Source organism: Notolabrus celidotus, chromosome 19 (genome assembly GCF_009762535.1).
Source record: "Notolabrus celidotus isolate fNotCel1 chromosome 19, fNotCel1.pri, whole genome shotgun sequence".
Classification (NCBI taxonomy): Eukaryota; Metazoa; Chordata; class Actinopteri; order Labriformes; family Labridae; genus Notolabrus; species Notolabrus celidotus.
The window spans coordinates 10,959,544-11,031,632 of NC_048290.1; the positions used below are offsets into that span (position 1 = coordinate 10,959,544).

General features: G+C 38.2%; 1 protein-coding gene and 1 long non-coding RNA gene across 4 annotated transcripts; one reads left to right on the forward strand and one right to left on the reverse strand.

The window, feature by feature from the left end:
• Positions 1–15,788: 15,788 nt before the first annotated feature.
• On the reverse strand, positions 15,789–23,327 carry LOC117831614. 2 transcript variants are annotated; one of them, XR_004635036.1, is made up of 3 exons: positions 23,160–23,327; positions 16,538–16,608; positions 15,789–16,236 (listed from the first exon to the last, which is right to left on the reverse strand). It is a non-coding gene; the product is annotated as an uncharacterized LOC117831614 (long non-coding RNA). The 2 variants fall into 2 exon arrangements; XR_004635037.1 differs by lacking the exon at positions 23,160–23,327 and adding an exon at positions 16,704–16,808.
• Positions 23,328–47,836: 24,509 nt separating this feature from the next.
• On the forward strand, positions 47,837–62,065 carry LOC117831316 (alpha-synuclein-like). 2 transcript variants are annotated; one of them, XM_034709953.1, is made up of 6 exons: positions 47,837–48,270; positions 48,638–48,819; positions 49,805–49,834; positions 53,784–53,926; positions 60,124–60,195; positions 61,267–62,065. In XM_034709953.1, the coding sequence occupies exons 2-6, from the start codon at positions 48,699–48,701 to the stop codon at positions 61,282–61,284; spliced, it is 384 nt and encodes a 127-aa protein (XP_034565844.1). In that variant the 5' UTR covers positions 47,837–48,270; positions 48,638–48,698; the 3' UTR covers positions 61,285–62,065. The 2 variants fall into 2 exon arrangements, with proteins under 2 accessions (XP_034565844.1, XP_034565843.1); XM_034709952.1 differs by having other exon boundaries at positions 47,838–48,270; positions 48,661–48,819.
• The last annotated feature ends 10,024 nt before the right edge of the window (positions 62,066–72,089 follow it).

Genomic DNA, 72,089 nt, shown 5'->3' on the forward strand with positions numbered 1-72,089 from the left:
CAGCAGTATGTGAATGTGTATGAATGAAATAAGCTAGTGATGACCCCTTACTATAGCCTCTACCATCAGTGAGTGGATGTGGTGTGAATGGGTGAATGTGATGAGTAATGTAAATGCGCTTTGAGTGGTCAGAAAGACTAGAGAAGCGCTCTATAAATACAAGTTAACTTACCATCTACCATTTACCGTAGGATCTCATCATTCTAAGTAAAAAAAGGAGATTTAAACAATATATTTCAGGCACCTTTGAAGTCCCTAATAATTTGGCCCCAACAAGTTATCGCAAAATCAAATACACACGAAAAAATATGTTGAATTAAAAGTAAAGATTCCTCCATAAACGCTGTCCAGACCCTCTGTCACGTATGCACTCCTGAAATGTTCTAGAGTTTTTCAGGAGCTTGGCATTTCAGAACAATGAAACTCAGTCTAATGTTTGAAGCTCATGGCACAGTGCTTTCCTGATAGTAACATTAGTAAGTGTCAGTTGACAGTGCATATTCCTCTGCTTGTTGCTAATATACAAAGACACTCTGGAGTGTTGGGACAGCTTGGGGCTTGGAGACACCAGTATTATTTTTCTTGCCTCCATACACCATAATACAGTATGGGGCCTGTCTCTGGATGCCAGAAGTACAGGAAACCCTCATCACTATCTCCTCGGCTTCACCTCAGCCCTGCATGTGCCAAAAACTCAAGACCAAGACCATCTCCAAGCTCTCCATAATGTGCGCTGTCAACATGCAGAAACAGACACACACTGACATGCTCAGACACACACAGTCAGGATATTTTTTTTTAACAATTCTCATTCTCTCAATTCTCAACTACTAACTATAAATGCCACCAACCATAGTTCGCACAGATATCAATAGAGACTGAGCAGTACCCATTGCACAAGTAAAATACAGCAGCAAAAACAAATCAGAAAAGAATAACAGCCTTCCTTTTTTTGATATAAAGCATGTGGGATGTTAGTTATCAGTATATCCTGTCGAAAACTGTCCATAATTTTTTTTGTTTTAATCCATTTGTACAGGTAAGGCTGCTGTGCCTCGTGCGCAAATGTAAACATGTCTCTGTCAATTTGGATAGTCACTGCTGTTCAGAGGGATTGTTTCAGTGCATTTAGCATCAATACATGCATTAATATAACTCGTGCAGTGACCTGTGCGTGTTTTCTACCTTTTTAGAGGGACAGCTGAAGAAGGAAAGTTAAATATGCTTGCTCGAGCCAGGTCCATTTGAGCAGCAAGGCAGTGTAAATTGTAATAAGTCTGCCTGCATGTACACCTGGCTCTTAAAGAGAATGAGATATGTTTGATACATGTTCATTTGAATTTATTTGATTAGGACAATCAATCAATCTTTTTTTGTATAGCTCCAAATCACAACAAACGTTATCTCAAGACGCTTTTACAAACATAGCCGGTCAAGACTGTACTCTGTAATATTATCAACAAAGACCCAACATCAAGACAGGGTAAGATCCGGCCCCTCTTACAGACAGGACTCAGTCTTATCCCGTCTTAATCCATCATGAGCATTGCCCCTTGCAGCATTTAGCAAGTTACAGCAGCAAGGAAAAACGTCCTTTTAACAGGCAGAAACCTCGAGCAGAACCAGACTCATGTTAGACAGCCATCTGCCTTGACCGAGTTGGGGTTGGAAAGAGGAATGGAGTAGAATAAGAGAGATAGAGAGACATGATAGTGATGATTTGATGTCGATGCACATTAATCAAGATTTCAACAGTATGCCTCAATGCAAATATGCTGGAATTAGCACAATAGCTATATTTAATCAGTAGTCCTAAGGCAACTGAGTGTGTTATAGCCAAAACACACCTATGATCAATTAAGGGACTTAATCCAACCTACTTGCACCATGTGCCTCTCTTAGCACCCAAACTTAACTCTCAAAAAGCGGTCGGACACGCCCTAATACACTTTCGACTATGTATTTCAGATATAAACAGGGCCCTTATGTGTTAAATGAGGAATTAGTTGCTTGTCCTACAGGGATGAATAATACAATTCCATTTTTAGTCCCTTCAATTTGTGTTAAATAAATGGGTCATATGCAGATAAAACAATGACTACACTTTGAACTCAATGACATTGTCTTAAAGTAGACTGTTTGCTTTAGAGTGGACACACATCTGATGCTGATTGGGGCAAAATAACTGATTAAAACTGAAGCCAAAAGGGAAGAGCATTGCAACTTACAAAATTATAGATGGCTCAAAAAAGTAATAATAATAGATATAAAAATAAAAGATCCAAACATGAGCAGGAAAAAAAGAAAGAAAAAACAGGAATGCAGCATCATGCCTCCCTGTTTCCAGGACTCAGTCAGCATGCTTGACTCAACACACCACAACTTGACAACATGCTGACAAGACAAATGTTTCTTTAACAAACACAAAGAATAATTTATGTCTGAGTTAGGGTGATGTTATGTGACTGAAAAAAATGGAGATTGACAGAGAGAAACAAAGAGGAAGTCATCAACATTTTTACAACGTGCCATGAAGAAAAGAAAAACAAACATAACACATGTTTTGAAGCTGTAGTATGCTCTTCATTACATCCTGGTGCTAAAAGAAATATATTCCCTTTTTATTCCCCTGCCAAGTACTAAAATCATAATTGATTATTGTGATAAAATTAAATAAACTTTAAGCTGGGTTTTATGACTCCAAATGTCCTGCAGAGCTTTGTAAGCAAACTAAGGGTGATGATCGGGCCAAAACTCTGCAGCATCACACTCAGAGAATGACCTCACATCAAACATAACGCGGGGGTTCACTCTGCTGTTGCCATTCTTTTATGACCATGGTTATTTCATTAAGAATAGCAGGGACATGTTTAGTATTGGAAGGAAATTTGGAAAAATAGTGTTTTCTTTTCCAGTCAAGGATATCAATAACAGTTTAATGCCTGTAGAAAGTGATACCTCCAGGGTGTGTTTAGCTCAGCACAAGGAGTGGAAACAATGGGACACAGCTAAATCCATCAAAAGTTAATAGTTAGCATGTAATCTCATATATTTAGCGGCTCATTTATTGAGGGTATCTCCAGCTGCAGCAGGTGTTGCAAATGCCGATCCAAAATGTATCTCGAACTTACAGGAACTAAGCATAGCAACTTACTTCCTATGCTGCAAGAAGTTATGATGCATCTTGCTGCATATGAGTGATAAGTTGCTCAAGCTCACAGGGAATGAAAAAAAAGGCTTTCAGTTTTCAATGTGAGCCAAACACATGTTGGCTGGACTATAAGCCTCTGTTTTGAATCAGTTTAAACTGTAGTCTATCATTATGTCATAAAACATCACCTATAGACAACATGTTCAAGAGAGCCTCATATCTACACTGCAAAAAAATCACATCTTAAAGAGAGTGTTTGTCACAGGTGCTGGAAGAAAAATCTCATTACATTTCATATATGGAGCCACACTGACCTGAAAAGTCCAGATGTAAATCATATTTCAAGATGTTAAAGGATAGATAAGGACTTAAGTGACTATAATGAGTGGCTGCCAATGCAGCAAGTAAAACATTTTCTGAACGAAGTATTACACCTTGTTTTAGGAGATTCACAAGGAAATGTCAATGTTGCATTGACAGCCATTTTTAGCCACTGCAGTTGATTTAGACTTGTTATATATATAAATTAAGATTCATATCTGGACTTTTCCAGTAATGTGGCTTTTATAATGTGTAATGAGATATTTTGACTATTTATGTTTCTTTGCTGTGTATTTTATTGCTATTTCTTTTGATATTTAAAATAATATTCTTGAAAAAATATTAGACATTTTTGTTGCTCATTTGAGTTACATTTTATCATTTATGATTTTAGATTTCTGAAAAACCTATCCATAGACTACATTTACTAACGATCAGAGGGGCATCAAACCTCAACTATTCATCAAAATGAGGATTTTTTTTTGTCATACATGATACTTACTTGACATGTATTTATGTATTCATTCATTTTAGTTTTTTTGAGTGTCTTATCTGTTTTTCTGTTTATTTTTGGCACTGTTTTTAGATGTACTTGAATGAGCTAACTGTAGCTAGTTTTTTGATTGTATTGTACTAATGTGCAATGAAAATAAAGGCATTCTATTCTATCTGACTGATTCAATTACCCACAATTAATTGCATCAAGTTGAGTCATCAGGAATATTTCAATGTTTTACACACACACAAAAGTCTGTAATGTTTTTTTCTCTGACATCACACTTGTCAGGTGGATATGATATATTAAGTGTAATGAAATATTTGACATGAAATTAGAAAATACACCTGCTAAGATTAGAATTTGTGCAGTGCAAGTGTTTGCTTTATGGGTGGAAAAAAATCGAGTCACATATATAATTTTTTTTAAAACAAATGAGAGGAAAAACCTGTTAAACTTAATGAATTAATATATTGAGTCACTACATTTCTTTTGGGCAACTGATGACCTTATTTTTCTAAAAGATCTGATGCTTTTATTTTTACAGTGAAGCTTCCCATCTGAATACTTTGAATTTTTCCTGAGGAAAGTCACAGGGTTTCACAGAGCAACAACTTGAAGTAGAATGAACAGGATAATTTATTTTGTACATATTAAGACTTCCCTTTGTAATCTGTCGGTGAATTTGAGCTGTCATTCTAATCAAACATTTAAACACACGGCTTTATTAAAGCAATAGGCCTCATAGACTTGCTGCAGTTTGACAGGGATTGGATTCAGCCAGGAAAAGGGAGCAAACTAAGTCAAGGATCTCCTCGCCGCACCCTGCCTCAGCAGGCGAGCTGCCTGCTGCCTCATGCGCAATACTATGCTCACTATTTTCCATCCATCGCTCTCATTCCAGCTCTAATTTCAGAGAAAACATCTTTATGTAAAACATGCGGTCCCTCTCACACCTCTTTCCCTCTGTTTTTACCACGTTTCCTCTTTCTCTTTTTTGTCTCTTTTCTCTACCAGTGTTCTTGTCATTCTCTCTTTCTTAGCTTTTCTCCCCCTCCTCTGCTTTCTCTTTGTTTGTCCTCTCCTGCATGTGTCGTGTCCTGCGGTCTTTCTTTAGCGTCCATATGCTCTTAGAATTAAAAACGGGGCGAATGGAGGGATAAAAGAGGTGTGCAGCTCAAACCTCCTCCTGAGGGAGCATCTGCTTCTCTCCCTCCGCTCAGTCACAATCATCACCCTTTCTTTCTCTCTCTCTCTCTCTCCTCTTCTCTGTGGACTCACAAACAGCTCTGACCTCAGATATCTGGACACATTACAGAGCAGCAACATGATATAAAATCAAAAATATGCAGCCAAATGACAAATCAGGTTAGGGATGTGGCTGGACTCCAGTGCAGAACAAACATTTGCAAATGGTTGAAATAACTTTCCCCCCTCCATGGTGTAATCCGACAAAAACACCTTTTCAACTCGGAAATTGTGTTTGTTAACATTCAGGAAAAATTAAAGTCCATGTTCTCCAGGTGCTTTTCATAACCCCCAACAGAATGTTTTGAGTTCAGCCGCTATGTTGTTTATATTACAGCTTTTCAGCGGATAACTGAAACATCATGCCGTCCTTATGAAGCACGAATTCAACAAGGAACAACCTGTGACAAATTATCAGAAAATCCAAAAGGTTTGCTAATATAGGTTTGTGAGTGTCAATATTTTTGCTCATTTCACTGGTGAGTCCAACCTTTTCAATGCAATATGAAACACAAAAGAAAGTCATGATAAGACAAGTGTGTTTGACTCTAAACTACAAGTATATGTCATATCACTCATCTTTGTAGAGAATCAACAGACTGTTGCTCTGAAATGTTGTGATGTAATGACTTAACCAAGTTCTTAACACAGCCATGCAATGAAGCTTCATATTGACGAGAGAAATATGAGAGTGGTATCATTCATGTCCTTTAACTTTCCACATGTATGAATGTAAATGTGTTATCAAACGGTTGCCTGTTACTTCTGTAATAATGACTTTGAGCTTTCTTTGTCCAGATTGTTTCACATTTGAAAGCTGTCTCGTGTTAACACCCAGTGTGACTGATCAACCCAACACTTTCCAGATACCATGAACTGTTAAGCTTTCAATACGTCCATAAATTAGCAATGAACCCAGTACTACACCCTGAGAAGTCATTCTCCACAACCCTTTCTGGAGCACGACTGATATTCAATGTCATATCTCTTAACGGTGCTTTGAAACGTACATCAGCCTCATGAGAGGCTGAGCAGCTGTTTAAAGCAAGCTGGGTGACACAGTTAGGCCACTAAAACACAGGCGACATGTACTGTATGTCTCACAGGGTGCAATAAATACCTACTGTAATAAAATTATGATTGTGTCAATGTTTCCAGCCTCCACCAAGGGAGAGCCACAAAGCTGAGTCCAAGCACTTATGTCAGAGACAAGGGCTTTTGTTATGTGACATAAAATTTAAACCAGTCGTATTTATGTGACATTTCACCAGAGGTATTCGCTCAGAGTCAGCGCTGTTCATATCTGGGAGGGGGGATTATTGCCATGTGTTTCATCAGTGATATGTAAAATCATCTTTCTTACAACTTAGTGTCAGATTTCAACACGTATATAATAGTGAGATGCAAATTAACCCCTTAATTTGCAGGTTTTACTGTTACTTATTACCTTGCTGTGTTAAATACTTTATTCTGATTGGTCAAAACCCCAATTAATAATGATTAATTCTCAACAGTGAAAGTGCTGCCAGGGGCATCCTGATCACACACGTCATATTTAATCAATCTGCAGGAAGGAGAACATTTCTCCTCCTCCTGTTGACACTGTGGCAAGAAAATTAGTTTCAGTTAGCATGCTAAATCAATGAGCTAAACAACACTTTAAATTAATATTTCTTGTCTGCTTGTTTATAGCGTTAGTTGGTAGCCAGATAATAAGCAGACTAATGTATAGTGGGCAGGTGGTTGAGCAAATAGTGATATTTCTCCCCACTGCATAGGGGTCCTGCTCACCCTGTCAGGATTTTGATTCGCATATCCACCTGCGTATTATACATTATCCCTTACATAATTTGTTTGACAGGTTCTTCAGTTCTGTGTTAAATAGTTCCGAGCCCTGTGATTTTCTGTGATTATAAAGTATAATTCACTTTTTACTCTCTCTCACATACTGTATCATTATGATTACCTAAATCACACCTTAGCTATTGCGTTTCTTGTGTATAAAATTATCTCTCCAACCACCTTTCCATGTCTGCTCTGCTCTGCGCAAACACGGACTAAATCTACAGGGCACCTTCCTCGCTCTGCTGACTCAGACCAGATCAAGGCGTGGGGAGTCTTCTTTTTGGCATCAATGCAGGAGTGAGGATCTGGCATACTCGGGCATCACGCCATGTGACGACGGTGCGGTGTCACTCTTGTTTTGTGGGTGGAAAAACATAGCAGCACATTTCAGATTAATAAGATTAAACAAAGGGCTTTCCTCTCTGCGTAGGAAAGGGTGTGTAAAAAAAAAAAATTAATAAAAGGTAACTCTGTTTTGTAAGTGATTCACGTGTACCTTTGAAGGCAAGACTTCCTTTTCAGCTTTGCATACATGTTCACACTTGACCCACATATGCAATCTTCCGAGGTGGTGAAGTAGGCTACACTTTTGTTATTCAAGGAGCAGTACAAATACTTGTGCAACGAAGACTTCAATTTTATTTGAAGAAATAATTCAACTTCTTTGCTGAAACTAAAGGAAAATAGTCCAGGCTCCAAAATGTACTCGCATAAGAAAAGTAAAAAGAAAAGTAGCCCACAGAGTGTAATTTCCATTCACTGTTTCTGTGCAAAGCTAGCTGAACCTCACATTTGCTGGGGAGACTGTTCAACTTTAATGATTCCAAGAGTAATATATATACTGAAAATAATGTACCTTAACTTTGCTCAAATATAATAAAATCTGTCGAGTGGGAATGACTTTCTGCTCTGCCATGTCAGAAAATTGGCTGCTTCATCCATGTTGTTACAAGTTTTCCCAGTTTGACATGATTAACCTGTTTCCGAAGCTCAAGATTAATCTTGATACATTGTTTCTTGTCATGTGAAGTAGGTCTTGGTGATATTAGTTTTCATGTTCAATAGTCACACTCAGAAATTGCAATAAGAATGAACCATAAGGGCCTGTGTCCACTATAGGTGTTTTTTTGGAATGCCACTTCTCCCTCACTAACCAACCAAATCAAGAAGGGGCCAACAACAATGGTGGAGGTCCTTACAGAGACGAAAGTAAACCACATGTTTCTTTGAGGGTGAAGTTTCCAGGCTAAGCGCTGATACGACCTGATTCCTATCAATTGGTTTTATATTTTCTTTGTGAAATTTTCTAGAGTAAAGCAAATATGATGCAGACAATTTTTAAAAGACTCAATTGTGACAACTGAGGAAAGCAGAAGTGCCATGAAACCGGCTTATTAGCCTAAAAGCAGCAAACACAGGCGTGGTTGCCAGCACAAAAACTCCATCAGTGGACACAGTGGACCCTAATTCCCATCAAATGCATTAAAGCTTACTTTAATATGATATTAATGTATCTTTATTTATAAAAGTATAAGGTACAGGAGTTATTTTTTAACTCTATTTTTTAGGAATTCAATGCTCTTGACATGCATATTTCAAATAATGAAGGCTCGTATTGAATGCTTGAATAACTTAACTAGTACTTATAATTTGTTATTTTGTTCTTACTGTAAGACTTTTTGCACTGTGCTTAGTTAGAATAATATGGTGTGAATGGAAAACCCTTAATTTTGGTTGAAAATATTCTTAATCCCTTTTATAATAACTTGACCTGAATGGATCGCTTGAAATCTTTCTTTTAAATGTCTATTTTTTCCACATTTTTTTGTGCTTAAATGAGAAGTGATTAGTCTTACTAATTTAAAGATATATATTTTAAAAATGTGTCACTTTATCCACAGATACATGTGTTGTTTGGGGCATGAGAAATACTTGATCTAAAATGTTTTGTCTTTTATTACACGGGGGCATTTTTGCAGTGTTTTTCTGCTCTCCAAAGCTCAAGGTGAAGGGTTTGGCTCATTTCAAGAAACCATTACGCTTCTGCTACATTGAGCTGCAAGCATGATGCGATTGCATCATCGAGGAACAGATGTTTGTGACATTTTGTATCCAAACTCTTTCTCCCTCTTGCCTCACTGTACTTTACCCTCGTATAAACCCTTTCTTTAATATCAGCGCACCTTCTGGGACGTTTACAAGACTTTCCCATGAGGTTCACTGAACGCATAGCAGTGATGCATTCACTTAAGTAAGATTAAATGACACATAAACAAAGCAGCATATCACAGTAACCAGGCTGCCAAAAAGTTAGGGGGGGAGGACTGTAGAGGGGGAAAACAAGGATAAGAAATAATGACAAAATCATGCTGTTTGTTTGGCAGCAAACACAGAGGAACACTTCAGAGGAGGATCAGGGAATCTGAGTAAGCATATTTGCTTTCCTCTCTGGAGTGTCATAAGCATTCACCACTGCGGACTGAAGATGAGCCTGGTATGCATTATCAAGGTTTAAGTTGTGCCTGTCAGGTCATTTGTCACATTTAAGTTTTTTTTGTTTCACCACGCTCCTGGAAAAGATATGGTTTACTTCATTAACAGTGTGAGAAACGAGAGAAAATTTCTCAGCAAACGAACAACCACGTGTTTCGTAGTGAGGACTCTACCAGATTTCAACTAATTACAGGCCAGAGGGGGTACAAGCTGAGCCAAAGATCTTACACACATCAGAGAGAAGAACATTTCTAACCCTTCAAAGCCTCATGAACGTATGCATCTCTAAACCACATGCTGCTAATAGACTGAGAGCTATATTAAGTGAAATATGAGACAAATAATGACTGCAGTAATACTCCTATGGTATACAGGCTTACACGTGTTTATGCTGTAATTGCTCAATGCTTTTGCTGTCTTTCAACAGTCACAGTCAGTCGCCTCTGCAAATAAGCATTACAGGGCAAGCATGTACAAACCTGTTACTTATACTTTATCTGGTAGCTGGAAAAAATATCCATTCATTTATTTGCTTGCTTACCTAGAAAAAAAGCAATATCACTGATAGCTGTTTGTTATATCAAGCTACATTAGAGAAACGGTTAGCTTAGCTAAGGTCAAAGACTAATAATGAGTCAAATAGCAAATGTGGACCTAATCACCTAGCTTTAGACTTGTGATGAGCCAACACACAACCACTAAAACCCCATTGCTCATTAAAGAGAAATGTCACTGATATTTATCTGTTATGTCAAGGAAATAGTCAGCTAATGTAAGATTACCACAAAACTTTCAATTAAAGTTACAGCACTTGCAGGGAGTGTGAAGCGACTAAGAATGAAAAGGGCCGCAGAGACTAAGTGGGCTCGTGTTTGTGATGCGTCTTTGCATAAATCAAAATCAGTCCATGGAAAGTTTTCTATTTATTAAGAAAATACTCAAAATAATTCTATACCAAAAAAGATGTAAATAAACGATAATAATGACGATGACGATGACGATGACGATGACGGTCAACAAAAAATATTCAACCCCACTCACCCTCTTTGTATGCCTCCTGCCACATAACTGAACAGGTACATAAGAGGTAAACCACACCCATGAACCCAAAACTGGAGATGAAGTCAACCATAAAAAGGAAATAATCATGATTAACAAATAAGACATGGACATCAACATTATGGCTCCTACAGAATGTATGGTTTGTGCTGATTTTGGCACCCTTTGTTAACAAAGAGGTATATCTTATCGCTTTTTTAAGTGGTCTATGGTTAAAAAAAAAGAAGTGCTCTCAAGATGAATATTGTCATATTTTTTTTTTTTTTTTTTAAAGGATGTTTCTTCAGCATGTTGTTAATCACTTTGTCTTACATCTACCCTGCGGTAGTGATTCAAGGCATTCAAAAATGCAATATGGAAATCGTCAATCTTGTTGCTAATGATCTTGATTGCTTTTCTAGGTCATAAAGAGGCATCAATATTATTTTCGGTATGTTTCGTAACCAGTTAAAATGTTCTCACAGGAGCTTTAAGTACTTTAAAAAAACTTTAGGACATAGCTTGTTGTTACCTTCAGTTACCTTTCTAGTTGACCTGAGGTCACATTCTTTTTCACACCATACCCCTAATCTGCAACCTATACTTTCCCCCCATTTTCTTTATCTTTCTTTCCTTTTTCTCCCTCTCTCACACACACATACATTGTGAATGTACACACAGGTTAAGTAGACGGTTGGAAATCTAAGCTATTGATGGCTACCTTGGGAAATGCTAGAGTTGGGGCAGAATAGATGGAGCCATTTCTTCCCACACCTGCTGCTTTGTGTCACTTTATCCCAGAACATCCTCTCTTGTCACCTTACCCGGCTCTCCCAGAGACAAGTATAGGATGACTGTCAGGAGGATTGCCAAGTGTTTGCAACTCCCAAAAAGTATGATAAAGATGCATTTCTTTACTTCAGAGAAGTTGCAAAAACTAACATTCAACTCTCTGACAGAGGTAAAAAAAAATGTTCAGGTTGCAGAGATTTTCCTTTTCTTTTTTTTAGCAGCTTGCATTAGTCATGTTGGTTTAAAGGTAGGACTATATTTATGAAAAGAAAAATTCTCTTGCACTCTCTCTTTGCTTTCCCCCACTAGGTTACACAGGTAACAGGAGCAGCAAGTGGATCCAGTGACACCGGACACCACCAAGGAGAATTGACTCTTTTCTCTGAGCCACGGGAAACACAGGATGCAATCTAGGCCTCTCACAGTGAGCACGCTACCCAGCGACACAAGCCTGAAGCTTGGGTTACCATCTTATCCTCCTCTCTTTGTGTATCTCCCCATTCAGTAGAAGGAAAGATAACTAGAGCTGGTTTTAGGCCCTGAGGTGAGATTAACGGCTTTTTGGCACCAAAGTGGCCTGTTGTCATCGTTAGGGGATATCTGTGAATTAAACAGGTACAACTTAATATCGTGTGAAACTCACTATGATGTTACATTTAAGAATAAAAACGTCATGCATTCGAAAATGATCAATGCAGCCTTGTATTCATTATTGGCTTATTTATAATTCATGGTAAAAATTGTTACTCTTAGATTCAAAAAGGAAAAAGTCTAAAGCAAAAATTGAAATCTTAAAGAACGTTTTTTTGTGTAATTTTTGTGTCACATTTTTACATCTTACTACCAACTCCTAATGAATGGAATTTACATATCCTCAACTTTGTATTTTCTTTAAAGGCACTGTGAGTGACATGTTGTCTTGATCATGGTGATTCCTTTGGGCAAAACTGGAAATGTTTTTCAGGCAAGATGACTGCATTTCCCATGAGCACCATCACCCACTGTTGCGAATGTAGCTCTTGCCAAAGTGTACATTTGTTATGCAAGCAAATAAATGGAGTATTGATCTTCTTCAACAATTTTAAGCAGGACATGGATGATGAGATAATGTATTGATTTGACAACCCTCCAAGCAACAAACTTTCAACAACAATAGCTAAATGGGTGGCTACAGCTTGCAGACTGATTAACATTCAATCAATCAATCAATCTTTGTTTGTATAGCGCCAAACCACAACAAACGTTACCTCAAGATGCTTACACTGTACTCTATGTTAAATTATTAACAAAGACCCAACATCAAGACAGGGTAAGACACAACCTTATCTCATCTTAATCCATCATGAGCAGAGCACTTTGCAGCATTTAGCAAGACTCATGTTAGACAGACATCTGCCTCGATTGAGTTGGGGTTCGAAAGAGGTATAGAGGAGATGAAAAGAGAGAACATTGTGGAGGATGAGGGTCTGCTTGAAATAATTTGCATTTCACCCAACAACTGCACATGCAAATGGCCATCGAGGGGTACATTTGAAGAGTTAATTTGCAATAACAGTTAACTCACTTTTGAAAAATTAAAAAAATATTTCAAATTTTTTTTTCTAATACTAGCTTTTGGTATGATCAATCAACTGAGGTTGGGTGACTTTGACTAAGTCAAAATGACTTAACTAATCAGAGATATCTTGAAAATATAACTTTATTAGGAATCTATATAAAAAAGAAATGTGTTTTTTGAAAATTAATAAAAACAGGGGTGTCTGTTTTTGCAAATGACCTCTTCATTTATAACCTAGATCTTTTCATGTCCAAATCAGGCCACTGGTAATATTGCTTTACTTTTGGACTTAAAAAGTGTTTCGATATAAAAGTTTGAACAATATCAGACGTGATTGAAAATGTAATATGTAATTCTGCAATTAATGACAATTTAAAACAATCAATCATTCAACAGTCCTACTTTGTATATTATAATTCTGTTTAATAGGTCAGGAAGTTCGGATATCTTCAGTATTGAAGGAAAAAATCTGAGGTTATTCTGACCACTTTGCATGGATGCACATGTGTTGAGTGCAGGAGGTTGTACGTTGGGCCTGGGAAATAAACTCTTGTGAATGATCCACTTTCTCAGAACATAAATTTCTGACATAATTAAACACTCTTCAGAACATCACCAAAGAAGGGGCTGATGGCAGGAGTGTGCCTCATCTGTCCCAACCATTATAGTAATGTTAAGCTGAATAAATAGAGGGTATCAGCCTCCCCACAAGCCCACTAATTAAACATGGAGGATCTTTTTTAAGTACTCTCTTCATTGAATCATATCGGTTAGATAAGGTGACATTTGAAGTTGTGTTGCAAGAAGGAAATGCAGAACCTAGGCAGAGGAAATTAGAGAACATATCTGAAATGCTTGCTCTCTGAGTTTGAATCAGATTTGTTGCCAGTAAAAATATTGGCCTAATCAATATTTCCCCCAGAGAGAGACAAACAATCAGCACAGCATGGATCATTAGGAAAAGTGGGCGCACGCCTTAATATGCTTGTGCCCAGAAAGCAAGCTTAGTTTAACACTGCCAACAGTTTTAATCAACATTAACATGTAGAATGGTATGTAAGACTACAGCACAAAGGAGAGGCTCACATCAAGAATAACAGAATAACTGCAGAGAGCTAAACAAATGCGTTGGAGTCAATGGTTTTATATAAAACAGTAATTTTTTACTGGTTAGAATATTAGCAAAACAAAGGTGTTAGCATGTCTCCATAAAATCTATTTCCTATCTATGTGATACTTCAATGTCAAAACTGCTCTGTGTAAAAATACAAGCAGTGGAAAGAGATGTGAAACAGAGGGACTTCATACACAAGTAATACAGTTACATGAAGAAAGGGAAGCAGCATGAAGGTCAGGTGGCACCTGTTTAACATCAGCAGCTAACAGCAGGAATATGAATCAAACCATGTGGCTGAGGCTCTGCCCATCAGATTACTGCTTGGCATGCAGCTGCGTGACTTTGTCCATGTTAGAGAAAGAGACTCATACAGGCTGATGGATAAGTGAAAGAGGAGAGAAAGAGAGAAAAATGAAAAGCAGATCAAATATGAGACCATGAGTGGAAGTGCTCCAAGAGATGAGCCATGATCATGTATCTCTATCTGGGCTTTTTGGGTTTAACCTTGTAAGACTTAATTTACTTAAATGTATTATATATTTATCATGGATGAAAATTACTTTTGAAACAGACAACTATATAGATTTTTTTGGCTTCCATTTCTTATTTGTTGCAGATTTTAGGGCCTGTGTCCACTAACAACATTTTTTGTGCTGGCAGCACCCAGAACCTCAATTTCAGGGCAACTCGCCAGCAATAGCTGGCACTAGGTTTCAAAAGTTACTCTGCAGCACTTACACTTTCTGTGGGGCGCCGTTTGTAAAGTTGTGCGCACTGAAAATAACGGCAAAATTTCTCCACATTTAGCTCCAAAACGTCATAAAAACGTAGTGTGGATTTTTAAAAGTCACTTTTTTTTAATCACATTTAGAGCCATATTGGTGATGTTTTCCACAAATCTTAATGTTTAATGTTAAAAATAAATGTTAAATATAAATCTAAATATTAAATCTCAGCTGTCAAAATGTTGCGCTGAAGGTGCTCCCTTTAGTTTGATTTCTAGACATAGTTTTCTAGCTCCTTGTTGTGATATATTATTGTGGTTGGCTGTCGTACAACAAAGAAATTGTAAGTCCGTCTTCGGCAGCAAGAGGTGGTTGAACCAATGTGGGGCTTTCATCCATTAGATTGAAGATTGACACCTTGGAAACTATTAGTGAAGGAATGACAAAGCGAACAACCTTTTCCCCTTAAGAGGGTCTTGAAGGATTTCACATTTCAGTGTGAGTGATACAGTGATGCAGTAAAGGAGCAAAACCACCAGTCTTTTTGTGTTTGTATGCTTCTGCTCTCAAGATGATGATGACATGCAGTTTGTGGAGTTTGTGAAGCCTTGTGACTCAACAGAGGGACTGCAGATGTAAATTAGCTTTAGGCTAACTCTGGTACAATGCATCAGATGGTGACATTTATGTTAAATATTGTACATGGTCCCTTTACAAATAAATTGAATAAAAAAAATTTTTTTTAAAAAAAGGTAAAAAAGTATGATCCACTGACAAAAAAAGAGGGCAGGATTTGAAGGGAATTAGCCTTCTTGAAAAAGAAACAGACAATTAAATAAACAGACAAAAGATTTAAACATAAGCCAGCTTGGTTTTGCCCTTCAAAACAATGCTTTAATTTTTGTGTCATCCAATCTACTGTAATCTATTTTGGCCGATCCCTTCTTAGATTATCACCCTAGGCATCCCATATGCGACACCTGTTGTTTACCTCTCTGTCATCAGGAAACAAACAGCCTCCATGAAACCCTGACACTGGTTCAGCAGGGGATCTCGAATGAGGAACATGGCAAGTAAAATCTTTTCCCTCCCTCCCCTTCCCCCTCCCATCCATCCATCTCCCTACTCTGGACTCCACCACCGACAGCTGTGGAGTGGAGAGCGGGCTGATGACGTCCTCAGGGGTAATTGTGCTGTAAATGTGAGGTCTGCGGGGGTAAATAAAGAGTTGTGAGCCAGGACCGAAGGAGCAAGAGAGAGGCAAAGGAGAACAAGACAGAGAGACAGAGAGGGGGTGCAGAGGTGTAATCTGATGCCAACAACCACCTCTATTATAAGAAGCTTCACCAGCACCACATCTGCCCTATATATAGTTTGTAAGCTGCTTTCAGTTTCAGTCTTCCTTCCCTTTCTTTGTGTGACTCTCACTCTTCTTTCTCCACAGCTCTCTACCTGTCAGTCACAGAATAGTGATATGAATGCAGGCTTATCTATATTCAAGCCCATGAGCTCATGAGTCAAGGTTTCATGCACCTTGAACACATTTGTAGCAGAAATGTTAACACAAATTCATCAGCATTTTACTTTGCTTAAGTAAAAAATACAGTGCAGAAAAGCAACACGTTATATAGTTTTATTGTATACGTACAGTGTTAAAGGTAAGTGCATAATAATGCAGATTTCATCTTAAGAACTTGTACACTTACTCTTTGTAACCTCAATTCATTAGATAGCATTAAGCACATTGAATTACCTCTCTTCATCCACTTCCTAGAGCCAAGACCTGTTCCATTTAGTCATCTATCACCAGAGGGGAAGAAAAATCTGAAGAGATAAGGTGCAGCCATTAGAAGGTCTGAATTATCCATAAAGGGACACAGCAAGGCAGAGTAGATCAATTAAATAAAAGAGTAGGATACCATTTGTCAGCAAGGCTACAAAAAGGTCAACATATTTTCAAGGTTTGATGGCTGCTGTCAGGAAAATGATTCCCAAAAGTCCCAACAGACTTGTGTCTACAGCCATGCTTGTGGCTCTGTAAGGCTGTAATCATAGTCAATCCATCAAATGGCAGTGTACTTGTTTCTTTAAACCTCAGAAACCGGTCTTTGTGCTGCCAGAAAAAAAGAAGTCAGGGCATCAACAAATCAGTTTCAGTCTCATCCTCTGAGGACACTGAACATCAATAGAACGTTTGATAGCAATCTGTGCTATGGTTTAATGATTATTCAGTTAGAACATCGTGGTTGGCTGATCACAACCAAGACAGGTCAATAATGACATTTATAGAAAATAAACACTAAGGGCCTGTGTCCACTACCAGGGTTTTTAGCACTGGCAGATCATAGACTCATAGAGCATTTTCAGTCACAAAATTTGCAGTTAAAGATAATTTAACTTTCAGGATACCGTTGCCCTCATCAATCATTCTCCACCATTGATCAATCAAAGTGAATTGGAGGTCACTAAGGAGGAGAAACTAACCACAATTGTTTTTATTATGGTACAATTTCCAGGATCTCTAGAGCTGCTCATGCTACGACACGACTTCTATCAATTCTGTCTTTGTTTTTTTTTTGTAACTTCCTTTTGACTAAACCTAATATGAAGTATACAGAGCCTTGTCTATTTTTGCATGAAGTTTATGTTGTTTGTGTATTTTTTTCCCCACTGCCCACAGAAACTAAGCTTAGAGTTAGTTATAACTTCAAAATAAGTAGATACAAGCCACCATACATGGGCCCACATTTTTTTAAAGTGTTGCGCTCTAATGTGAAAGTGTCTGGTCATATCAGCTGATAAATGTTTTAACTATTGAGTTTCGTGTCAATGTATCTGACACTCACCATGGCCCTTCTTTTTTTATACCAGTGTGACGCTCGGGGAGACATTCAGACGGTGTTGTGGTTCCTCCATCAGCTCTGAATCTGAGTGGGTGGCTGACTAACTGGTCTACTGGCATTCCCCCAGAGACACAAGGAATGACAAAAACTTAGAAAAACAAAGGCAAACCAAAACCCCAATTGACTTGCACAATAAAATCCTAATTAGCTACTGGCGATAACGATAATAAAAATATAGTCTAGACATGCTGTATTGAATAAAAAGTGGGGATTTTATGAGAGCCTAACGCTAAGTTTAAATAAGACTCCACAATGCCGTCTGCAATGCCGGTGACAGTTTATATCATCTTGTTTTATGAATAATAAAAACAACTTTGCAGTTTTCTTGTTTGCTGATGTAAGGGGAAAGTATGCTGGTGGGTGTGAGTGAAGTCTGGGTCAGACTCACACGCTGGAAACAGCTCAGTGTTTCATTAGCTTGACTACTGTTGCTTTATTGTTATTGAAGTGGCTCTTAATTTCAGCTAACTATAATGAAGAGCCAGTAGAGTTAGGGATCGTGGTGTACTCTTCAGGAGTCAATTCTGCTAAGTGCCTGTGTGTAAAAGTGTGTGTTCACTTGCCTTTAAAATATTTGTTTAAAGGCACCATTTAGTTTTTTTTAACAAAATAATATATTGAAAACAGTATAGCTTGAAGTGAGAGTTCCACATTAAGATTTTTTTTTCTATTTTATGTGATGATTTTATGAGAAGAGTTAAACTAATCTAGTGCCTAAAAAAAATAATTTGGTTGTTCTGAATAGTTATGGTACATGTTGGGTTGGAATCAAACTTTACAAGTATTAAGTCCTTGGATAGAAAGTGTTATTTGTGTGACATTAACATTTTACACAAAAAAATAAAGTACAATGTATGGAACAAATCATCAATTAGCCATTTTCAGTCCTCCAACGACCAGGTGGCAGGTGGAGATCCCATTCATGCAGTCTTGCTTTTCATATTTTCCAAAGTGATGTTGTGCAACAGATTTAATCTTTTTAGTGAAATGTTGTCTTTTGTGAAAAAATTGTTGTGTTTTGAAAAACTTTTTGGGAAGTAGTGAAGACTTTACAGTTGATTTGTCATTGTCATTGTGTTTTGTAAAGTGTCACATTTTCTAAAATCTTAATTTATTTCCTCAAGTGCTGCAGTGTATTCTCAATGTGCTTGTATGCTGTGAAATGTTATTTTGTTTTACTGATATATTTTGACCTTGACAGCCACCGTAACATGCTAACACTAGCTTAGGATATTATAAATGATTGAAGCAGGGTCTGGCATGGCTACCTCTAAAGACCATCAGCTCATCTAAAGCTCAGTTGACATGCTATATTTTCCTTTGCTTTCCTAAACATTAACCAGTATGGTATTTATGTCAACATGCTTCTTTTTAAGGATTTTTGTGCTGGACTGTTTCTTGGCAAACATCAAACAAACTGTCCAAAAGAAAGCTTATTAGTACTCCTCAAAAGCTGAAACAGTCCCTTCAATAAAACAAAAAATTATAACTACAGACAAATACCTTTCCAGCTTACTGACCTTCACATCAAAGAAGATCGGATTAGAAAACGTACTGCAGGGGTGAAAAAATACTCTGTATTCTTAACTAAATGTAAGATGTTAAGAGGTATATTTATGTTTACTGAGAAGGAACATCATGTAAACACATAGTGGGAGAACCTAAATGATTAAAAGATCATCCAGTTTGACTAGCAATGCTTTACAGGCTACATAAACATTGTTTCTTTGTGTATTTGTCTGTATAACAATGAATCAGACAAGTATCACTGTCTACGACTTCACTGTCCCAGTCTTTTATTGTATTGAGACAGTGCGGCAATGCTGGTTTTTGCCACAGCGGATATCCACAAACAAAGTCAGTCTTTAACTTGGTTTGTTATTTACTACATGCAACAACTGTAGTAAAAGTTCATTTGCCTCTGACTTTGTCAGCACATATAACATCGTGCAGTGTGGAAGATCCATTGATGGAAATGTTCTCCAAGTTTTGAGCATGTTTGAGACTAAATAAAGCATCTATTTTTGTCGTCCTCTGCTGAGGAGCTTTTTCTGATGTCTGCAGCGTGCGGGTTCCCTTCAGCTCTCTTTGATCTTTTTCTGGAATCAAATGTAATGATTGTGGCTAACTTTGAAATCTGGAAACACACTTGTAATGTCTGGTCGGAGAGCTCTGTTGCACGGATGTTCATGGCACGTTTGCATTGCTGTTTGGCCTGTTTCATCTATTTAAACTATACTGGATAGTTGTGATACTTTGAGTCACTGAACATGCATAGTGGTGGTTAGATGGTTTTCAATCACTCAACAGATGGCATCAAATTAGTAACAGAGTAGTTTGACACTGGCATTTACACCATTTATACTCTAACCAACAGGAAAAGATGGATACCACTCTCAAAAAATGTAGCATATAAGCTAACTTAACTTAGCACAAAGACTGAAAACTGGGGGGAAAGAGAAGCCAGCTCTCTACAACTACCAACACCTCAAAAACTACGCAAAATTAACATTGTTGTTCCAGGAATTAAATGCAGTAGATATTTTGTAAAGGACACCCATACAGAAAAAGAGACATTGGGAGCACATAACCAGCAGTTAGCATAGAAATATCTTAATTTCTATAGATAAAACTTATGAAGTATGACGTGTACATGAGTGAGTTTTAGAGGTCATAGACATTTGCCTTCAAGCCCAAACTTTATTCATCCCTCTTAAACCTAGCTTTTGTCCAGTGTCTTTGTAGAAAGCAACAGAAGGCTATCACCTTTGCCTGTGTCAGACATCAATCAACCAGCATTCGTGCGGGATCAAGTGTAGCCAACGTGTCAACATCCTCACTGCCAACATTACACCTCATTGGCACAAAACAAAGGCACGAGTTACCGGGCTGCACATTGTGATGTGATATGATGTAACCTACCACCCAGTAAAGGAGATGTAGCTACAACAAAGTCTACAAAAATAGGCTTTTAAATTGCGCATTTGAGGAGAATAAGACTTGTAGCAACATAATACTTGTAAGAAAACACAAGGCTCATAAAGATACATTTCCATCCATAAATGCATTCCTCCTGAAACCAAGAGAGAAAAGATTACAGCAGCTAAAATAATGCACATTTACCACACAGTGCAGCACTCAGAATAACGCAAGTCAGCAGACGGTGGTATACGCTAGTTCTCATCATTTTTCTGGACTCAGATTGCAAAAAATACATAATGTACATGTACATTGATTCAGGTTATCAGAAGTGAAAGCTGTGGTGAATCTAAAATTCCTGGAACCCCCATGCACTTTTGTTTCCATTAATGTTATACACTTTGATTTGACTTCTGATGCATGTGTAATGTGTATTGACTGAGTCTTCTATGGTTGATGTTAATTGCAACTGCACTTTATACCCACTCTAATCTATTTTCATCTCCTGCTCAAGTGCATTACTTTCACTTCATAATATCGTTACCACTTACATATACAGTTATTTGAAAATGTTGCACATTTATTTATTGTCCTTTTCACTAAACAACTCTCAATGAGTTTCTTCAATTATGGGGTTATGAACTACCCGGAGTTCCCCTTCTTTTTTCCCTGTTCATCAGACATTATTAGATATAACCAGTAACACAACAGTTAAGTAGCTATAAACAGAACCACTGTCTGAAGAGGTACGCCCAGTAAAGCAGGGAGTTAAGGCATGTTAGGCTATAATGGTGAATGGAATTAGAGCAGAGCATGTGTTTCATGTGGTAACAGGCCTATTTGTTGGAGTTGGGGGACTATGCCTTTAAGTTACTTAAACAACTTTATTGGGCCATAATTCTATATATAAAAAAGATCTTTTTACCACAAGTACCATGGAGGTTTTCTAACATGTGACTGTGCATTTTCTAGTAAAGATATAGAGTTCTTGGTTTTGCTCTCAAAGTAGAACAGTATGATTAAAAACTGGCTTAAACTACGCATTCAAACTAGTGGTACAAATGTGGCAATGGACTATTTCCTGTTTAATACACTTGGATATATTATTGAATTAAGTCAGTAGAAATGTAATAAAGGAGTGATAAAAGTGGTAAAAGATTCATAAATCCTTTCATTATTTTATGCAGTTTTTTTTCTCATTGCACCACAATGTTCCAGACAGATTTAGCTGTTATATGAATGGCCTTGAGATTTTTCACACATGGTTATGATCCTCAGAGGATGCATCTTAAGGATTAATTCCCTGGTTTTCACAGTAGTGCCGCATGCTGGATCAACATTTTAAATTACTCAAAGAAATATCTCACATCTTGCCGATGAAATGATAAGCATTGGCTTTGTAAAAGCATTCATGGTTCCCAGAGGATGACTCCTTTGATGATGTTGGTTGAGTGAAATGTCTGAAAAACTATATTATCATGGGTCTATGCCATAGACTGTATAAAATATGGACGTAGGATCCGTGATGTCACCCATCTGTTTCTGAAGATCTGTTTTGAGGCCAATCGTCGTCGGCAGCCATATTGCTGCAGTCGAGCCAATGTGACATAAAGAGGCGGAGTTTGAGCCTCCTAGCCAACAGCTACAGTGTTCCCTCCTGTCAATCAAGTCAGCTGTGCCTCTCATTGGAAGAATCGTAATCTTAATATCTTCGAAATTGCCGCTTTAGAAAAATATCCACCCCCCCTCACAGTGAGAGACGATCAAGAAATGAGCTATCCAGACTACACTCGTCTTTGGTACCTGGCTGTAAACATGTTTATTTCTGCTGTAAAGATCGTCTTTTTCCCATTCATGGATATGTGACTTCCGGTAATTCCGGAGCCAGCCTCCAACGGATCCTCGATGAACTGCAGTTTTTAGCATTTCCACATTGGACTCATCTTTTTAGACCTGAGGTTGCTGCTTGGTCTATGCCCATACATTTCCCCCAAAAGACTAGTAATAGTTGTAGCCAGTATAAGAAGTGAATATAGGGGTGTCAGTTGGCCTAGTGGTTTGAGAATGTGCCCCATGTACAGAGGCTGTCATTATTGTCACAGCGGTCACTGATTTGACTCCCGGGACCAACCTTTGAATCATGTATTGAATCTCTACCCCAACATTTCCTGTCTCTCTTCAACTGTCTTATCAATAAAGGCAAAAATGCCCAATAAATAATTTTAAAAAAGAAAGTGGATGAAGCCACCATTACTGGAAGTTTGACATTTCGGTTGGTCCCAAATTTGTTGGTCTTTTTTGAAGCCAGAAGTAACAGTTTCCCATTTTAGCAACTGTACTGGCTTGAGGCGATGTCCACTTCTTATATATAGTCTGTGGCAACTGGTTTATGGTAAAGTGTGAAATAACTGACAGCTACATAATGAGCATGTTAGCATGCTGACAGTAGCATAAAGCTAACAGATGTACACATTCACAGAGCTGTTAGCTTGGCTGACTCCACATCTTGTTTGTTATTATTAAGAAAAATCAGGGGAAAGTTTAGTAATTTACCAGCAGGTGCGTCCTCTCTTCTCTCTGTGATTCACAGTTTTTCAGGCATACAGGTGATGTCACTTGGAAATCTCAACTCTGCCAACTCCTGCTGCATGTAGAATCAGATTTCTCCACCTTCATTATCCACTGTAATGAGTTCAGGGCGGTTCAGGTTAGGTAGCTTGTGTTGAGCATAAATCCGTCACTGCATGCGGTTAGACGACTTCGCTTCACCTTGTTGGAGGGTAATTTGACAGCTTAATAGGTTTTGTGAAAGTGTGTCCTCACTTGCTCTTTCATTTCTGTGCTCTCTTTATTTGTCAGTCTGATAAAGTAATTGAGTTTGTGACATGTTTGAAAGCATGCTTCTCACCTTTCTGAAGGTAAAATCAGGTGTGAAGAATTCATCATTATACAGCACAGGCTGAGGCATGCATACAACTTCCAAAATAAGAGTTTATATTTTCAGCTGAACAAAGGGTCCATTATGGCTGACTGAGGGGCTGAGAGAAGACGCTGACTGCTGATATTTCTGTTTGTTTAAACTTTTTACTCACAGTGAAACAGTGTTAATTTTGGTTTGCGGGATGTTGGCGGTTAGGGCTTGTTGAGCAGTGTGAGGAACAGATGGTCCAAGTAAAAAAACTGCATAAAAACACCAGGCCAGTTGTGACGGTGCTGCTGTTTTCCCCCCCTCTTTATTGTGAAATCCACCATTCTTATTTTGTCACACGAGTGACGGATCACCACTGTGGCGAGACAACAGATATCTGTTTTAAGCTTTTGTTTGATTTTTCAGTATATTCAATACAATACAGTAATCATAGAAGAGAACAAGCCAAAGACACCGAGCTTGTTTAGCAATCAGTAAACGTAAGAGGAAAAAAAAAGTGCCCCGTTCCCAGTCTTAGCACACACATGGGAGTCTGTTCCCACTAGTGTCTTAAAATAGTCAAAGAGGGCTTTTCAATTATACAGGCCACGCTGTAAGAAGGGGCCCAATCATAAAACCAGACTGTTTACCTCCTCTCTAAATCTTACCCTGCTTTGATTAAGGGGGGAGAAGGCGGCTGAGAAGTTAGGATAGAAAAGACCGGGAGGAGGGAGGGGGGGACACGGTACTGTAGAAACTGTAAGAAACACAATGAGAGCTGTAATTGTCAGCCATCTGTGACCTGAAGCAAGCACAGCATCCACCATAATGTAAGGCAGCCCTGTAACACTAGAAGTGCACAGAGAGAGAGAACATGAGTGGGGTCATTAGAGAGGCAAAGTGAGGTCAAGGTGTGAAGCTCAAGTTCAGCTCAGTCTGTCTTAAAGAGACAGTCCTCAATTGTGACTGCCAAAGTCAATTAACTCGTCACTTTGAGTGCCGATGAAATCTGTCTGTGAAAACAAATGTGTAAGGTCTCATGTCACAGCTCACAGCTCAGTATGGTGGCTGCACATTTTAAACATAAAGCTACAAGCTGACAGTTTGAAAGAGGAAGTTTTCATGACTGGGAGGTCAAACAAAGGGGGCCATAGAGTGCATGATGGGTAGTGTAGGAGTTTATTTAAGCTTAAACCAGACAGTGAAGCAAAAATGTGACTCTGAGAAATCCTACTTCATTCTTGTTGTAATTTGTTAGATTTTGCCTCTTGGAATTCTCTGACTCTGTTGCTACATCCCTGGGGAACTCTCCCAAAGGGATAGTCACTCATCTTGGACAACACTGCTTTCTATGCTTTCTAAGAAGATCAACTTTCATGTCAGTTTGTTAAGATCTGATTTGTGCGGAGGCATAATTTTTTCCATTAACAATGTGTCATGACTCAGAGTTGGAGCACTGCTACAGCTTGGATTAAAATGTAACTGTGAGAATGAGTAGAAATGGAGAAATTGATGACAACTCCCAATGAACAGATTTCAGAAAAATCCAGTCACCAATCAGAGGAAATATTACTCTGATGTGTGGGCTGCTGATGTCAAAGAGAATCTTGAGATTATGCTGTTGTGACAGCTAGGTTTTGAAATCTTTCAGGTCAATCTTGGGTCCATTCAGTTACTATGGAGTTGCTTTTTATTCACAAATCTAACGGTCATGTGTGTGGGAGTTACTTTTGTTCTCATTTCACTTCTGACTGTTTTCTTCTCCACAGCAACATCAGCTAATGCCATGACAAGAGGAAAGCCAACACATAACATCTCTGAAGCAAAGCTGATCAAATTAAAACTCTTGGTTAGACAGTATAGTCACTTTTTGAGGTAAAGGGTGAAATCGGAAAACAAAACAGGTAAAATAAAGTCTTTGTAATTCTGTTGAGCAACACCTGGGAGAGATGAGTTTAGATTTGCTTAACATTGGAAGCATTTGGAAAGCTAGCTGTTGCTAGCACCAATAAAACAACAAGTGCCATAGTGCAGATTCAACATACATATTTGGCCTTATTTATCAATCTTGCATTGAAACCAATGCAGATTTGGGTGCAGATATCAGCTTACGACAACGTTCACGTGTCATTTATGAAACGTGCTCATCTGGGTCAGTCATGGCGTACGCCTGATCAAGTATTGATAAATGTGGCGGCTGAAAACAATCGTCATTTAAATATCATGCCCTTAATAATTCTTGGTTCAGCCAGGATCGCCCACAGAATTTCGACATGGAGGGACGTTCCATGACAAAAACGGGAAACTTCTCTGAGCTGGAGATCAACACCATAGTAACGGAGGTAGATAAATACAACTGTGTTGTTTGGCAGCTTGAAAAGAGGTATTACAGGAGTCAGAAAAAACACGTCTGGATGAAAATCACTGCAGCAGTCAACAGCAATGCAGTTGATGGCAAATCTTCAATATCATAGACCGCACACTGATTAACCTACCAATTGTTTTCAATTAACTCCAACTTTTGTCATTTTGTAACTCGTAGCCTGGGCAAGAAATCGCTTGCACGAAGCAAACTGGAGTGTTACATTAATTATTAATGACTCAGAACATGCCGACAGGTTTTGATCTCATGTGAGTGAATGATCATCGTTCTTAAATGGTGAGCCATAACATACAGGCCATTCACTCAATAAAATAGTCAGGAGTAAAATGATCATCTTCATGGTAAATCCTGTCATCAATCAAAGCTTTCTAAAAAAAAACTAAACTTTTTAAAAAGCTTAAAGTTTAATTCAGTTACCTCCAGTGAATTCACTTTTTTTTTTTTTTCTGTCTAAATCACCAACAATATTTTCAATAGAGAGTTAACTGTGCACATGGGAGTGTTGATAACTACTGAAAGCTTCATAGATTTTAGAAAGTAAAACGATAAAGAAAACACACACTTGTTATAGGAAGAAATCAGCTGACAGCTCACGCTGCTCAACGTCATTCCAAAAGCATTTTGCATGGCTCGATAGAGAGCGAGCAAAACGTAAAATACTTTTTAGGTGTCATATCTAATTTAACGATCAAAATATTAATCTGTGAACCTCGGTATGTCTGTCTGAAAATGCACTGTACTAATATGAGCTAATTCTCCACCACAGAGCTTTACTTTGCTGCACTGTGCTTCATACTGACATGAAAACTTGCGTGCACGGACTGAGACTTGCCGTGGGATTTGAGCGTATCCTCTGCCCACGTTCAGATTAATAAATGCTGACCTTCGCGTGGAAATGGTCGTACACCCTGTTTTCTGTCATACGCACCTTTGATAAATGAAGGCCACTGTCATGTTGAGATTGCAAACGAAGGTGCAGGGCACAAAATGCAGACACAAACATTTAATAATAAACTATAACCAAGACAAAGCAAAAATTATTTCAAACTCCACAGAGTAAGAAACCAGAGCACTGGGAACACAGGAAGACATTACAACACACATCACTTATTACTGACAGGGGCAATCAGACACAGGTTAGACAACGAGACACAGGCGGTACTAATGAGGATGCAATCAAACTGGAGGGAAACTGGGGGCAGGAAGTAAAACTAAACCAGATACAAAGGGGGCAAGAACTACAAAATAAAACAGGAAACACTATAGACTTTACACAGGCAAGAAATTCACAGACATGAGGGTAAACAAAAAGGAGGAAGAACATTAAAACCACAAACGGGAAACAATTGAAATATAACAAGAGGAAAACTAGCACCATGAAACAAAAGGGACTACAAACTAAATAAACATTAAGTGAAAACAAGAATAACCAAAACATACTAAAGGAAATTTAGAACTGACCAAAACATGACACATGAAAACTGCAGAAACTTTAGGGGTGATAATCCCAACACTACAGCAATTAAAGCCAAACGCACAGCATTAAAAAAATAATGTTACGTTTTTTACAGAAGCCAGAGCAAGCGGCAAACTCCGGTCTCAAACGATGAAGCCAATGCGGAAGTGCTATAAACTGCAGTACATCGAGAATCCGCTTGAGGCTGGCTGCAGAAACACCGGAAACTACATAGATATGAATGGGAAAAAGACGATCTTTGCAGCATTAATAAACATGTTTACAGCCTGGTTCAAAAAACGGCTTGGCCCTATGAAGCTAATCTCTCTAATGGCACACACTGTACGGGGAGTGAATTTTTTTCTAACGTGACGGTTCAGAAGATATTAGGATTACGAGTTTTGCCCAAATAAGGACATGACTGACGTGACTCCCGGTCGGGAACACACAGCCATTGGCTAAGAGGCTCACACTACGTCACACTCTGCCTGGTTGAGTTCCGCATTACCAATATGGCTGCTGCCGTCGATTTGCTTCAAAACAGCTCTCAGGAACAGATGGGTGACGTCACGGATACTACGTCCATATTTTATACAGTCTATGAGCCAGAGTCAGTACATTGCATATGTATCCCGAACTGCCCTGTATGATGTGATTTCTACACATTCACTGTGCAATCAACGACAACGCGCGTGACAAAAGGTTTACAACTGTCAAACCAACTTCTGACATTATTCAAGTGAATAACAGTCAGAACTGTTCTTTGTTTTTTGTGTGTTAATATGATTTCAGTTAGGATTGGTAAGTAAAGAATATTAACATACAAAAGTGAATCTTTTATCACTAAACCTAAGCCTTACTTTCCCTCAGGTCCATATTAGTCATTTAAAATATAATTATTTAAGTGGTAAACTTATCTGTAACAGCTAATTGGGTCAAGCCATTAAAAAGGAGAAGTTATCCACTATCATTATTTTGACAATAAAACTTCAAGGAGTGACTGCACCCACTCACTGCCATGACATTTTGGTCACATTTTCCATAACTCATGTGAATTATTTTCCCTTTTGTATTTGCAGCATGCATATTTGATATAGAGTGTTGAAATAATAAGTCACAGTTATACATGCCATTGGGTATTTGAACCACAGTGAGAGCCAGGCAAGCTTCTAGACCTTATGCGCTAGGCTAATAACCCGGTGCAACCAGCTTCAGAAATTGCATAACAGTGCTCTAAATCTTCTCATGTGCTGCTTGTTGTCATTCTCACAAACAGAGATAAACAATAGAAACAGGTTGCACCTCAGGATTCCCTCACTGTCATCATGGAAAATGTAACACCTCCTATATGCACTTGTAAACACACACAAACACGCATGTGAATTAGCGTTACTTCATTTGTCTTTGAATGACCTGAATACAAGGGTGTGGTTATAGTGAAGGATTTACGTTTGCCAGGTCGTTCCCAGGTTTCATTGTACACGGCGGCGTCGAGGAACCAGCCAGACCTGTTTGGACAGGGTTCCCTCTGAATCAACTGTAACGTAAAAGACTTCTTTTATAGCACACCTTGCCATTCATGCTGCAGGTGAGATTGTTATGTCAGGCTTTTTCTTTGGCTGAACATGCACTAAAAATAATGTTCGGGCATTAGTATCCAAGGTGATGAGTGTTTAGTGCACATTAAGAAGCTGGTGGTTAGGCATCTAATCCTGCTTATTGTGTACAGACTGCTGAGTTTTTATACGCTCATATGTTCTCACTGAAAAATCATTTTTTTCTTCTGTCAGTTACTTTCATTTCTCTTACCTCAAAATGGTTTAACTAATCCAGATTTTGCAGTGGAAATGCTTTTTAATGTATGAAGTGATGAGTCATTGGGTGCACAACAAAAAGTCTGGTAGGAAATGCTCATTATTTTCACTCAGAGTTCTTAAATACCCACACCTCTAAGGACAAACAGTGTTCCTTTTAAAATAAATATATTAAACAAATACTTGTTTTTCAATGTAGGACTCATGCATAAATCATTGATGCTCATTTAAGAGTAAATTAGACTTTTGTTGATCTTTAATTCAGCAGGTCAACCTCAGCATAAACACCCCCGTCTGATCTTTTTCTGCTGGCTGGATGCTCAGGGGATTATGTTTTTTAACGAGCTGCTCTTCATAGGAGGTAGATCATCCCTAATCAATATTTAAACGCATATATTAACATTATCCAAATTGATTTAGTGCCTTTGCATCCCTAAATGTTGTTTATCAAAGGAAAGGTCACTTGATGTATCGGGCTGTCCTACAGGGTACCTTCCTGAGGACTCCATAGGAAAACATGGTGTAATATTGATCAATGGTTTAGCTTAGCTTAGGTTTATCATCACTAATGAATTGTAAGTAAATGTTTACACATCTCATCAGGAGGAAAAATACAGAAACATCAGAGTGTGTGTTTTACAAATAGGAGAAATCCAGTTAGAGAAAAAGATCAAGAGAGATAAACCATCATTGAAAAAACATCAAATATAAATTCAGAGCTGGAAGACTCATAGTTCACACTCTGCAAAATGTCTCACTCTGCAGATGTGTTCATCTGTCAGTCAGTGTGCTCGTCTAGAGTTTGAAGACTTTTGGCTGCAGTGAGTTCTTCACAAAGCCTGATGTACTTTATTAAACATTCAATAATTTAACAGCAGATTTTCTTAAACAAAACAAAAGAAAGTATTTTATCATTTCTGTAACCAATCTTTTTTATTGTTTTATCTTGAAAATTGAAGCGGTTTTGTTCTACAGTAAGTTATACACGGCAAAAACCTCAAACTTGCTGAGTGTATTTGTCCCATTAGTCAAAAGCATCTTACTAGACTCCGTATAAGCCACATTAATCTGACTAGTCTCAATATAAAACTTATTTCAAGATATTACATGCCAAAATTAGAGACTACTTTGATTGTAATGAGTAAAAATGGCTGCAAATACATGAAACAAAATATGTTTGATAAGATTATTAAAGCAAGATGTTACACTTATTTCAAGAAACTTAAAAAGAAAACTTTATGTCCAGCATTGGCAGCCGTTTTTGCTCATTACAACCAATCAAGTCTCTACTTTTGGCTTGAAAGATAAGATAAGACAAGATAGTCCTTTATTCATCCCACAACGGGGAAATGTAAGCGTCACAGCAGCAAAGTAGACAGTGCAAAAGAATATAAAGCAAACAAGAGCCTATAAAATATCAATTATTAAAAAGTTATAAGCAATTAAAATTAAAATTAAAAATATCTTGAAATAACATTTTGATTTAGACAAATCAATGTGTCTCATGTTAAGTCCAATGAGATAGTTTGACCAGAAATGAGACCAACACACTGATTAGGATTTTAGTTTTTGCATCATGTGAAGCTCTTTATATAGTTGTTTTACAGATTGCCTGTTGCCGCTATGGCAAAATGTTGGTTTTCATTAGCAAAGCAAATTTTCTTTAAATTAAATCATTATAATTTACACAGCATCTTTGTACATATGAATTTCATGTTTGTTTGTTTTTATTATGTATACTTCACCTTTGAATAATGTAAAATGAGGCTGTTTCTCCAGTCTGCTTTTTATGGCCTTGTACAACACCTACCTTGTTTCAGCAATTTCAGGTGTTAAAAGTTAATAGAAATAATCAAACTTGTCCCTGATGGTCTTGTTTGCTTCTGTAAGTAACGTGGACGCATCAGTATTATTTTCAGTCTGTTTCGTACCAGTTAAAAACTCCTCACTGGAGCTTTAACAACAAACCACATAAGCAAGAGGTTTTAATGCACTGAAATATGAAGTGTGCATTTTATCAAAATAAAACTTGCTTCAGTGGTTGTGGTAAACCAATCAATCAAAGAATACCTCAATCTCAGTTTTTGGTTTATTCTCAAAGACTGCAGACTGATGTGTGCTCCCTCAGTGACTGACTCCTGCTGATATAACATTTGATTCAATTGGAGAACAGAGCATTAAATTATTTATGCTGGCAGGCAGAGCATTTTTTAATGAACACATAGTGCTGCATGATGCCTGTCTAATGCTCCATTTGGCACGTAGGAGGAGGTAAGATGATGTTACAGGGTGAAACACAAGCATTAAAGATTTCTTATTATTTTATAAGCCAGGAGAGAACAGAGGAGTCACTCAAAGCTTATCGGTGCACTCCTCAGTTATTCTGCCTCTGTGTCAACAAGAAATCTCAGGGCAAATGTTACAGATCTTCTTCTTTGTGAGAGAAATACGACTAAAATGTTGTTTTGAGTTGGATAACGTGCGCATGAATCAGCATGCTGTGGTGCAAAGACTCTGTGCTTCAGTGCAGCCTTAGCTTTCTTATCCTCAAATCAGAATCGTGGTCTTGGTGCAGTCTTTCCTGGAAATTCCCATCTTGAAATTCCTCTCAGTATCAACCCAAGTGAACTAGCACATTTTTGAGAGTTCCCACAAGCTAGAAAGAGAAACTGATCCAGCAACATGGTCGACTGAGGACACTGACACTTACGATGGTTTTTAATAGGACCTATTGAAGTTTCATCAGAGCACAGTCAGCTCCATCTGTGCAGGTTGTGTCAGCTGGCATGTTTCGCTTTATTTTAATATCCAGCTTTAAAGCTTTCAGTTTTCTCATCACCTTCAGTTATCTGCAGTGTGATGGAAATAAAGCATGCAGCTCTCTGCCTATAGGCCAGACATGTTCATTTGGTGGGCCAAATCAGGCCTTTAAACAACATCAGCCCGGCACTTTTATAGTTGATAATAGAAACAAAGACATTGAAATTAGTATTTAAAATAATAACTTTAATGACAGGAGTCGTTTTCCAACTAGAGACATTAGCACTCACACAACTGATGCAGCCAAACAGAGCTCACACCAATTCATTCATCAGTACATTGTTTGACAATTGCATTGCTAAGTATTACCTGGATGTGTTAAATACTGGTCACCGGTCAAAACTCCAAAACAGGTGTGATTAATTCTCAATAACAAAAGCGACACCAGGGACAACCAATCACACATGTCATATCACATCAATCTTCAGACAGGAGTCTGGCACATTTTAGCTCTGCCTGTTAACACTGTGGCAACAACGCTAGTTCCTGTTAGCATCAAATTGATAAGGATTGTGGCAAAACATGTATTTTAAGTTAGCGTTTTATATTTGTAGTCTAAATAACATGAAAGGTATTTTATGATTGGACCCTGTCTTGTAATCCAGTACATCCAGTGCACCTTTAAGTTGTTCTTCACTTTGGGTAAGGGTCTTGCTCCCCTTGCCAGGACTCTAATTTGCATAACCACCTGCTCACTAAACACTATCCTTATCATAACATTTAAGAGGGACAAATTAAAAAGAACTACAGTAGGAGCAACATTGCATTTAAGAAAACAAAGATTTCATTCACATTTAGGATTAAAAAGATGCATTAAAAACACATTTTATTTTCTAGCTTCACAGCCCTAAAATACAAAAAGTGAAAGTCTAAAACTTTGGCAATTTAAGATTTTTAAATGAGCCCCTTCTAAAAAAGTAATGAAACAGGCCATGTTTGGTGTAAACAGTCCAAAAATATGTAAATGTGCTCAACAATTTAAGAGTTTTTGTGGTATTATTAATACGGAGGCTAAATGTTTTCTTTCCTCTTGATGGTATTGTGGACAGCTCTTCTATGAGATATGTTCTTATAAGACCAACATCTACCTCTCTGCAAAATACTCAGAATCTCCATTAAGGCACTATCTAAAGTCATCAACAGATTCACAAAGCTGCAAACAACATTTGCAAACCACCAGAGAGAAAACTGTGTCGCAATCACATTCCACATACTTTGAATCCAACACTCCCTTCTTCACCAGCGTAAACAAACCTTTGGTTTGCAGCTCATTCATGAATCTACGTCTTTGGAGTTCCTACTAGAAAGTGTAAGTCTACCAGCTCTGACTCAAAGCCAAGGGGACGCCCTTTTTTTTTTCTCTTTTCTCTGTCCCAGCTTTGCAACCATTCATGCCCTGTGGAGTTTACGCTCCACCCAAACACTATCTCCATGGTGACACATACTGTATATAGACCAACCTTAAAGGTGTGCGTCTGGGTGTCTTTTTTTTCATCCAACCCTGAGTGGCCTTTGAACCGTGACAACGGCTGAACGACAACGTCAGCAGATAAGGGATTTCCCTCTTTAGGCCTCCGGTCGCCCCGGCAACATTCCTGACAAACATTGGCCCAGACTTCAGCCTGCATACCAGAGGAACTCCCAGGAAGTCCAAAAGGCTTTTCCTGCCGTGTTGTTATTGTTGTTGCTATAGTAGTGGCTGGCAGCCAGCGAGTGTGTACAGGTGGGAACAGGTACACCTACTGTAACTTCTTCTACCTTTTGGCTTCCTTTAAAACTTTAGATAGAAATAGAACAAAGTTAAGGGAGGACACACCTGAAAGACGTCACAGCTGTTATAACTACCAGGTCTCTCCCAGACTTAAAATATTAACACCTGGTATGTTTGCAATGGAAATATTCACTGTGCAACAACATGGTTTCTGCATCAAATCCATAATTTATAATCAAAAGAGCTGGAAAAATCTTTAAATTCTACATACCTCAGCTCAAAGGAGGAAAACCGTGCAGCATGAAAGCAGCACTTTCCAACATAGAGGAGACTCTTTTTGTTTTGACATGACCCCTGTAAAGTCAGTGTATGTGGTCTTGAGTGTGTGTTTGTGTGTGCGCACATGGTTCGTCATGGTCAACAGGGAGGTGAGAGGCTTGCAGCCGTTCAGTGCAAACACAAACCAGGGCCATCTGCAAGCTTGGATACCCTCCAACAGCAACACTAGCACACACACACACAAAAATATAAACACATCCACACACACACACTTTATGTGATATCATGAATTGGGTGTCAGCGGCTGTAGCACCTCATCTTTCGACGTACATGTATACTGTGAGGGGCCAAGGCAGATGTTCTACATATTGAGATAACCCCAAAAAAGACCCTTACTATTCAAGACTTGAAAAAAGAACTTTTTCAAAAAGAAGTTTAAATGAACTTAAAAATCACACGTGTTGTGTTGGGCTTGATTTGCTGTGGGTCCTGGTTTTACTGTTGCTGGGTAATGTTAAGAAAACAAGTGAAGCATGTTGTTATGAAACAGTGACTGATGCTGTGTTGCAGCAGGCCAAAGTGAAAATGCCTCCTTCCCTGCCAGAGATTTGTATTGGAAACCACAGATTCATGGCACTGAACCATACAGGCCTTCCTCGAGCACTGCACAGATCCAATTCCACAGGAAAAATGTGTGTTTTTGTGTATGTGGGTGTGTAGTGGTAGGCCCAACATGCGCATGGTTTTAAAAAGATCTCATTTGGTTTCAATCTTAACTGTAACTGTGTGTCTTGTCAATTTCACAGCAGGAAATCAAAAGCAAGGACATACGATGTGCAACAGGTTGCCATGGCAGTTGATGAACATCTGATGAATGCACTGTCGTGTTAAAGTCGGTGTGTGAGCCTCGTGAGGAACTTGGCGGCCAATCAAAAACTCCAGGTGAGGGTAATTCGATTGGTCAACCCCAGGAAAAAGTTGGCATTTCTCCCCGCTTGCTCGATCTTCACATGCCTTGGATTTCAGAAATCTCAAGATGTTTTCTAGGAATCTGTAACTTGAACTTAATATCTCCTTCTACGATCTTTCTTTTTCTCTTATGTTCTCTTAATGGAAATGTCTTGAAGAAGACATCCTTAACTAATTAAGTCTTCGAGGCTCTCCTCTTGATCCAAGTTGCCGGGCTGCACTGAACAACAGCAGCTGTATATACTGTACAATCAACCATCCATCACGCTGGTCCCCTTCGTTTCAAAACTCCAAGACTTCCCTTTGAACCCGACATGATGGACGCAGAAAAAAGAAAAACATATTTAGTAGTCAGAGAGTGCTGTTGAATTATCATCATGACTCAGGGACTGTCTGTGTCCTTTTATCAGCCATGCAGACGGCTAATGCACATGGATTATTAATCACCAAGGGTCCAGATTGTGCTAGAGTCTCTTAAGCTGAAGCACAGACTGTCATTTAGTGTGGGATCACATTTGTCCAAGGCTTACTGAGGAGAAGTTGTATTTCAATCGGAGTAAATTGATGGTGAAAGTTTACACAGGAACACTTGTTGCTCGCTGGAATGAAAACAAAATGGTGACATTTATCACTGTTTGACACTCAACAGAGATCTTTCTCATTCTCTGGGGTGTACTCGTGTTTTATTGAAAGGCAGTGATAACATCCCAGTCAAACCAAGACAGATACTGAGGCTATTTCTTCTTATTATTTAAGTAAGCTAATGGCCTTGTCTAGATTACCTTTCAAATTAGCTTAAATGCTATGTTGTGTGCCATTGGTTACATTCTACATACTTGTCCAAACACATATGAAAGTTAAAAGTAATTCATAGAATAACTATCAATCACTACTGAAAATCCAAGGGCAGTAGAAGTTATACCTAACTGATTAATGCAGGCAAGCTTAAGACTATGATTCACATTATATTATCATCTTATGGCTAATGTGTTTGTAAAGACTTGCTACTTCCCACATTAAGCTAACATGCCACATCATTAAATGTTGTTTAGAGATGTGTTCTGATCACCTGGTGAATGTAAGTCACGATTTCAAGCTTTGCCTCCACGAGTGCCTGTGGGACAGAAAAGGCACTTAAATGTTAAACAATGCCCCCAAGCTAGTTGCTTACTTTGTTCTGCCTTGATTTGGTTTGAAGGTAACAGAAAAATGCTAAAACAGCAAAGTCATGCTAACCATGCTAACGGCTCATCCAAAATGTTTTAGTATAACATTAAAAGGCCTTCCTCATGGTGACTTAAGGAGAATGGTTATAGCAAAGAGAAAACCTTTTCAGACAAATATCAGTTCATATCTTAACTATCAGGACACACCATCCTGTAGCTTTTGATGTATTTTAGTAAGGATATATTTCAGTGGTGGAACCAACACAAAGCTGCTAACAAGGTAGTGATAAGTGTAGCTTTCACAGAACGGTCAGCTATAATCCGAACTGCAGAAAAATGTAGTATCACAAACCATGAGGAATTTTGGTCTTTCATGTTCAGAGCCACAAACCTCATCAGATTAGATTAAACTTGATCGAGAGTTAAAGTTATCGCTTCAATCTGACCTTCAGCAGACTGTGTTTTTCCAGGTGGGTTTTCAGATGAGTCATCCAGAGGTTTTGCAGGTTCCTCAAGTTTCTGTTTGTATTTCAACAGATACACTAAATTGCTACCAGCATGTGGCATACATATGATACAGTCCCGGAAAGAGTCCCTTCAGATGTGAAGTGGCATTTCTTATTGAGAAAGGAGAAAACAGAGTAAGTTACTGCAGAGCTTAATCTTCAATCTAAATCACACTTTTTATTGAGGGGTTATACGTAGATACCATGTTTTCATGTTAGTAACCATCATCTTAGTTAGCATGACATTCCTGATTGCTTTTATGAAATGTGGTGTAAGGTGAGAGATATCCTGCAGTTTCTTTAGGAACATCCCATTGTTCTGCCTGTTTGTGGTTCATGTATGAAATTTTAATATTCCTAATTAAATGCCTTCCAAATACAGCACAATCAGCGACTACACCACCTGGCTAGATTATCAAAACCTCACATTAATTTTGAAAATAATCTGTTGTGTCAGGCTTCCCATCTGCTATATTCAATTTGTATCTGTTTAATAAATGTTACACTTGTACTACATCATCCTCTGTTTTCACTGATCACTATTTCCCTATGAAGGACTGTTTTCTAAACTGTCAATTGCTTATATTTCAAAAAAATTATACCGTACATATAATGCAACTCAAAATACAAATTGAGTTGCATTTATGATCATATTATTTACCCCTAATAGAAGTCTCATCTGAAATGATACAGTGAGAATGCAAGTTAAACATGGTCTACTTAGTATGAGTTGGGCAGATGTCAGTTTGACGCTGCAGTTGTAGTGTCTGTTGGCGCCATCTAGTGATGGTTTATCTGTCCTCGCAGGCAGTTTGTCTTTCCATTAAAAGGAAAATAATGTTGCATATAAAATAAATGTCAGACTTGCTTAAAAATTGGACAGATTTCAGTTAAAAGGGGGGACTAGAATTGAATAGTAAAAAAATAATTTGCAAAGAGAAACCATCTGAAACAACTGCACAAAGCTTTCCCCAGTGAAACCAGAATGTCGAAAACTTAGGCTGGGTGGGAGAGGAAAGCAATGATTTGAAGAGTTATTGCTTAATATAAGGGTTGATCAGTGAGGTACCACCCCACCAGTGTAATTAACTTAGTCATTGTTGCTGGCTTCACTCCCTTAAAACAGTCAAATAATTGGATCAGTATTTTAAAGCAAATGATTGTTTGAAGTGTGACTCACCGGAAGTAAAAATAATTACAGTTTGCTTCACTGACCCCATTTCAAATTTCAAGTCAAGACAAGTTTATTAAAACACATGCAGTTACCACAGTATCTCAGAGGACTTTACCATGTGTACACTGTTTGACGCCTTTATTTCTTTAAATACCCTTGATTCAGGTAAGGACAAAACTGCAACCCTTTATAATACAACTCATTATTTACAAGTGTTTATGTATTTATCAGCTGATGATTGAATCCTTGCATTTTTGGATATAACACATTGGCACATTCATCCATCCATACATCATCATTACCTCTCATCCCAGTGGGGGGAATATAAATTATTTTTGTGAATACTATCAACAGGGTAGTGGTTAACAGAACTGCAGTTTAATCTGGTAATAACTTTGTTTGCATATTTAAATAATTTTATGCAATGTGTGATGCAGTTGTTATAAAACTTTGTCTTTGGTGCATTTAAAAAAAACCTGTGAGGTCAGCAATTAAAGAAAAGAGCACAGAATCAACACAGATGATCATCTTTTCACTTCTTACTGCTGCACCCACTTATATATCCACCTATGACGTCCAAGGAGTGACTAGAAACAACAAAAATAGAGCCACCTTTCATTCATTGTGTGCCAAGCATGTGATGATTCAAAGCATGGATGATGTTCTGACAGAGGCAGCACGAGTGAGAATCTTTCAGCCCCGGAAAGCAAATGGATTATAAAAAATGAAAAATCTTAAAATGTTTTGATTGTAAATGAGTTTTGACAGCAGCAACTAAATGACAGCAGATAATTAGAAGGTAACAGTTGAATATGTAAAGTTAGATGCCTCAAGGGGATTAAATTATACAGGAAAGTGCATCATTTTTGACATGCGTAGGTGGGTGCTTTCATTTGTTGAAGTGCAAACTTGATGTCAGGAGTGAACCCATGATAGTTTATTTGGTGAAACTGCAAGAGAGACTATTTGAGGGAGAAAAGTTAGGATGATGCTGTGGGTCCAAGACTGACAGGGGTCCTAGAACATGTTTGAACATTTATGGTTGTAAGTGGTTGGGCCCATTGTGGGATTTTCTCACAGGGCCTAAAATATCTGGCGGCGCCCTTGTTTACTGCAGCTATAAAATTTCAATATGGTCACTGAATCCCTCAACCAGCAGCCGCAGGAAATATCTCAAGCACTTGTTGAATTTTCCTCCTGGTAGCAGTGATAAAAAAAAGAAGTGAGTCAAAACATTGATGATCCTTTTGTAAATTCATATTCGGATTAAGTGCTTTTTGGGCAGAGAAGCCAGAGTTGTACAACAATCTCAAGCATATGCATCGATTCTCAATGTCTTTAAAATAATGTCTTTCAATGTAAAATGCCATCCTCTATTAGCTGATCATGTGACTTTGAAACACAATCAGAGGTATGTCCTTGTGTATCTGAATGATTGATGGCTTATATCTCTGGTGTTTCTTTTGTTCAGGTCAATGAGTTCAGTCAGCTATAGCAAAACTCCTCAATAGATGGCACTAAAGACACACTCATTAAAACCTGAAGATGCAAAACATATGAATGTCAAAAATAATGATCTTATCTTAGTTCTTCAAGTCAGAAATTATGTATTTGTCACTGTTGTTGTTATTTTAGCATCCTTAATAGTGGTTTTATTGAATATTTTTATTAAAAGAAAAGGTGTGATTTTCATCTTATTATCTGAATCATTTTCAGGTCTTGGTTCTTCGGTCTGTTTGAAACTTTAGATCTCAGTCGGTCCATCTTTAATGAGGCTAGACTAGAGAAAAAAAACAAGGTTTCACTGGGAACTCCTGTGGGTTTTGGAAATCCATTCACACTCCCACACACAAAAACTCATGCATACATATACATCATGCACACACACATAAGAAAAGGAGAAGATGAACAGGCACACCAATTACCATGTGACCAGTGGAGACAGCAGGGCAGAGCTGCACAGTCATACTGAGGTTTTCATGTGTCCTTATCCATATAAGCTTCTGCATGCCTCGCTGGGCTCAGTGCAGCACCAGACTGTCTCTCCCTCTCCTCATGCACACACTGAAATATCCTGATAGTTCAGCTGTGACAGTGGAAGACGATCTCTAAACCTAAATCTGGCAGCTGTTTTGTGGATTTACAAAAGATGGTGAAGAACTTAATTCTAACAAGTCATTGTACATATCTAATTTCCGAAATATTCTGCCCCTCTGTGCTTTATTATTTTGATTTTTTATTGTTATTTATTATTATTTATTATTTTGTTCCAAATTAATATTAATATTCTTATATTCATTCTTCTATTGTGTGTAAGAGCAAGTGTAATGACAGAATTTTTGGATGAATTAAGTATTTCTGACCAGAACATCCAAAAAACACTACAGATGTTGTGATATGAGTGACATGTGTTATGTTATCTTCCTCAGGTTTAAAAATTTGGTGACTGTCATTTAGAAAAAGGTGCAACAAAATAAATGAGCAGGTCTTTCTTGGCTATTTACTTTCATTTCCTTATATACTTAGGTGATAATAATTACATTTTTATTGATATCTCACCCTTGTGACCAGAGCCAGCAGAACAGTATTATGAATTGCACAAAATCAATTGATACCCTTGTTTTAAGACAACTGCATCTACATTATAACCTCTCTCCAGGCTGTCCAAACATTATGATCAACTACATTCGTCCTCCATCAGCCACTTTCAAATGATCAAAGGGAGAAATCTGTCATTTTTTATCATCAACATGATTTATGGTGTTAGAGCATGTTGGAGAAAATGATCCACCTTATAACGATCTGTAGGAGTCCAGCTGACACATAAATGAGATTAATGCTGTTGTTTTACTGGCACCCCTGCCCTCTCAAAGGTATAAAGTGAAAAATATACCAGTGTCAGTGAGAAATGACACTGGTTATTGTGTGTGAGACTAACATGTGGAGGTGCATGTCAGAGCTTTACTTAAGCTGGTGTAAGGTTGTTAATGTATTTGCAGGTTCAGCTGCAGAAACTCTCTGCCAACTACTGGCTCAGCCTGAAATTTGGTGCAGAGTCCATGAGAGAGAATTGTGTTACTTCTGGCATTTCTAGATCAGGCAGTTGCCCATTTTGTAATAAAAATTTATCATAAAGTAGTTTTGAAAAGATACCCACATATCAACAGAACTGCAATACATCAAGTGTGCATGACAAAGCAGTTATTAAGACAGCGAGAAACAGCTAATAATTCTAGTGTGAACTACAAAGCAAATTACTCCATTTGCTAAAAGCAGTGGACACATGGTTAAAATAGTTAGTTAAAGGTAAACTTAAAGCATAATGATTTCTAAAAGCAGGGGCGTGGCCAGGAATTCTGGGCCCCCTGAAAAGATATCTCAGTGGGCCCCATCACCACCGCCAACCCTACAGAATATAACATTGCTGCTATAATACTGGTTTATTTGTATTAAACAAAAATATATGCTTAAAACTATCCTGGTTAACTGACTCAAATCTAAGCTACATATCAATATTATTTTTTTTACAATTTCTCCAAATGTAACTGCACAATATTGACCTTCAGACTGTCCACCTCTTTAAACAAGATTATTTGAAGCCAAGTTACTTGTTGATTAACAAAACAAGGGGGCATTATTTGGTATAATCTAACCTCATGAAGTAAAATAAAACTCTAAAAACCTACAGTTTACTTTCAATCAGATTCAGCCACACTTGATGCTATGAAAATATGACAATTCCCCACTTCAGGCATGAGACAGGCATCTCACGGAGCCGGAAAGAAATTCCATAAAATAATTCTGAATGTTTCTTTATTTATTCAGACAATTTTAGTTATCTTATTGCAGCTATAACAAAACAAAAGGAAAGCGTAGAAGAAAACACATTTTATTTCAGGCCTATTAAGGCCCCCCCTCGCCACTTGGGCCCTAGTCAGTCCCACTTTTCCCCCCACTACAACGCCCCTGGCTAAAAGTAATAGAAATGCAATGTGAATTGTTAGCTAAAATTTGTAGATAACCATGTTTCACTGCTAACACAATGGACATAATGTTTAAGTGTTGGCTAAAAGCTGTGGACAAACACCTGTTAGCTAAAAGTTGTATACAATTACCTATTAACTCAAAGTTGTAGACATTTACACATTAGCTAAAAGTTGTGGACGATTGCTTGTTAACTATAAGGATGGACAAATATTTAAATAATTTGCTACAAGTGATGGAAAAATACCATTAACTGTAAGCTAAAGGTAAAGGATATATGATTTAAATTGTTAGCTAAAAGTTGTAGATGAACATCTAATGTTAGCCAAAATGAACAGACTAATGATTAAGATAATCAGCTCAAGGAGATAAGAGATATGTGGTTATTATGTTTTGTTAAAAGAAGATGCTTTACAAAAAGACAGAAACAGTAGCTAAATGTAATACATTTTTGGTTATAAAAAGAAGAACCAAAATGTGCTAAGACCCTAAACTTTGAGAGTGTAATAACTTGGTTACATCAACCGTTCCAACAAATAATTTCACACTCATATCAATGAACACATTTGAAACTTGACAGGTAGCGCTAAGGTCCTAAAAAATTCCAGCTTTGGACCACATTAGGGAAACAGCAGTTTTTAGTCTGTTAGCCTTTCTTTTACACTTTTGCTCTTTCCATTTCCTTTCTCTTATTTTATTTGAATGTTTAAATTAAGGCTATATAATGCTATGGAAATTATTTCACCACAATAACGAGGAAACAACTAATGTTTTGTGATCTGAGGCTTCACCTAAACATAAAGAATCACCAGTCAATCCTCTTCTCTTGTACTAAAGGTAACAGCAATATTAAACACAAGAAAATAAGTCATTAATCTCAGTGAAAGACAATGTTATAGTGTTATTAGTGAGGAATCCATCAGCTCCTTTAATTGAGCCTGTGGGCTGCTGCTCTGCGCTGCGTCTCACTGAGCCTGCGGCCAGTGCAGACAGTAATGAGCCCAGCCTGTCCCCTGTAGCTACAGATAAATGACATGGGGCTGTAATGGCCCGGCTCTATACCGTGTGATTGACAGCAGAGTAAAGCACGACTCGACCCTGTGATACTTAGAGTAAAAATATCATATACATTGCACAGATATCAGTGAGAGGATTAGTAGAGAGAGAGGGTAAACCAAGTTGTGGACTTCCCTCTGATCATGTGTTGTTTTCATTTTCTATCTAATAAATACTTTTCATCATAAGGGTGTGAGTGTGGTGGTAATTGTTTGTATGTTTTCTGCTTCTTCTACCTGCAATAAGTAGTTTCCAATGCTAAAACTGAAACATATCCAAAATACTGCATTACTCCAAGCTACAAATAGCAAATCAATAAATGCTCTGCATACTTAAATTTGCCCTACTTATAAAGTGAATCATACTGCAAGTACAGTGCACCTACAATCTGATGTGTGCTGACATTGTATTATAGACTAAGTGGGTTTAACTGCTTTCTTTATACTTGTTATAAAATATATATGTTAATCTTACCATCTCTATATGAATGTAGTTAAGACAGTGCAGATGTTGAAGCGCTTGAAATACGAAGATATTGTTACCACAGCTATACTGTATTCTGAGAAATAAATGATAGAGTTGTTATAGGGGTGTTTGTGTTTTTGCCCACTTGATAAATCTACATGAGGTTTACAGGTTGTCACAGGGATCCTACAGCTACATTAAAGACTAAACATACAAGATGTCTGTATCTGAAAAGTAAGAAACTGGCTCTCCATAAACACACGGTAGAAAAAACGACTGCATACCCTGTCAACAGTCTTCAAGATACTCATATTTGTCTTTTTATTGCTTGTATTGACAGTGATGTCACTGAATTAGTACAGGTTTACCTTTTTATAAAAAATTATGACAACTACAAGCCAGATCACCATGATTTTCTCTGTGGATTACATGTTGGATGATGATTCACAGAAAGAAAAACATAGCGACAGACTTTGGCAGGGACTGGGGCTCTGTGTGGGGAGACGACAAACTTACAGTACAGATAGGAGCGGAAGTGTTGAGGCCATCTGGTTTCTCAAGAGGGAGATGCCAACTCTTACTCTGAGATCAATGGGTAACATGCAGGAAGTCTCCATTAATTCGGTTTAGACTCTCATCTAAAATGTAATATGAAAATTCTTAACATTTTTGTCTCTGTAGGAAATTAGTTTGTCCCAGTGTCTTTTCATGCTCAGTAGGAAGCATTTGTTTTGAACGTCATACACGATTTGAATCATTTTGGGGTTCTCTAAAATCTACATGTGTCAGTCTCTTTCAAACACACACAGTAGGTTTTACAGATACTGGTGTTCCACATAACAATGTCTGCTTCATTTGCACGTAGCATTTTAGCTAGCCATATCAACTACTCACATAGCAATAACCATAGAATTGAATGAATTAGGGGAACCAAAAACCATTATCATTTCACAAATTTTGTTTTGACTGGTACATCAAAAGAGGATGGGGGGTGACTGTTGCACTGGGTGGGGGATACTGGCCCTTATTTGGAGGTAAACAACATATTATACAGCTTTCAATAGCATCGCTACCGTCAACCTCTCACAAGCTATAATTATTAGTTGAAAGTGTTACATTATGCAGAAGGAAAGGCGTAATCACAAGCTCCAAATTGACTGATTGCTAATGCTAGCAGTTTGACTTCGCTGTTAGCATATGTTAAATTAAGTTGTTCTACCTTGAAATACGGATAGTTTTTCCTCCAGTTTTCACTTTCCATTGCCTTTGCACCACTTCTCAAGTATTAGCTAATACATAAAAAAAAAACTCTGATGCATTAAATTTATGCTATCAACAAACCAAATAAACAACAGTACCTTGATATGGGGAATCGGCAAGGGAGAGTGAAATGCAACTATTTAAGTCTCACCTACCAGAGTTGATGATGTTCCACACTAAAAAACTTAGGGATATCTGACTGGGATGATAAATGCCTTGGACAAATGTTCAGACAATCCGTTAAATAGCTGCAGAGATGTTAAAGTCTGGAACAAAGTGGTGGTCCAATTGAAATAGTCAGTCATGAAGCCATTCTGGTAGATTTGTACAAAAGAAAACAAAAAAACATTAATACTATTACATGAGTCACATTTAGGCTTTAGTGGAAATGCAGACAATGGGCAACAGGAACCATTTAGTTCCTGGAAGAGTAGTTTCTGGAAAATCCCCTATGACTATTTATCAGCAACAGGTGAAATACCCATGAATATTTGTCCAAATTCATGACTTTTTATCTTTTAAAAACTATTAAAATGCATGATAAGCACTTCTAAAGTGAAACCAATGCAGTTCTATGCTGTTCAAAACTGAGAGAGTGGACACTCATTAAGTGCTGAATTTAAACCTCTGACACCACCCAGAATTCGAAAGGAGTGATACAACACCCAAGCATGTCAAGGTATAAAGGCAACTCCACAGCAACAATTGTCTATGTAAAGTGTCTGCCCTACAAAGAACTGTATACTTGGAGTAAAGTTAATTCTTAAAAATGTATAAAACCATGATTTACACCAAGTGCAAGCAGTAAACACTAATTGATTAAGATAGTGCTCTGTTTATAGCAAGCGTAACCTGACCCTGGGAATCTACCATTTTCCAGGCATAAAAACATTTGAATTTGAGAAACTTTGGCACTGTGTGTTCAATGAATATGCTGTTACTGATGGCTGAACGTTTTTGGGTCGACTACACACCAAAACTCATGCAGACAAAACTCAATTTAGAGGCCTGGGTAGTCCAATGTGTTGGGTTTGAATTTCAGAATAGCATAACAAACCTCTGAATAAATCTAGCTTGAACTGGACTTTGTCAGAAAAGAAGAATATGTTTCTTGCCCTTGTAATATCTCATTGTTCTGGCAGTCATTCTAAGTGCTGCAGTCATCCATGGAGGTGGTGAGGTCAAGGCTGTGATTATGTTACATACAGCTTGTACAGTATAAACTCATCCTCTTTGTGCTGTTTTTTTAAAATCATATGTAGTCTGTCTGTAACTCAGTACAGCATGTTTCTGTTTTCCTCTGTATCACATCTGTCCAAAGTTTTCTTTCCATAATTCCATATTCATTTGTTTTCTGGGACGTTTTATCGTGTCAGTTTGGTTAAGTTATCCTTCGGTTTTCTTCATGATTGTTACAGATGTGTTCCAAAGTATTGACAACTAAAGTACTGAATTATTATAGATTGATTGTAAGACTTAAAAAGTTGCCAGGTTGTAAATATGTTTAGCTGTGTTAAATATTTACATTTTCTAGAAATTTCCAGGAAGTCAGCCCTTGAAATCTTCTTCCCTTGAGCAAGGGAGGGTGATGAGTCCTTGGAGTAGGGATATGGCACCAAAGCACACTGTGAAAGCCACACTGTATTGTTCAACATGTTTGCAGATGAAACAATGCTTTGATGACAGTTTCCGCATTAATACTCAGCTGCATACAAACGGGCAGATGTGAGGTTATCTTCACAGCTTTTGTCTTAAAAAGGATTCTCCCTCTTCAACCAAGGAGGTTTTATTCATTCTGTTACATGTCGCTCCTCAGGCTTTGCAATGGTTGCATGATCTAAATGTCATCGACTTGCCCACTTGCTCATGGGGAATATTCCAAATATTTGCTGCCGACTCTGACATCAGCTCACTAGGGAAGAGTATTAGGGCCAGGGATGAAAGAAAAATCAGAAGAGGAAGATTGTTTTCCTTATGCACTTTGAGAAAAAAGTAATAATGGAGAGACTTGAGACCATTTAAATTTGTACATAAGAATAGTAATCTAAACATTTGAATATAACCTTACTAATGACCACAGTAACACAGCTGACATGTAAATGATCATTATCTCAAAGTGAAGCATGAAAAAAAATCGTACTCTTCTAAATATATTGTTTGTCATCCCTGGCCCTGATAATCTTCCATAGTTCACAACAACCTCAAGCGGCAAACTTAGTAGATGGCTGCTAGGAAATTATCTGGGTGAAGTCTGGGGGAAAATTTGGGCTGTTTGCATTCCCCCTTTGCAGCCCAGCCTGCAATATTTTTAGGAGTTTGGTGCACGTGTGGATATAGCTCATGTGACACTTTCAACTTAATTGTTAAAATCCTTTATTAATGTCTTAGAAAGAAAGAAACATGCTTTTCTGAAATTCAATTCTTCACTCGTGCTGTTTTTTGGTCATGCTACACGCACAGGTTTTTGGTATATACAGTACATACAATCATGCACACACACATGCAGTGGACATGCACTTAGGGAGAGATGTCAGAGTGAGGATACTACCATCAACCAGCGCACCGCAGGTAGCTGGGGGTTCAGTGCCTTGCTCAAGAGCACCTCAGCAGTGCCCAGGCAAGTGAACCAGCACCTCTCCAGCCACCAGTACAATTGACAGACTTCATCCATGCTGGGACTTGAACCTGCGACTCTTCGGTTCCCAAGCCAAGTCCCTATGGACTGAGCTACTGCCACCCCACTTAGCAATAATTGTAACTAATTCATGTATTGCATGAATGCATAAATCACAGTTATGAAATGACCTTGTGTTTTATGGCTCACTTTTGAAGTATGAATACGACTCATTCTGAGGTTTCCGGGGTTTTTTCTTCCTCATATTTTTAGTATCTTACTTTATTGTTACCTGACCATCTTATCAATCACCCAGCTGTGTTAAATAGTGAAATCTGATTGGGCAAAACCTCTCATCAGTGGAGATAAATACTCAAGAGCAAATGTTTTTTTTTTTTTTGTTTTTTTAAGTTCCACTTTATTAGAAGTGTAATTTTTAAATTTTAGGTTGAACATTTGAGTTAAAATATAAAAATAAAAGTGACTTTCTATAATGATAGGTCTGATTTAGTGCAGCTACTTCAAATATGGCCTTGTAAATGTCATTACGTAGTTGACACAGCTGTGGTTAACATCTTACTCACATGTGTGGACACTGCATGGACCAGTTGTGTTATCTTACATAATTGCTTGGCCTCTAATTGTCACCAGATGCATTCAATGACTGATGATTTTAAAGAGCCTGCTGCACCTACACGCTGTGGACAACCCACGTACACAGAAAGAGCTACGTAATCTGTGTGTGCGTTCGTATTCTGTGTGCATGTGTGCCTCAGACAGACAGACAGTCGGACAGACAGACGGACAGACGGACAGCATCTCCTCTCGCATCAGCATCACGGGGGGTTCAGTAGCTCTCTCTCTCTCTCCATCACCGAAACGTAGGAGGCGTCCGAACCTGTGGAGCCTGTGTGTGTGTGTCTGTCTCCGACTGTGTCCGCCTGTCTGTTCCTGAAGATCACTACACACACCTCGGTTGTGGGGCAGTTGTAGTTTAGAAACAAAAGAACTGGTTTTACTGGCTCTGTATTCCAGGAAATCTCGGCTGTCACCCCGGAAGACTCATCTCATTGTCGCCTTGAGGAGTTGAAGCGAACAGGTGGGGACACTGATTTTTGTTTCTTACTCTATCCTTCCAAAAAATACATTAGAAATAAAATATTCAATTGTTTATTACACTGGATACTATTATTTCTCTATCGTGACGCATTGTATTCGAATTATTTTGATCTTACTTCGAATGATAGTAAATCCATTCATGATTTTCCAGTGGGGCTGTACCCAAAATCCTACAGGTGGGATTTTCAGCAGCCTTTAGAGCTAGTTTGATTGAAGAAGAGAGCACTTCTGGCTCTTTCTCACAGATATTGGCTTGTCAAATCTGATAAAGAGCAAAGTAGGGCGGTGGCGTCTCTTTTTTTGGTGTACTGTCACCACACGTTTAAATACCGAGCGCTTTCTCATAGGTTTTGTTGTGACATCCACACAGCTGTGCGCGCGCGTCATTTGGGAGCCAATCAAGCAGCCATGGACTCGATATTTAAGGGTCTCTCCAAAGCCAAGGATGGGGTCACATTAGCGGCGGAGAAAACCAAGCAGGGAATGACTGGAGCGGCTGAGAAGACTAAAGAAGGAGTTATGTTTGTCGGTGGGTGCTTGGGATTCAATTTAATTAGATCATGTTGTTAGAAAAATGGGGAACAACGCCTTAAACGTTGTGAAATTATGATTTTATAACCCCCACTACTGTTTTAACCCTCCTGTTATGTTGCGGGTCAAATTGACCCTTTTTAAACTCTATTTTAAGCAATATATGCCTTCCAAACCAGCTAAATGCAGCATTAAAAATCTGGGCAGCATGTGACATAAGAGGTGTCGTGTTAATTTATCAACATCACTTCATAAAAATAAAATTAAGAAAAAATTAAAATAAAATAAAGAAAAATCTATGTCATGTGAAACTATTGTATTTATATTTAGGGCTTTCCAATGTATATTAAAAACAGTTTTAACATTAATTTTAATGAAAAACGAGTGAGTTAACCTCATTGAACCATGATCTTTGAGGATTAAAGAACACCAATGGAATACATTTTGATTTAAATGGTTAGTAATGGAGTTAGAATTTAGATTTAAAAAAGTGTATTGGGATTTTTGGGGGTTCTGACACTTTTGGATAATTGAATATAATAATAATAATAATAATAATAATAATAATAATAATAATAGTAATTTTATTTGTAGAGCACCTTTCAAAACCAGGTTACTAAGTGCTTTACATGGGCAGCAAGAAATAAAACATATTTTAAAAGACATAAAATTCCCTTAAAAGAACTCTAAAGGAATAAAATTCTTTCAAAACATATTTCTTAAGATGGTTAAAATAAAATAAAGTCAAATAAAATTCAGATAAAATCTGGGAAGGCTCTGCGTTAAATTTATGTATTAAGAAGGGATATGCCCCGGGTCAAATTGACCCAGGAACATTATTGCTGTTCCAGAGAAACAAACATAACAGGAGGGTTAAACTCGTTAAAGCCTAATGTTAAAATCATTTTTAATAGTAAAGCCATATTTTACTGTATCATGTTAACATTTTTGATTTTATAAGCTTTTTGTGCATTTCCTTGCAGGTTCCAAAACAGTGGATGGAGTGACAACAGGTAACACACAGCTAATTTATCTATCTATTCCCACCCCCAAAACTCTAAATTATGCTAACAAGCCTGTTATTCCATGGAAGCCCTAAGCAGCTACATGTCTATACATGTTGTTTATCCCGATAATGAGATGATTTCAGTTATTTAATCAAGATCTATACTTAAAGTGTCCTCAGAGTCAGTGTCGGCTGGTGCATTTTTCTCCAGGGGGAGGTTAAAACAAAATCCAAAATATACATATTCCATGTAAGGTATAAAAGCTGATTCTACACTAGTGTGCTAAATTAAATGAAATATAAAGGCATTAATCTGTATTTGCTAAACTGCATGGGCATCGCATTTTCTTGGTGTTTGTTCATGCTTTTTAGCTTTTCTGAGAAATGATACCTGAATCCATGCTAGGTCTGATCCTGATGTTTGAAACAGAATGCAAGGGAGGCAAATTAAAGCATTAGCATCACTACATGCCATTAAGCAAGCCTCCTTTAGGGTGCACTCTCACTAGGCAATCTGTACAGTGTCCAAGCAGGGACCCCCCCAAGGGTGCAGTTAGTTTGGCTAGTTTGAGTGCTGCGTCCCAATGCACGAGCATAAGTAAGGGTGCTGAAATAGGACACTATATAATTGATTTCAACCATTCTTCTAGACAATCATTCTAAACAATGGTGGAAAAGAGTTCACATTGAGAAACAAAACTAAACTAAACAACTCAGAATAAGCCACAAAGTTAGTAAAGTCATGTTCTGTGTTGTGCTGACTAACCAGCTACTTGGAAACTAAGGATGCTACATGAGGACGTAAATCCATGAGTATATCGTGTAAGGACGTGTGTACACTACAGGCTTTTCTTAGGTTAAACTACACACTCCTGCATGCTTCACTGTTCATGTCACAGTTCAAGGGACGTCGCCTTTTTGCTGTCACCTGCTGGCTGGTGGTGAGTAATGCATTTTGGAGGAGGAGCAAATGCGCATGCAAAAAAAGTCAATGGAGGCCTGAGGGCACAAACGATTGCACCCTACCTGGGAATTCATGACTGATCAGTAAATTTAGACAACCAGAAAATCTTTAATCTACATTTAAAGTTGATTAATTTACTCACTAGCTATAGAATATACACATGGATATTTTAAAAAACCTTTCATATTTACAAACTAGTCATTAAAAATCGTATTCAGTAATGGTCTTACATTTTCCTTATGCGTAGTTTTGAAGCTGTGCCCTTGCACCCCCTATTGACCACCTGCCACGGCTCCGAATTGCAAAAGTACAAGACAAACATAGAGATAGGCTCTTACCTCATTAGTGTGTGCAATGTTAGCATGGCATGTCACGGTGTGGCCTATCACAATGAGCAGACGATTGTTTTGTTGTCTAGATTGACATAAAAGTATCCTGTCATCACGAGAAAACACAAGATTATAATAAAAATAAGTTGACATAATGAGAAAACAACTAACTCGTTATCAAAGGGAAAACCAGCCTTGTTATCTCAAGGTAACAAGATCAGTTTGTCGAGATCTTGAGGAACAATCTCGTTGTTATCATGGGAAAACAGTAAATTAATAATGTATGTAGATCTACTTTCGTCTTCCGTACCTTTACTACATCAGAGAACATTTAACACAAGATTCCTGCCAGAAAAATTAGAAAAAGGGTCATCATCATGCTGCATCCTCAGGTGGTCAATAAGAGAGAATGATGTATTTTTCTCTAGAGGTGAGTAAGTGTCATATTTCACCGCCTTACTCACCACAACCTGCCTAAGTCCCCACAGACCAGGCCTTGCTATTTCTCATACATAACAAGCAGAGAAGCCAAGGGAGGCTTCCTGTTATAGGCACCCAGGGAAATGTCTGTATTGCTGTATGTACAGCTGTAAGTTAATGTTTTGGAGGCTGGGATTATGAGAGATATATATGATGAAAGGCTGTTTTATTAAAGTCTGAGGGAAGATATATTTTCCTCAGAAGGACCAAACAGCCCACATCAGACCACGTAATGTGCTTTCATGGAGTCCACATATGCAGAGATGATGCTCTTCAGCAGCTAAATTATAATTGTGGCAAAGCAGTTTAAGTAGTTGTGGCTTAAAACCATAGACTGTATAAAACATGGATGTAGTATTAGAGATGTCACCCTTTGGCACTATGAGGCGAACTGAAGGCAGTCGTCATATTGGAAATGTTAAACTCAACACGATTTTTTTAGTCAGCCTATACAGGCAAAGAGGCGAAGCTGAGGCAGGTTCTATGTTGCATTCATGTAGTGTCTGAAACATGGGAAAAATGTAGTTCTGCCGGCTCAAGTCAGAAAAACATCTCAGGAACTGGGGCAAGAATTTGGTGCTGGATTTACCAACTTGGCGTCATACTCCTCATCACCATGGTGGGGAACAATGTTTTGTTAATTTCAAGAAACTTTTTATCATTTCACATATTTCCCATCAACTTTTGGGTCAAATATAATATACAATTTTGGATCAGTATCTGGTTTTGTGACCCAGACTCTTTACAAAACAATTTGTCAACATTAATATGGTATTTAACTATAAATAACAAGTCAGATGTGTTACCTAAAGTAGTATTTTAGTATTTATATTACAAACATATATATATATTACATCCTACCTCGATCAAACAGTCAAATGGCATTACACCTGACATTCCAAATTGAAAGCACACAAACACACCAAAGTCGGAAGAACGTATTCTCAACTTGGAAACTGGGACCATCCGAGGAGCATTAATGCAGCATTAAGCCTCTTTGCAAACAGCTACAATGCGCCCACATGTCAGTTTTGCACCTCCACATTGGCTTCATGTTTCAGGACTGGGGGTTGTCTTGAAACATGGAGGTTGCCACTTGGCAAAGCAATGTTGAACTTGTGATCCCATGTAACTTCTTTTATATCAGTGGTTTGTGATCATTTCAACCAAAAAGTAAAATTAACATTATTATTATATTATCATTAATCTGCTCTGCTACCTTCTAATAGTCTCCCTTAGAATTCCAACTGTGAACCCTAGATTAGGCCACAATGCATTGGATGAGAACCTAAAAAAACCTGAATACTGAGTTTAGCACATTTTAAAGAAAGAGAGTCAAACGGTGTTCAGCTTTATTATGAAGAAGAAATCTTTCTGAATTTGAAAATCTAGTTTCCCAATAAACCACTCCAAACGGTGACCAATAAAAGCCACATGAAGTACACTTAAAATCAAACCAGATGAAACACTTGATCATAAATGACTCAACAAAGCATTGTTGGGCTTGGTGAAACCCAGCAAGACTAGCAAAGAGTTCCCAAAGCAATGTGCCCCAGGCTGTCCCTAGATATGGTGTTTAATGACATCAAGTGATGATCCAGTTTAAATTGTTCTGCAGGGCGTTTCCAAATAGAAGGATTATTTAAACAGCTCTGCTTACTCATCACTGTGTGGAATATAGATACAGTAATGGAGGCAGCTAACAGTGGTACAACTCAAGGTCTAAATATAGCTCCCTTTTAGAAGGGTTGTGCTATAAAAATATATAGCATTTTATACCAGCTATAACTCTTTTCCCCTGGTATACACCAAAACCTAAAACAATCACTACCATACCTACTATTTTTGCTTGACTGTGACCAATATATGTTGAAAGCTAACTCTTGGTTGTTACTTAAGCACCACAATCAAATCAAACTGAGCTAAACAGTTAAATTATATCACTAATATGTTACATTTAATGTTGAATTGAGATTGTCTATCACTAGAAAGAAGCCATTACCATCACCAATAACTGAGTTTCCTCACAGTCAACATGGAAGCTCTGTAGTCCAGTATTGCGACACCTGTATCATGTTCACATACGTCTCTACATGTTAATCCCACAGGTATAGAGACACTATAGAGCAAATACACACCCTCCTCAATGGCCCTCCTCCTCTGTTCTTCGTTTGTCCCTACAGTTGCTGGCAAAACTGCTTCTGGAGTGTCTCAGGTGGGTGGAGCTATGGTTACCGGGGTAACTGCAGTGGCCCAGAAAACTGTGGAGGGTGCAGGCAACATTGCTGCTGCCACCGGATTGGTCAAGAAGGATCCAGCCAAACAAGTAAGAAAGATACTGTTAATTTACTGTTCATCTGATTTGATTTCAAGATCAGTCTGTATTAGTTCAAACTGAGTGGCACTTCACAAAGCAGCCTCTGCTGTCAACATATGAGTGTGGCGTGAATGGGTGAATGCAACAGGTAATGTAAAAGCACTAATTAGATTAAATTACACTTGCTAGAAATTTTTATCTTGAGTAATTCTTTCATATTTCATATTTTTGGGGCGCTGGTGGCCTAGTGGTCTAAGCTCGCTCCATATACAGAGGCTATAGTCTTTGTCGCAAAGGTCCCTGGTTCGACTCCTGGGCTTGACCATTCGCTGCATGTCTTCCCCCAATCTCCACTCCCCTCATTTCCTGTCTGTCTTCAGCTGTTCTATCAAAAAAAAAGGCAAAAATACCTACCCCCCCCCCCCCCCCCAATCGTTTTCTAACGCCGCAATTTCGAAGATATTAAGATTACCAGTTTTCCATTATGACTTGATTGACAGGCGACAGAAGTTAAGTTGACTTCAGCATATCCAATATGGTTCCCGTTAACCATCGGCTTTAAAACAACGCTTCAAAAACAGATGGGTGACGTCACGGATACTACATCCATTATTAATAGAGTCTATGGGCTGTACACATGCTTTTGCACAATAATTTTTAGGCTGTAGCTTGAGTTCCACCTCAATGTCCTATTTATTATCTTTAAGTGTTTCCAGTTGAACTCAGAAAACCCAGTTTCACTACTCTGGTCAGATTTGTTTAACACAAATGGACCTGGAAAAGAAAAGAGCTTAATTTAACTGTCATATTGATCCAGTGCAAACTGTGTGAAACACACGTGTAGAGATGGTAGCAGCACAGAACGTCCTTCCATTTTACATCGCAGGCTTCCAGCGAGGACTGTTTGCTGTGTGAAATGGCCTTCTGACCTTGAGTCATCCATCTTCACTTCTCATGTCTGCTGTTCTTCTCTGAAATGAAAGACGTTACACGTTGTTAGCTCTCCTGCATTGTTCATCAGTCAGTCTGGCCATGGTTTGTCAGAAGGAGGAGGTAGTTCAGCGTAGCAATCAATTTACTGTGGCAACACAAATATGAACGACGACGACGACTTTTCTTTATTTAACCTTCTCCCTGACAGGATCTTTTCTAGATATATAAAAAAATATATATTTAAAAAATGGACAATAAATGGGGTGGGTGGGGGACAGCCTATACGAATTATTGCATATAGAGTCTTAATAGATACTTAAAATAATTAGAATTCTCTTTAAAGGACCCTTTTGGAGTTTTTGACCACTCGTAGTTCTTAAGAGCAATATTTGTGGATCAACAAATTTGATTTAATACCATGACCATAGTTGCAGAAGAAGAAAGTAATATCATAGTTGTACGCAATACACATTTTCATTCAAATTAAAATAATGGATGTACTGTATACTTATATATTGGTGCTTTTATTAGAAAAAAGTAAAAGCTAACTTCTCTGTATTTCCAGTGTAGCCAGCAGCAAGTGATAAATGACTCTAGCTGAGATATCCTTTGTCGTGAGCCGCATTGTTTACAGTCCAGTCGGCAATGTGGTCACATCTATAGCAGACTGAAATTTGCCCCACCAGATATGTCTGCAGAATAAAGTCTGTTTCAATTCTTGATTTATTACATCTCCTGCAGGAGCCCATGTGCAACTGTGCACTGGTTGATGTCATTGTAAACAGCAAGTTACACCAAGAATTCACTGTAGCTTACTTCAAGGGTATGAGCCAAAAAGAGAATCCAATTTTCATGTCATGTGCGTATGATGAAGTGATCTTATGTTTGTATAAATAACAGCATCCTGAGGTAGTGGATTTGCAAAAAGTAAAAATGCAAGTTTTATCAGATCTGGCCTCAATAGGAGAAAACATGTTAAGGATGCTTATTGAACAGATGTAGAGTCTATCGTTTCCGATACATTCAAGGTAGTTGGGAAACCTAAATGCTGATTGGCTGTAGCACCACTGCATCAGGCAGATTGAGTTAAAGTTTTGGATCCAAAGCGGAGTGTGAGCTGCACATCCATGCAGATATCCATCTGTAGTGATAGATAAACTGTTGTCAGATTACCACTAATGGGATGTCATTATGGTGGAGTGTGTTCTGCCTGCTTTTGCTCCCCATATGGACTGATTTTCCTGCATTCACCAAAGCCTGTTAAATCGGGATTGATCAACTCTACTAAGGTGACAAATGTAATACAAACAGGCTCTAGCACACTTCCCATGCTGAAAATCTAGACTCCATGGACAGACTCCATAAACCGTAAATAGAGATGACACAGGTTCTTTTATTGCCGAAGCTGTCCCTTTTAAACAATACAAACGTTACAAGGAGAAGAGTCATTCTTGTTTACGTCAAAAAACAATGTCACCATTGTTCTTTTGTTGTCAAATAATAGCTGTTACACTTCCACATGGAGTACATCTGAATGAAGACACTGAGAACATTTGATAGAACTCTGGAGGGAGGACAAAAGTGTTCCTGTAATTACCCTTTTTTCCCCACAACATCGCTGTATCAGGAAATTGTAAGGCAATCAAGTATCACCCTGAGCTAGGCAAACAATTTGTTGAAAGCTTGTAATGATGTGCAATCTCACTTCCTGTTAATGAGGAGTGAAACACAGGGGAATCCATAGCATTAATTAAGACACCAGGACACAGAGGAAGACACACATGCACACACATTTCTTCAGATCTGCTTTAATTGGAGGTAAATCATGAAAGTTAGGATGTGAAAGGGTTTTAGATAAAATATATGAGTACGTTATTTTGCCGATTTTGGCATCAACTTATACCTGAACCAAATGTTATTGCAGCAGTTCTTTTTTTCCCAGCTACCTTCATCTTTTATTACCTGAAAAAACTCCAATACAGGGCTTTCATTTTCCTTAGCAGTTGTGTTATTAAGGCAGCTAGACAGCTAATCGTGGTATTCACCCTGAGGGATAAAACACAGATAAAGCTCCACCTGGAATGTGCAAAGCCTCATTATGAAAAACCCTGACAAGCCAAACTGGCAGACGGCAGCACAGACAGACAGATGGACAGACAGACACGGAGTAGAGTGACCAACGGAGGAATGAAACAGGTGAAAAAATCAAATAGAATCCTTGTACCCAGAGTGAGAGATTGACATGCAGACAGGAGAAGATAATTCTCATTTATCTATCATTCCCAGGCGGCACAGCCATTAGACGTCATTAATATTGATTTCAGTTAAAAAATTGATGCCAGGTTGAGAGAGCCCCATCAAAGAAGGATTCCTGTGACACACGCACACTCTCACTTGCAAACAGAGGGTGGTGGGAGTCTGATTAATCTCCTCATTTTCTTGTTTCGCCAATTCATCAGGAGCTGGTGACTCATATCATAACACACAAAAGCCAGAAAGGTAGAAGGAGAGGAAAATGACAATGAGGTAGAGGATGAGTGTAGGAAGTGTGTTTTGGGAGGGGGGGATAAAGAGGAGGAGGAGAAAATAGAAAGTGGTCTCGACAAACACATCTTATTGCTTGGATCCTATATGGCACGTAATAACCAAAGCTGCTGTATTTTAAGTACCTTGCAAGCAATTTCCACGTGCAGTACAACTCTGATTTTTTTTCAGAAGATTATAGTTTACTCAGATTTATAAGGCTCTATTTAAAAAATATTTTAATTATTGGGTAAAATTTAATCAAACATGGCAGGAGGCAGCGTCTATAGTTGTGTGCGTGTGTGTGTGTTTAAATAAGCGTGCGTCGTGACTCAGCTGGATAAACAGATGGAGGCTTGATGGGTGGTGTCAACTGCAACAGCAGGAGGAGAAGGAGCAATAACTAGTTTAAGGTTATATCAGCAACCGGTGAGCATGTCACTTCCACAACTCACACAAGTGTGTGTTCACGTCATCACACTGTGACCGCTCTTCATTAACAAAGGTCTCCTCAATGACACGGTGTAATCAAGGCATCCTTTTTTTAGCCAGACAGAAGACACGTCACTGCACTCTCCTTCTTCAATAATGAATGAAGCCTTGTTCAGAAGACAACATGTATTGTTGTTTGTTGCTTTCCATGAAAAATATTAGAGAAACTGAATTTAAAAAAAGTGTTTTGACTTTATTGTAGAGTTTAGTTTTAGACAAATGGCTGCGTTAATTATAGGGAAGGACCACGGATTGTAGTGAAAGTATTCATTTGCTCAGGGTAGGAGACTACAATGTCAGAGTCACAATTAGAAACTCAAGGTTATATAAGATCGTGGTCAAGGTTTACAGAAACTGATACCTGTCTTTAAAAACGGAAAAGAAACGCTTGATTTCTCCCTGGAGGAGGGACAAATAAAGGCAGTTGGTTGGCAATTACAACAGAAACTCCTTCTCTTGTGGATGTGTCGACATCAAGCAGCAACCTCCGGCCACGAGAATTGAAGCCAATGTGGAAAAACTGCAGTTTCCGGAATTACCGGAAACCAGATACACACAAATTTTAAAAAAGCCTATCTTTACAGCAGAAATAAACACGTTTACAGCCTGGTACATATTATGAGTTTATTCTGAATAGCTAATTTCTCGATCAGCACACACTGTACAGGGGTTGAATTTTCTCATAGCGCAGCTATTTCAAAGATACTAAGATTACGATCTTCTATTGTGAGAGGCCCAGCTGACTTGATTGACAGGCGGGAACACTGTGGCTTTTGGCTAGGAGGCTCAAAGCCTGCCTCTTTACCTCACACTAGCTCAACAGAAGTTAAGTTGAGATCAGCGTATCCAATATGGCTCCCACCGACGATTGGCTTCAAATCAGCGCTTCAGAAACAGATGGATGACATCATGGATACTAAGTCAAGTATTTATAAAGTCTATGACCTGCATACACAAGTTATAGTACAGTTTCCTAATGTCTGTTCACACCAGACGCAAATCCAATTATTTAGTTGCTTGATTTGCGTGAATTGCAAGTATCCCAAAGACACAAATCTTGCAAGATCAGATTTTCCAACTTGTGTTGATAGCGTTGCAAATTCATACCATTCACGCTTATAACTTGCTCAATTTGTGCAATTCGTGCCCCTTATTTCAAGATACAAAAGCTTGCGTCTACTCGCATCTTTACATGTGATTCATTTGAGCAAATTATTTTATTCAGTTTTGGTGTGAACACAACAGAAAGCAAATTATGCAAACATAATGCAAGCCACTGTGCACAACCTGTGTTCAAGAGTCCAATCACTTTTGTTGACTATAAAGATACATGGCAATAGGGGAAACAAGTTTCAACCAAATTTAATAAAAATGAGGTGCAGATTTACAAGTTCAAAGGTGCCTCCCTATATTTCCATTTTTTTGTCATTTGACATCATAGTAGTGATTAAGTTTACGTCGCTTACACATAGCAATCCCACAACAGCACCATAACAGACTTGTACCAACACAATGATCTCTGCAAAGGCGTAACATTGATGTCCCAGTGTGTGATTTCACATTGTGTTACGCCATTGATAAGTACGGCGTGAAATCACAGAGTGACAGCCCCACATATACAAACACCCAGACATGCACATACAACACTATTCTGCTCTGCCGGCTCAGACACTACACATTGTCACCGTCTAGCCTCCTCTAGCTCTACTACAACTGACGGCCGACCAGAGGCGGATTGATTTGGCTTCATCATTACACCTCTGTGTGTTACACACTGCAAACCACACTGACAGGGGCGTAAATATCCTGCCTTGAACTGAGAAAAAAAAATGAATAATACATTTCAACAGAAACAGGTCAAGGAATTGGCAATTTATAGAAACCGGCCAAAGGTATAATGAAATGAAAGGCTCTCCGTATTTGGAGGAGCTCTTATAAACTCCCTGACTAATTATATAAACAGAATTTAGAAGGAGGAACATTAAATAAATGAAGCATTGGTTGAATCAGGATTCTGTTGATCTATCTTAAAATGTTCAAATGAGGTGCATTGCCAGGACAACTATATTTGCACAATCCAGAGGGGCTGCCAGTACATTTTATTTTTTGTTTCTACTTGCTCTATTTGGCGTTGGTATGTGCACAAACTTTGGGTATGCAAACTTTCTGCATTAAATGTCTCTCCTACTTTCTTCTACTGTATGCATTTGTCAAACTTAATTATATTCAAAGTTAAATAAAGTTGTTGTTTTTTTCAGGGTGAGGACCCCGCTGCAGTACAGAACCTGGCAGAGTCACCGATTGACACTGATCCTGCTAGTATCACAGAGGTGAGACTCAAAGACAGTCAAAGCTACAGAGGGAAAAGTTGATGTACAGTTTCAAACCCATAAGAAAAGCTGAATTTATTAACCTTAAGATTATCAAAGAACATGCTTCTAATACAGCCTGAAATGTGCTACACTGTAATGTTGAACATGCTAGCAAAAGCAGCGGTCTCCAACTCAAAACTCTAATATATTTCTTTTCCTTAGACTTTTAGCTTACATGGGAATGCTAAATGTTAAACAAGCCACAAGCAGAAAATTAATTATAGCAGTAGAGAAGAACTAGTTTTAAGTGAATAACCATTTGACAATAGCAGATGGTGTGGCGCTAGCAAAGAGTGGAACGTTGTCAAAGCTAGTAAAACATCAGCTAGTAGTGTTTTCTCACCACATACTTTAATGCTTTTCATTTATAGGTGAAAGAAAGATGATTAAATGTTGTGAAGCAGTTTTTGTTTTTGTTTTTTTAAAAAAAGGGTCTTTCCACTCCTTTAATGAAAACAGGGTGGCGGAGATGGTGGCTAGCTGAGCTGATGCTAATGAAAGTTTAGCTCGTCAGAGTAGCTTGACCTGATCTCAGGTTAGGATTCGTTTAACGTAGCACACCATGCCATAACAAGATAACAGCTACATTACAATTTTATGAGTTAAATAGCTCACAGCTGTTTAAAATAATAAGTATATGTTTTTGTCTTTATCACCTCTTTATCGGAGGGGTACTCAGAGTGAGAAATGATAAGATACATAAAGAAATTGGTATATGACAATATCTTAACCATTTGGTGGAGGCTTTCGGCCTTCATTGTGACCACATTGCATATATGTATTTTTTTATTTTCTCTGAAGCTTGTTAGTTGATATTCAAAGTTGAAAAATGTTAAGATTCTAAATAACGCAAACCACAAAGACTGACTCTGAGCATGTGATAGAAGCACCAGCAATCATTACAGTGTCTCAGTGGCAGTAGTTTATTAGGTATAATGTATTTACACCATGTTGTACTGTGTATTTTAATACCATGTACATAAAGGGAAATTAATTAACTGTCCACCTCTTGTCTCTCACCTCTCTTAGGAGGACTCTGATAACTGAGCGGATCGAGAGCTTCACAATCAAAGACGATCAATGACCGAAACATTCCATGTCGCTCTGCCAAGTCCCGTCGTGCCTCGTTTTGGTCCTTTCATGGAGTCTGTGCCCAATGTTTGTGTGTGTGTGTTGTAACGTATGTACGGCAGTGTGTAAATGTTGTAGATAAACAGAGACATTGTGTGTGCGCGTGTGTGGAGGTGCATTGGACATTTACACATCAGTCCTGAAAGGGACCTCAAGTGTGTGTCGTATGTGACCAGCTGTTATTTACAGTGTTTCCCTTCCACTGAGAACGCCACCTGGTCATTGTGTGTTTGTGTGTGCCTGTGTGTGTGTGTGTGTGTGCCTGTGTGTGTGTGTGTGTGTGTGTGTGTGTGTGTGTGTGTGTGTGTGTGTGTGTGTGTGTGTGTGTGTGTGTGTGTGTGTATTAAAAATCTAAATGTGTGGCTATGTCAATAACTCAAACATGGAAACATACCACGATATACCACTTTAAACACCTAAGTGTCTCTATAGAAATGAATTACAGTGATCTGTCTGAAATGGAAGCATAATGATATTCTCTATTTTTGTCTGTATGATGTCACTGTTTTTGCGATGGATCTTAAAGTGATGAGCTATTTGTGCATTCATATTGTAATCTGGGTTGTCAGTGCTATAACAGATATGTACCGAACTGGATGGACTTCTGAAAACCAAGAGCATGTAAAAGTGAGCAGCTTTACTGCTGTGATATGGATTTCTTTGGAGTTGTATGTTGAATAAATTATGTTCAAAGTGTTTTGATGCTTTAGGTGTTTTATACAAAGACCATTTATTCCCTATACTTACAAATTAGAGGCTGGCAGGAATTACTAACAGTATGAATTAGAAGAGTGTGAGTATTTGATCTAAGGATAAGTACAATTGTTAGAAATGTGCAATCACTCTCTGCATATGAGCATGCATACATATTTGTGTTTCCCTGAATCTTGCACTGCAGAAACTCTTGGACTCACACATTCCTTTGTATGTATTGACATTGTCTCATGCTGAAGTTTTGTACTACAGGTTTCTTCTTCTAAAAAAAACTAACAGCTAAAGCAGATGTACAGTGGTGGGAACACTGCAAAAGAACACACAAACCTGTAGAACCAGAAAATAAAAGGTTTAAAGTATGAGTGTCCTGAGGACAAAACACACACAAAATGAGTATGAAATTTAGCCTTGATGAAAAAAAATGAGAAATTGTCAAACTCAGACAACAGTGAAAACAGTTGATAAGAAAAAACTGTGAATGGCAGAATGAAACCGAGGGTGAGATGTTACAAAAAGTCTGTCAGTCCTTCATTTTTCAAGGTATTATCAGGTCCTTTCTTGTCTTTATTAGATAGGACAGCTGATGAAAAGCAGGAATTGTGGGGAAGAGAAACAAAGGGAAGACATACAGCAAAGTGTCAAGGCCTGGAATCGAACCAGCTACTTACTGCTGTGGCCAGATCTGCAGTGTGCACCTGAACCACTAAGCCAAACCAGCATCCTTGTTAGCTTTTATCTTTACAAAATAGAACCTTTAAAGATGTTTTTTTGTTAGTTGTAACATTTTTTCTTAGTGTAAATTTTGACTTTTTTTTACTGGAAAGCATATTTTGTGTCAGCAGCAGGATTCTTTTATGTTCCTGCTTGGTGGCCACCTAATCATAGAATGTCACTTCTTGTCCTCTTAAGAAGAAAAACCTGCACTGAGCCTACTTGTTATTAACAGAATTATGGACAGATGTATAAATCCTGTTAAATGATGAATCTTTTTCATTTTTCTCTAATTATAAAACTGATAACAGATCAAACTTTTCAGCCTGCAAACATCAAAATAACTGGGCCAGACACCAGCGGCCCCCACTGTCCCTCAAGGTAGTTTAACATTGCACACAAGAACAAGGGGGGAAAGCACCGAAAGCCCATCAATTTAGAGTGACCAATTAACCTGCTGAGTATTTTTTTGGGAGAAGGCTGGAGTACCCGGAGAGAACCCACGCATGCACAGGGAGAACATGCAAACTCAAACATTATGGCAGTCTACTTCTGCTGCATGGGAGGGAAGAATATAGTGATTTTCAGCATGTGTATTTTTTCAACCTAGGCATACAGGGCAGAGGGCAAAAAATAAAAGGAGTACCAAATACACGGTAAAAGTTTACATTGTCTTATTTACCCATGGGGCATCTGAAGACGCATTTATTTTATGTTTCTAGTTGTTTTTTAGTTTTTTTAATTCCTCAGGTGGTTCACCTCTTCGCAAAAAGCTGTGAAAGCTCAGTTTGGTGCTTAAGATTTACAACACTGAGCTGTGGTTCCAGGAAAAGTTTCATTAGATTACATGTTGTAATAAAATCACCGCACCTGCAATGATTCTACTGCAGGAAGCGGTTCAGATTACTGTGATAAGACAATCAACTTTCACAATAATGGTATTGAATATAGATTTTAGAGTATATTTAAAAAGATTGTGATGTAGCTGTATGTTGTGATAAAATAACTGTTGAACTGAATTTACAGAGAATACGCTTTAGATAAACGTGGTATGAGTATTTTCTGTACATCTCATGAAGTAAACTTTGATTTTATGGTTCCTAAAGTACACATCAGATAGTCTGACACAGCTGTATATTACCTTAAATTAAACCAAACGGTGATTTTGAAATAGAATAATCAACAAATTACTTGAATATAGCACAATGATTGATAATCGTCCTGTGATTCTGAATGGATGTTCGGCTATTTTTAGTGCACTTTGGGTGTTCAGACAAGAATAACCCTTGATGTAGCCACTGAACCAGTGTGTATTACAATGAAGCATGTTGGCCTTGTGCCACACCCCAGCCATCCTGCAGCGGATACCATATAGTGTGTGTGTGTGTGTGTGTGTGTGTGTGTGTGTGTGTGTGTGTGTGTGTGTGTGTGTGTGTGTGTGTGTGTGCGTGTGTGTGTGTTCAGAAAAGAAAGAGAAAATAGACACACAAACTTAATGTTTGTCCTTGCAGCAAACTCCTCCTGCATCTTTACTCTGACAGACATTTCTGCTCCATTAACATCAAGACAACCAACTGCATTTACATTTCCTGAACCAGGTCCCATTTTCATTTGCTGGGTATCATACAACCTGTTCTGCACTGTACTCCTTAGAAACCAGAATGAGCCAGTCATCTGCAACTTCTCACTTTCTTTTACTTACTGATAAATCCTACACAGAGGCAGGAACTTGTTTGCATCCATACTCAGTAAGGCAGTGTTGTACTCAGGGGAAGTGATCGCATCCCCTGGTATCATCACGCCTGAAAGAAAATGCGCTGAAGTGCCCTCTTGGATTCCACTGTAGTAAATACAAATTTAAAAACTGCCTTCTCTGGTGCCCTTTCAGAGGAAATGCATGAAAAAGTGACCTCTAGATGCCCCACCTATGTAATAAAAAATAAAAGAAATATAAATGTAACCTGTCAGAATTCAGATAAATGCAGATTTAAAACTTAAAGGATTTAATAAACAAAACTTACTTTCAAACAAACACTGGAAACACACACTGGAAACACACACTGGAGAAACACACACTGGAGAAACACACACTGGAAACACACACAGGTGAGGACAATCAACAAGGAGGGAAAAACACAAGAAGTAAAACTAGACTCAACACACTGGGAGACTTTTTCTACAAAATAAAAACAGGAAACATAATAGACAAGAAACTCAAGGATCACTCGGAAACACACACACAAGACAAAGATCACATATAACAAATACAGCGTATAAAACAGTGAAGAAACACAAGGACAATCTATAGAATAAAAACGGAAATCAGACAGAATACAACAAAAAAAATAAAAAACAAAAGCAACTCATGACATGCCCACTAGATGCCCCTAAATAGTATAACATGCAAAAAAAGTGCCCCAAGAAGCCCCTCAAATCTATAAAATGTAAAAAAGTTCCCTCTCAATACTCCTCAAATGTACACAACAGAGCTGATGGCTCCTCATGCAAACATGGAGACAGGTATCTGTTTGTTTCATCATTTATAATTTCCAACAATGACAATATTTCTGAAAGTTAAATTCCAGCTTATTAGCGCAATTATAGGGCCTGGTAGTCTCAATTAATGCATCATATAAATGGCATACAGCATGTCTAAATATTAATGTATCTGTGATCTGCAACAGCTCGACTGATCTTCATTTAGAGAGGTGCTGCAAATGCATAAACAATGTGATTTCATTAACATATGCAGAAGGCCAAAACAAAAGCAACAGCGCACATGCAGTGCAGATGCAAAAAAACGTGTTGCAAAAAGGCAGAAAACCTGCATTTCGCAAAAGCAAAGCAGACACATACCAGACTGAAATGAGCTCAGAGGCATGTTTTGGTATCAGGGAGTAACGATAACATTACTTTGGCTCCTTGAGTCTGAACTGGACTCTGATAGTGGTTATGGCAGAGACACAGTGAGGATAAGAGAGGACCAAGAGGGATGTCAGGCATTATTTTCTCCTCACCTTAGGGGTCCGAGCTGGGGTTCTATGAGGCTGGTCTGGGATGCCTGGAGCTAGCTCTAACTGCACGGTTAATGGAAATGTGTAGCCAACATTCAGTATTGGGCAAGTTCACCCTCAAAATCAGTTAACTCAAAGTTGAGTTCACATTGACTAAAATGAACTAGTTCACCTGCATGGCTCTTTATTATACATATTGAACTAAGTAGCTGGTCCAAAAAAAAACTAGTTCAAATTCATTTTTTAAGCTGCACCTACCTTCTTTTCCAGTACTGTCTCCTATTATTCAATCCCCAGCCTGAAATCATCGACATTTCCTAAACTAAATAACTTGCTGTTTCTGCTTTAGAATCATTGACAAATTTAATGCCCAGAAAAACCACCAACTTAACATAAAAAAAAATCTACATTGAAAGCTATGAAAATTTAGAAACATTCATACAACTAAAGGTTCTCGCTTTAACAGTCAAAGAGGGAAAATGTGCTGTTTGAAAGATGATGTGGGTGAGATGTTTTTTAATATCTTTCAAATTAGGTTAAAGAAACACTGAACAATTATCCTAAGCCTGACCCTTGCCCTTCATATACTAGATATGCAAAGAAAAATGAGGTACAGCGTTGTCCACAGGGGGTGCCATTATCAACATATGCATAAAAGTTCCTCACAGGAAGTTTAGGTTCATTATCCTCATTTCATTGTCTACTGTGAAGATTCCTCAGTTTGTGCCTCAGTTGAACTAGGATTTACTTCTATCAAGTCATGGCTATTAGATATATAATATGATTATATTTAATTATATTGTTCTTTTACAAATGCTTTCTGAGTGCCTTGACAATGTACTTGGACGTTACCTGCGATTCATTTCAAGCAGGGGGTACAGTGTGGATGGTCGGAATACCACAGGGCTGAGAATCAGTCAGTAATCAATGAGTTACATTCAGCCCACATAAAGCACGAGGCACATGAATGCTGGGAAGCTTAAAGACTGTACAGTGGAAACTGGGGAGTTACAGAGAGTACTGGGAGGTGATGGAGAGCCTGCGTCTTTCCATAAATCCACAAACATCTTCACTGTCTTTACTAAGTCATTATATCATATAAGTCATTAAGCTCTAGGTTGTTCTCAATGCACCAGGTCAAACATACTGTATGGTCAACTTCCTACTTTTCATTGTTTGTTGTGGAGATCCTGGGATTTATTGCATTGCTGAGCATACCCCCTTATTATTCAATTAATATTGAATTTTATTATGATAGGAGACCTTGAGATAGACAGTTGTTGAATCTTGACCGTCCATGGTGTGCAGATGTACAAGGAACATTGTGACACTGGCTTGCTTGTATAGTAATACGATTATTACAAAAAACAACACTAGAATTGAACAAGCACCGCAGAATGCTAGGAGGACGACTTGCCAATCTGTGTCTCTCCTCGAAGGCTGGTGAACACAGCCTTTATATAGGTTTGAATGGTGCCCCCATCCTAACATCCTGGAACCACTCTAAACAACATAGAATTCATGTAATGGCAACTTTTAGCAAAAACCTTCTTAGCCACTTCTGCAGGACGTGATATTTCTGACTCGTGCTTTGTCTTTGTTGTGGCTCAGCGGGTAGAGTCGGTCATCTATCAATTGGAAGGTTGGCGGTTTGATCCCAGCTCAGGCAGTCACATGCCAAAGTGTCTTTGGGCAAGACAAAACTTAAATGGCTCCCGCTGTTGTTCAGCGGTATGTGAACGTGTTCGAATGAGATCAGCTAATACTGATGGTCCCTTACATTAGCAGCCTTTACCATCAGTGAGTGAATGGGTAGGAATGGGTGAATGTGACGAGTAGTGTAAAAGCCCTTTTGGTCAGAAAGACTAGAAAAGTGCTATATAAGTACAAGTTAATTTACCATTTTGTAAAACAGGTTTACTCAAAAATGAAATGGATGCTGTATAAAATTAAACAAACAGAGTTTATTAAACATAATGACAAACAAAATCACTTCTCTAGATGCTAATAACTTATATTTTGACAAAAGCATAACTATTAAAAAAAAAAAAAGCTACGGTTAGAGAATGTGTTGCTCCTTGTCCTGCTCAGATTAAAGCACACATTTCATCACATATGCTCAGTCGCTCCCATTTAGCAGTACCAATTACCTGCAGCATGACAATCAAAGGCACATACATTAAAATGACTCTTTGGCTCTAACACTTCATCTTATATGGTTTCAGTCCAGATACTTCATGGGAAATGTGTTGGGGAATGAGGGGGTAAATGGCTTGCACCAAATCATGCAAGGACCTGGATCCAGATCACTGCGAAAGAAACAAGAAGAACAAATATGTCCAGGTCACCCCAAATTAATATAAACCAAAAAGTTCCGTACAGGAGCTTTAAAGTTGCCAACACCTGTTCATGTTATGACTGTAGTGGAAACAATCAGATTTTGTCTTAAATCTATCCTAAGAGTGTGACACTGCAATTTTACATGACACAAATCTTTGTCACATTACCTGGTAGAAGAACACACTGAAGAAATATGGGTCCATCAATATCCATTGGGGTTTCCTGGTCTGCAATCAACGGTTGAGATGCCACAGGGCTGCAAAGAGAATCAATCATTAATCAATGAGTTACATTCAGCCCACATAAATAACGGAGAACATGAATACAGGTAATCGTCCCAAGCAAGCTTAAAGGCTCCACGGTGTAAACTGGGGAGTTACAGAGAGTACTGGGGGGTTGATGGTGGGACTGTGTTATTCCACAAAATCCACAAACATCAGACCAATGCAAAAGAAACAAGAGGAAAAAATGTGTCCAGGTCACCCCAAAATTATTATTAACTAAAGAGTTCCTTAAAGGAGCAGAAACAGCTGTTCATGTTATGACTGTAGTTGAAACAGTCAGATGCTGTCCTAAACTCATCCTTAGAGTGTGACACTGCAATTTTAAATCTTTGTAGTATTACCTAGAACACCCTGGCTGAGGAAATAAGGGTCCATCAACCTCCATTGGGGTCTCCTCATCTGCAGTGGATGGTGGGGATCCCCCAGTGCTGCATAGAAAATCAATCAGTAATCAATGAGTTACATTACAGGAAATGTGTTGAGGAAGAGAGGGGAAAGACATGCACCAAACCATGTCGGGACCTTGATTGGGACCAGTGTGAAAGAGACAAGAGGTACAAATATGTCCACAGTGGGAGGGAACTTTAAAGTTGCAAACACCTGTTAATGTTACGGCCGTAGTTGAAGCAATGACCTTTTGTTCTAAATCCATTCTAAGAGTGTGACAATGCAATTTTGCATGACACAAATCTTTGCAACATACCTGGTTGAACACCCTGACTGAGGAAATAAGGATCCATCAACCTCCATTGGGGTCCCCTCATCTGCAGTTGACGGTGGGGGTACCACAGGGCTGCATGGAGAATCAGTCAGTAATCAATGAGTTACACTGAGCCTACATGAAACACATAACAAGTGAATACACCCAAAATACAAATACACTACAAAAACTGAGTAAATCAAAGTTTAAGTAAAATGGGGAAGTGCCTTTTAAAGGACCCCAAATTACCAAACCCACCTCTGCCCACAAATCAGTGTTAACCAAACAAGCCAATGCAGCAGAAATCTGTCTGTGAAGCTTCTCACCCTTTTGTTTAAATGACTGCTATACTGATGGCTTATCTCCTATTTAGCAGTAATATAAGGCTATGCATGTCAGTGCATTGCAGTTGTGTGTTATATTTAATGTTCAAGTTATTAAGTCTATCAAAGTGAAAATAATTACTTAACCTTATCTATGTTTGTCCTCATGATAAAGATTTGCTGAATGTCATGTGACCTCAGCACATACACTATATGAAGCCCCATGAGAGATGGGGAGACTGGCAGGGAGAAGCAGGGACTCTATGATCCTATGTTTTATTTGTTTTCTGCTGGTCACAGGTGAACAAAGTAATTTTACTCTTTTTAGAAATAATTTACTTTATTTGCATCTTTTTTCTTTATTTGGTAAAGCTCACTGGTAAAATTAACCTCTAACCCTTGAAACCCTCTGCCTCCCTTTTTTCCATCGCATGGATATTTTAATTTCTAAATCTGCCCCTGCATGCTTCTAATAAAAGCGACTGAATTTGAGGACAGTACAAACTAATCTTCTTTATTAAGAGGGCCTGATGATCTAAGGTGTAACAAGACAGTTATAGTGAAATTACTAAGTAGCACATTGTATATACACAGCCAATAAGACCATATTAACCCGAGAAAGCCCTGGCCATCATCAATGGCATTGTTGTTGACCTGCAAGGAGAAAAAACACATGATAAAAGCTACAAGCCAGGGACAATTAATACGCATAAAAAACGTTTGAATTTGTAGTATAAAGCTAACTTCGAAAAGGGCCAGGCCACTCTAAAGGTGCATCCCGTTACTGCACTTGATCTAAGCAGGCAACAAGTCGAGACACTAGAGAAATGTGCAACAGCTTTTCTATCAAAACGTTTCAACATAATGCTTTAAAAATCATCATAATGTGTATTTTATAACTTGTTACTAGTTACTGCCCCATATGTGCGCACTTAAAAAGCCAGTGGTAGCAGCATAGCAGCTTAGCAGCTACCACAAGAAAAACACCGCCGACACACTGTCGTTTCCCCTCCCTTATGGGACTAAATGTGACCAGGATTGATTGATATTCAAATATTATTTGCCATATTTAAAGCCAGACCTAAAACTATTTCCCCTGCACGGTATCGATGCTATCGACCGTCTTCCAATGTCACGTCAACGTTCAAGGCAGATCGAGTCATCTACGTCAACTTTTCACAAGTTCAACAACAAACATGAACCTTCTCCATTGCTGATAATATTGCATCAAAAAATGTCTACCTTCATCAATGAATATTTAAAGAAAGTAGAAAAGTTAACTCCAGTTGTTTACCTGAAACGTAGATGACATGATTTCGGGGAAGGTTGTCACACAATCGTGACGTAGATACGTAGATGATACGTATGACGACATTCATCTGCCCTACTCTACAAACGTATTCAAAAGTCTTATTAAGAGCTGCTTTCTTCATACTTTTTCACCTACAGGTCTGTATCATTCTGCAACTGTCTTAGGTGAATGTATTGTTTTATCGTGTATTTTATGGGACTTTCTTCATTTTTATTATTGCTTTTGCTTTTGTGCAACTACCTCTGTTTGTTTGTTTTTTAAGTTAGAATAGTCAGAATATTTTGCACATGAAAAAGAGAAACACAGAAAGGAGTGTGAGAAAGAAACATCTGGAGCATGCACCAAGAATATCTAAAATCAGCCATCTCAAATACGCTGTCACACACCTGGAATGCTGTCCTATGACTTATGGACAACAGGGGGCGCGGTCGTCCTACAGTTTCAGGTAGGACGACCAAACCTCTATAACCCAGCTGACAAACAAATCCTGACACCTTTGAACCTTTATCAACAGGAAAGCATCAAAGTTCTCAACATGTCAAAGGTAAAAACACCTCAAAAAAGTCCCTGAAAACACTGAAGTAAAATTAATAAATATGATGTACTTACCTTACAAGTAAAGTGAAAATACCTCAAGGAAAATATAATCCATTTAACAGCAGGTGTATAAGATTATAGAAAATTCTCGTGTCATTATGACACAGCATCGGCTTCACCAAAACTTGGCTTCATAACCTTTAAAATGTATTCCTCTTGGTTTGGCTCAGTTGTAAAAGTGGCTCCATATAGGCTAAAGTCCTCAAAGTGGGGAGCCATGATTTAGATATCAGAAGTAAAAGTTTACAATAAACTTAGATAAATATAAAAGAAAAGAAAAAATGACAAAAAAATCCTCTAATCAAGGAGGATATTCTATGTGTGACAGTTGTGATGTCCTCAGGGCTGGAATTTAGAAAGTTTGTTGCAGGCTCTGATTCTTATACAGGTACTGTAGATCTGGGTGGAGCTGGCCCTTCAGTAAAATATATGGCACACCTTAGACATTTGCATACCCACAGTCAACACTGCATACACACTGACTACCCCACACACATTTACACTTTACAGTGTTAGTCTCTTTACTTAATTAAAACTCAATGTATATCTTTGAAGTCTTTGTGTCCTTTTAAGCCATGTTGTAGATCATCACAGTGGATCATGTGTGTGACTTTCTCTCTGGGTGCTGGTTGAAATATGGAAAGCTGCTCCTTGCCATTGGATCATTTTCCAGTAGCTTTTTTACCTTGCTGAGTCACTTTTGCCTGCTTATAAAGTTCCATTTCA

Bases quoted from the DNA above. Each gene is read 5' to 3' on its own strand.
- LOC117831316 (XM_034709953.1), top strand. From the start codon at position 48,699: ATGGACTCGATATTTAAGGGTCTCTCCAAAGCCAAGGATGGGGTCACA. The intron at 49,835-53,783 runs GTAACACACAGC...TTGTCCCTACAG, and splicing joins AGTGGATGGAGTGACAACAG to TTGCTGGCAAAACTGCTTCT. The intron at 53,927-60,123 runs GTAAGAAAGATA...TGTTTTTTTCAG, and splicing joins AGAAGGATCCAGCCAAACAA to GGTGAGGACCCCGCTGCAGT.